This window comes from Trifolium pratense, linkage group LG2 (genome assembly GCF_020283565.1).
Source record: "Trifolium pratense cultivar HEN17-A07 linkage group LG2, ARS_RC_1.1, whole genome shotgun sequence".
In the NCBI taxonomy this organism is placed as follows: domain Eukaryota; kingdom Viridiplantae; phylum Streptophyta; class Magnoliopsida; order Fabales; family Fabaceae; genus Trifolium; species Trifolium pratense.
Genome location: NC_060060.1, coordinates 31,085,316 through 31,146,596, shown reverse-complemented (window position 1 = coordinate 31,146,596; position 61,281 = coordinate 31,085,316). Strand labels below are relative to the sequence as shown.

At 32.3% G+C, this 61,281-nt stretch overlaps 9 protein-coding genes, 1 long non-coding RNA gene and 1 pseudogene across 15 annotated transcripts; 3 read left to right on the top strand and 8 right to left on the bottom strand.

The window, feature by feature from the left end:
- Positions 1 to 1,935: 1,935 nt before the first annotated feature.
- Positions 1,936 to 3,902, bottom strand: LOC123909548 (non-specific lipid transfer protein GPI-anchored 11-like). Its single transcript, XM_045960408.1, has 3 exons — positions 3,307 to 3,902; positions 3,157 to 3,198; positions 1,936 to 2,312 (listed from the first exon to the last, which is right to left on the bottom strand). The coding sequence occupies exons 1-3, from the start codon at positions 3,650 to 3,652 to the stop codon at positions 2,122 to 2,124; spliced, it is 579 nt and encodes a 192-aa protein (XP_045816364.1). The 5' UTR covers positions 3,653 to 3,902; the 3' UTR covers positions 1,936 to 2,121.
- Positions 3,903 to 5,264: 1,362 nt separating this feature from the next.
- Positions 5,265 to 7,290, bottom strand: LOC123908552 (non-specific lipid transfer protein GPI-anchored 11-like). Its single transcript, XM_045959225.1, has 3 exons — positions 6,791 to 7,290; positions 6,342 to 6,368; positions 5,265 to 5,664 (listed from the first exon to the last, which is right to left on the bottom strand). Exons 1-3 carry the CDS (start codon positions 7,134 to 7,136, stop codon positions 5,486 to 5,488), a joined length of 552 nt encoding a protein of 183 aa, XP_045815181.1. The 5' UTR covers positions 7,137 to 7,290; the 3' UTR covers positions 5,265 to 5,485.
- An 8,007-nt stretch (positions 7,291 to 15,297) lies between these two features.
- Positions 15,298 to 17,278, top strand: LOC123910109. Of its 2 annotated transcripts, XR_006810131.1 has the most exons (5): positions 15,298 to 15,379; positions 15,887 to 15,959; positions 16,302 to 16,405; positions 16,518 to 16,613; positions 17,140 to 17,278. It is a non-coding gene; the product is annotated as an uncharacterized LOC123910109 (long non-coding RNA). The 2 variants fall into 2 exon arrangements; XR_006810130.1 differs by lacking the exon at positions 17,140 to 17,278 and having other exon boundaries at positions 16,518 to 16,759.
- Positions 17,279 to 18,348: 1,070 nt separating this feature from the next.
- Positions 18,349 to 24,881, bottom strand: LOC123907103 (probable protein phosphatase 2C 62). Of its 2 annotated transcripts, none has more exons than XM_045957208.1 (10): positions 24,469 to 24,881; positions 23,766 to 24,306; positions 21,598 to 23,648; positions 21,353 to 21,483; positions 20,700 to 20,766; positions 20,522 to 20,612; positions 20,097 to 20,266; positions 19,360 to 19,503; positions 18,979 to 19,107; positions 18,349 to 18,624 (listed from the first exon to the last, which is right to left on the bottom strand). In XM_045957208.1, the coding sequence occupies exons 1-10, from the start codon at positions 24,715 to 24,717 to the stop codon at positions 18,463 to 18,465; spliced, it is 3,735 nt and encodes a 1,244-aa protein (XP_045813164.1). In that variant the 5' UTR covers positions 24,718 to 24,881; the 3' UTR covers positions 18,349 to 18,462. The 2 variants fall into 2 exon arrangements, with proteins under 2 accessions (XP_045813164.1, XP_045813163.1); XM_045957207.1 differs by having other exon boundaries at positions 23,766 to 24,287.
- A 5,216-nt stretch (positions 24,882 to 30,097) lies between these two features.
- Positions 30,098 to 31,736, top strand: LOC123908052 (chlorophyll a-b binding protein CP24 10A, chloroplastic). Its single transcript, XM_045958556.1, has 2 exons — positions 30,098 to 30,749; positions 31,071 to 31,736. The coding sequence occupies exons 1-2, from the start codon at positions 30,517 to 30,519 to the stop codon at positions 31,618 to 31,620; spliced, it is 783 nt and encodes a 260-aa protein (XP_045814512.1). The 5' UTR covers positions 30,098 to 30,516; the 3' UTR covers positions 31,621 to 31,736.
- A 209-nt stretch (positions 31,737 to 31,945) lies between these two features.
- On the bottom strand, positions 31,946 to 34,033 carry LOC123908053 (3-hydroxyacyl-[acyl-carrier-protein] dehydratase FabZ-like). The gene is made up of 4 exons (XM_045958557.1): positions 33,587 to 34,033; positions 33,336 to 33,396; positions 33,115 to 33,259; positions 31,946 to 32,342 (listed from the first exon to the last, which is right to left on the bottom strand). The coding sequence occupies exons 1-4, from the start codon at positions 33,783 to 33,785 to the stop codon at positions 32,094 to 32,096; spliced, it is 654 nt and encodes a 217-aa protein (XP_045814513.1). The 5' UTR covers positions 33,786 to 34,033; the 3' UTR covers positions 31,946 to 32,093.
- Positions 34,034 to 36,482: 2,449 nt separating this feature from the next.
- LOC123909087 lies at positions 36,483 to 37,974 on the bottom strand (annotated as a pseudogene).
- A 2,003-nt stretch (positions 37,975 to 39,977) lies between these two features.
- LOC123911096 (cationic peroxidase 2-like) lies at positions 39,978 to 41,660 on the bottom strand. Its single transcript, XM_045962442.1, has 3 exons — positions 41,178 to 41,660; positions 40,827 to 40,989; positions 39,978 to 40,704 (listed from the first exon to the last, which is right to left on the bottom strand). The coding sequence occupies exons 1-3, from the start codon at positions 41,571 to 41,573 to the stop codon at positions 40,286 to 40,288; spliced, it is 978 nt and encodes a 325-aa protein (XP_045818398.1). The 5' UTR covers positions 41,574 to 41,660; the 3' UTR covers positions 39,978 to 40,285.
- A 1,153-nt stretch (positions 41,661 to 42,813) lies between these two features.
- LOC123909013 (protein MEI2-like 4) lies at positions 42,814 to 48,417 on the bottom strand. The gene is made up of 13 exons (XM_045959780.1): positions 48,293 to 48,417; positions 46,791 to 46,993; positions 46,663 to 46,708; positions 46,324 to 46,458; positions 45,821 to 46,233; positions 45,568 to 45,726; positions 45,091 to 45,163; positions 44,690 to 44,995; positions 43,987 to 44,476; positions 43,768 to 43,852; positions 43,611 to 43,679; positions 43,330 to 43,509; positions 42,814 to 43,251 (listed from the first exon to the last, which is right to left on the bottom strand). Exons 2-13 carry the CDS (start codon positions 46,863 to 46,865, stop codon positions 43,168 to 43,170), a joined length of 2,115 nt encoding a protein of 704 aa, XP_045815736.1. The 5' UTR covers positions 46,866 to 46,993; positions 48,293 to 48,417; the 3' UTR covers positions 42,814 to 43,167.
- Positions 48,418 to 50,757: 2,340 nt separating this feature from the next.
- On the bottom strand, positions 50,758 to 59,479 carry LOC123908322 (protein LNK1-like). 4 transcript variants are annotated; one of them, XM_045958934.1, is made up of 11 exons: positions 59,345 to 59,467; positions 58,269 to 58,413; positions 57,741 to 57,838; positions 57,281 to 57,444; positions 56,251 to 56,786; positions 55,787 to 56,135; positions 54,530 to 55,192; positions 54,086 to 54,234; positions 53,691 to 53,826; positions 53,512 to 53,605; positions 50,758 to 52,902 (listed from the first exon to the last, which is right to left on the bottom strand). In XM_045958934.1, the coding sequence occupies exons 4-11, from the start codon at positions 57,281 to 57,283 to the stop codon at positions 52,823 to 52,825; spliced, it is 2,010 nt and encodes a 669-aa protein (XP_045814890.1). In that variant the 5' UTR covers positions 57,284 to 57,444; positions 57,741 to 57,838; positions 58,269 to 58,413; positions 59,345 to 59,467; the 3' UTR covers positions 50,758 to 52,822. The 4 variants fall into 4 exon arrangements, with proteins under 4 accessions (XP_045814890.1, XP_045814892.1, XP_045814891.1 ...); XM_045958935.1 differs by having other exon boundaries at positions 52,642 to 52,902; positions 58,269 to 58,396; positions 59,345 to 59,463; XM_045958936.1 differs by having other exon boundaries at positions 52,245 to 52,635; positions 57,741 to 58,413.
- LOC123904544 (probable leucine-rich repeat receptor-like protein kinase At1g68400) lies at positions 51,100 to 51,954 on the top strand. The gene has a single exon (XM_045954194.1). The coding sequence runs from the start codon at positions 51,100 to 51,102 to the stop codon at positions 51,952 to 51,954; it is 855 nt and encodes a 284-aa protein (XP_045810150.1).
- Positions 59,480 to 61,281: the final 1,802 nt, after the last annotated feature.

Here is a 61,281-nt window from a genome sequence, read left to right as displayed (position 1 = left end):
TTGTCAATGTATTTATAAAAAAGTGACATGTTTTGATCCTTACAACAATTTTATGTACACAGTTTTAATCCCCGTTATCTTTTAAAATTAAAAATTGTTTAGTTATACTTAAACGTTTAAATTTTAAATAATTGGTTCATTCTTGTTTATAATACTATAAAAAAAAAATTACAAAACTTTATAATTTTTTAAAATAAAAAAAAAAATTAAATATGAATTTTTTAAATTTCAAAAAATAAAGATAAAACTAACGAAAATATCGACTTATAAAACAAATTTTGAATTTCTTTTTATTTTATAATATTCTAAACATATCTACAAAATAATAATTCAAAAATACACACCAATTTAACAGCAGACACTAAAATTACATGCATAATAATTTTGTAGAAATAAAAATATGTCACATTTTTAATTGAACCAAAAACAAAATTTAATAATTTTTTATGGACTAAAATTTGTATTTAATCCTATATATATTTGTGTCTTCAAGTGAGCATGTGAATGGGTAAGCACGTCACAAAGAAAAGCTACCATGAATTTTAGGCCAAGCTAGCAAGCTGTGCTAAGTTACAACTATCACACGGTGCACACAAAGTTTAAGCTGTTTTGTTAAAAAAACCAATTATTTGTGAATAATATACCTTGCACCCTAGTCAATACCGTACACTAGAGGAAATATAGTTTAATGAAAACATTTGGATTTAGTGATGGTTTAATTTTAGTGGACAAAATTAATGCCAAACTATAGGTCGTGCAATTTCATTTTTAATATATCATGAGAACATGCAATTAAGAATTTAGGATAGGAATTGGTAAAATATTAAAATTGAAATATAAGTATATATGCTGGTTTAATTGTCTTGTAGTTTGAGAGATAAATTCAAGGACCCTTACAGCCATAATCCAACAAATATGCTGATGGACTTGCTTCAATTGTAAACCATCTGTCAACCCCTAAAAGAGAGACAGAGTATGAAATCAACATGAAGGCATCTTCTATCTACTTAATTAGAACAGATATTTAAGGGAATCCAGACTAATTGAATGATTTCGGCACAATTAATTAACTTATTTTTTAATCAATATTTTTTTTTATAAAAATAAATAAATTATTAAGCTATTTGTAGAATTTTTTTCTAGAGAACATTGGGCCAAAAGAAAGGGATCCGCCCAACTTAAGGCCCCAATGCAAAAGGAAACAAGTCATATGTGGTTGGATGGTTTCTTTTCCCACCCCGCAAATTTCTCTTCCTGCGCAAAACACGCATAAAATTTTGGAAAACGTTTTTGGAAGTTTTATGCGCGAAAGAGAAATTTAAGGGGTGGGAGGAAAAAATATCATGTGGTTGAAGAACTATCAATGAACCAACAACATAGAAGGCTTTGGTATGTTTGGGAAAAATAAGCTATAAACAAGCTGATAGCTGAAAAACTAGCTTATAGCTGATAGTTTATGGCTGATAGCATATAGCTGAAAAATTAGTAGAATAAAATCAAAGTGTTTGGCAAATTTAGTTGTTGTAAGTACAAAATGACATAAAAATAAAATACATGGTTAATGGGTAGTTATTATATTTTTTAAAAAAATAAAGAAATAATAAATAAAAATAATAATGGTAAAAATGTAAAAAATTATAAGCTCATACGCTACTTGAAATAACATCTCAAAAAACGTTATAAGCTAGTTAGAGAAGCTCGTTACCAAACACTTTACATTTTTATCAAACAAACTTATAAGCTAGTCCAATAAACTATAAGCTAGCTTATTGGACTTGCCAAAGAGTGCATTTTCCTCATAAAATAAATCATATAAATCATTTCATAATAATTTTAAGTAGTTAGAACCATCAAATATCAATCATCATGCTTGTAAATGAAGGTAGCTGTAGAGTTGTGGTGACCACCATAAAATGTACCTTCCATGCATCTCTTACTAGTTGGGAGTTTAATTAACCACAATACCATGTAACATATCATAAATATACATATGAATGGGTAGGTTCAAGTCATACACAGTGAAAATAGCTCTAATGGTAATAATACTCAAAAACATTGAAATTCCAAATATTACTCCTCATGTTATAATCTTCCTAACCTAAAAATGGAACTAGACATGGCTTAAAGGCCTGAGAATGCAGATACAAGGAAAACAAGAAGGGATCCAACTGAAATAGGGAGCAATGCTGATGCTGCACTCTTGCCAGTCGGTGCGGCTGCCGGTTCTGTAGATAGTTCATTCACAGAAGGAGTGGTCTCACCAGGTGCTTCAGCAGATGGAGTAGGAGAAGATGCTGGTGAAAGGCTTACACCTAGAAAATTATTTTTATGTAATGATTCAAATTAGAGAAACCGATCATCATGTAAATATCTTAATTCCAAAAATCAAATTCGAAAAACCAATCATGTCGAAGAAAATAGGATTGAACATGTTTACTTTCAATCACGTGATTGAAAGTAAACATGTTCAATCCCGTAGTTTTCAAACCATATATATACCACGGTATAAAGAAAATCAAATGCCTCTTTTTAATACTCAAAATCATATCCTAATCAATCCCCAAAATAACAAAAGATTAAATTATTGAAAATAATAATATACAAGCCCACGTGATTTATGTATGCTCTCACTTATAAAGTGTTCAACTTCCATATATATATAAGCAATGTGGGAACATGCCGCCTGATCACCTTTGTCAAAAAAAAATAAAATCAAACCCTTCATCGAACCAAAACCTTATGGTGTGTTTGGTTGAGTGCAAAAAAAGAGGGACGAAATATCTTTCCACTCCACCGAACACACCATTATGATGTTAAGTTAATGAATTCTCTCACTTATAAAGTGTTCAACCTTCAATTTTCTAAGCAATGTGGGACTTACTCACTCACACTTGTCACAACAACATCATTGCAGTCATAATTTCAACTGTATTGGCAGCAGTTTGCAGCAATAGAAAAATTCGCAGCTTACTATATTCCACTGTTTTTGAAGAGGATTTTTGTACAAAAGTTCCAAAGTACTATATTCCACTTTGACCAATAATTAGTAAGATTAGTTTAATAAAAATGTCATATCTTTTAAAAACACCATTGCATCTTTAATTCAACGGGCAAGACACTCATTTTAAAAGAGAAAGAGTACATAAGGAAACGTACGAGGAGCAGCAGCGGCCCGAGTAGGAACAGGGGCATCAGACACTGCAAAAAACAACAATAACTCATTATTACTGTCATGTCACAAACATTTTATTTATGAAGATTCATGTCACAAACCTAGGATAAAAAAAAAATGGAAAAAGAACTCACATCCACAGTTAAAAAGAGATGGAGCAGAGACTTTGCAAGCAGAAGGAAGAGTCAAAGTCTTTGTAAGATTAAAAACAAGACCAAACTGAGCACTGTTTTGGAAAATCTCACAGAGACAAGAAGGGATAGTTTTGAGAACAATTTTCAAACCAGAACAACATGTCCCTTCTGGTTTGGTTACCGTACTGTCGTTTGTAACAAATGACAAACAATCAGACATGACGATAACAAGGACTGAACAATCAACAGAAGGTGATGGAGCATTGTGTGATGATGAAGCACTGTTGGTAAAATCAATGGCCCAGATGGCAAAAATGCAGAGAATGAGTGAAAACTTTGATGCCATGATGATGCAAAAATGCAGAGAATGGATATAGGATTGAGTGAGAATGAGGTATTGTTGTGATGTGTAGAATTGAAGAGTAAGTTGGTTAAATGAAAGGTATCTAAGTATGCAATATTCTAAACCACCTCGAATACATATTGATTTGAGCGTCAGAGTGCTTTTGCATATACGCTTCTACCATACAACTAGTTTTCTAACTAACCAACACATTACTTGACACACAAGTTATTCAACTAACCTCGTGTATCGATACAACAAGTAGTGTTTCGATACAATCTCTCTTTCGATGCATGAATTACTAACAACAAAAGCTACTCTTGATTTTAGGCCAAGCTAGGCTGTGGCTGTGCTAAGATTCAATTATCAGGGTACACACAAAGTTTAAGCTGTTTTGTTTAAAACCAATTATTTTGTGCATCATATAGCTTGCACCCTAGTCAATACATATAATCAATGACAACCAGGAACTTCATGTGACTCAAGATTATATTTTCCTACACTACTAGTAACCCCATTTTTAATATTACCAATTCCAATCAATTCTAACTTAACGTGAATTGTCTAAGAGACTAAATTTGTTTATATAAATGGAGATGCAATTATGCACACTAATAACTATTGCAGTATTGCGAAAAATCCAAGGTCTATGATAAAAAAAATATAAAGTTAATTTTGATATGAAATTTTTATTAAACAAATATAAGATAAAAAAAAGAGAATATCTGTCGGGCCATGTTAATAGCATACAACAATAAAATGTCGAAATACTCATGCCTTCGAGTGTGCAACATTGACAACGTCAAAGTCATTGATTCAATATGCACCGGATCGAATCTACTTTGTCAATCTAAACCGAACAAACACCACATCAAGACGAAAAAACAAAACAACGCCACACTAAAACGACGATCAACACAACGTCGCACTAAGGTGACAAATTCAAGAAGAAAAAAACATTAAAAATATGTGAAAACATATTTCTTAAGCATTGCAAAATAGTGTGTGGCAATGCAATCAATGATCATCATCTAAATCTTCACTAACACGCGCTGAAAACTGGTCATGCAATATAAATGAAAGCCTTTTCGGCTTGGTTGAAGGACCACAATATTATAAGATGAATACTATTAATCAGTCACAATCATCATCATAATATTATAAGTTGATGATTTGAAATGAAATCCTCTAAATTATTTGACTGTTTAACAAACCAAAAATAAATAAACATTTTGTTTTTCAAAAATCATAAAAATCTGTTTTTAAAAAGCTTAAATCAAACAGTTAAAGCAATGGAATTGGAAGGTAGAACTCATCAATCATCATGCTTGTAAATGAAGGTTAGTTGTAGACTTGTAGTCACCACCATAAAATGCACCTTCCATCTGCTACTAGTTAGGAGTTTAACCACATGTACCTTGTCAACAACATACCAAATGGATCGACTCGTGAGCCTAGCTCAATTGGCAGGACATCGCATTATATATTCAGGAGGTCGAGGTTCGAACAACAATCATCGCATTCACACTCATATCAAATGATCACATTCACACTCATATCAACATATAACAATCATAATAATGCTAAATTTACTACTCATAAATAATAATAATAATAATAATAATAATAATAATAATAATAATAAATAAATAAATAAATATACATATATGACTATGTAGGTTCAATTCACACAATGAATTTTATCCAAATTCATGTCACACACAGAATGATAATAGCTCTAGTGGTAATAAAACTCAAAACATCAAAATTCAAAATGATATCCCTCATGCCATAATCTTCCTACTCTCAAAATGAAACTAGGCATGGTATGGTGGCTCAAAGACCTGAGAATACAGATAAAAGGAAAACCAGAAGAGATCCAGCTGAAATAGGTAGCAATGCTGATGCTGCGCTCTTGCTCTTGCCAGTCGGTCCAGCTGCCGGTTCTGTTGATGTAGGAGTGTCCACACCTGGTGCTACAGTAGATGGAGAAGATCCTGGGGAGAGGCTTACACCTACAAATTTTAATTTAATTATTCAAATTAGAGAAATCAATCATATGTCTGCATCATAAAGGATTTTGGGGTCTATGCAACATCATCGCAACCACAATTTCAACTATATTGGCTGCATTTAGCCGCGGTAGACAGATTCACAGCATAACGGCAACAAGCGCACACAAATTAATTAAAACCATGATTAACAGTTCTTTAAACTGAATTGACAGGCATCAGAAAATTTCTGTAGAAGACATGAACTACAAAAGGATACAATCAATAGTAATAATTTCCTTTATTTAAAACTATTTATTATGACACATGAGTACTGTATATGAATTGTTAACAGCTAGCAACATATGAAACAAAAACAGCAAAATTGGATACGGTACTCAATATTTTGGGACCAATATCAATCAAGCATTTATGACCCTATTTTCAATTTGGAACCAAGGGCATATTTGATATCACGGTGGATATGTTAGAATCACCATAATTCACCGTGATTTTCCAAAAGCTACGGTATGTAGCTTATGCAAACTTGTCACCATGATTCTGATACATTTTCCGTCATACCAAACATAGCCTAGATTCAATACTAAACATCAAAATAAAAGATTTGTAGATGACATAAAGTAATTAGATTTAAACAGATAAACAAGAATGATCAATATGTGTTACATAAGGAAACATACCAGGAGCAGCAGCAGGGACATCAGACACTGCAAAAAACAACAATAACTCATTACTGTCATGTCACAAACCTAGGATTAAAACAAAACAAAAAAAACAGGAATCTTTTCTTCAACAAAAGTACAAACATTTAAAAAACTAAAATTCACAGTAAAAAAAAATAAAACAAGGCAATAAAAATATGATAAAACCCAAATGGGGGGTAAATAATGAATCAAAACACAAACCAAGGAATAATATGACTAGGATTCTTCAAAAAAAAAAAAAAAACACAAACCTAGGATTAATTAAAAAAAAACTTTTCTTCATCAGAACGGTTAAAAAACCAAACTTTATAATTAAAAATAAACACCCTTATACAAAAAATAAAAAATAAAACAAGGAAATAAAAAATTCTGTAAAAACCCAAATGGGGGGTAATTAAAAAGAAAAAAAAAAAAAAAAAACTCACATCCACAATTAGAGAGAGGAGGAGCAGTGACTTTGCAAACAGAAGGAAGAGTCAAAGCCTTAGTAACATTCAAAACAACACCAAACGAAGCACTGTTTTTGAAAGCCTCACAGAGACAAGAAGGAGCAGTTTTCAGAACAGTTTTCAAACCATCACAGCATCCTTCATCTGGTTTGCTTATGGTACTGTCGTTTGAAACAAATGACAAACAAGTAGCCATGTTGATAACAAGGGAATTACAATCAACAGAGGGTGATGGAGCATTGTGTGATGATGAAGCACAGTTTGTAAAATCAATGGCCCAGATTGCAAAAATGCAGAGAATGAGTGAAAACTTTGTTGCCATGATGATGAAAAATGCAGAGAATAAGGGATTGTTGTGATGTGTTGAATTGAGGAGTTAGTTGGTTATAAAGGGTAGTGGAAAATTTGAAAAGGGTTGCAAAAAAAGAAGATTTTTTTGCAGTGAATGAGTCGGTTGTGTGTGAACTGTTGTTTGTGTGATGTGTACAGAGTACAGACTGTGTATGCATTTGTCTGCATGTAATAATTTCACATAATTTCATATTTTATGCATTTGTAGCCGTTGGATTAAAATTGAACGGTTTAGATTTTATTAAAAATATTTAATTTTTTTTAAGATTCAAATATTGTGTTTAAAATTAGGATTTTTTTTCATTTTTTGTTTACTTGATCTGATGGTTATATGTGTTGAAATCATGTTTACACTATGTATGGTAAGATGATAGCTAATGAAAGAAATAATTTAGCTGTCAAAAAAAAATCTAAGTCAAAAGAAGAAATTAATCTCAGGCAAAAAAAGAAATTAATATCTAATATAAAAATTGATTTTATTTATTATCAAATATAGTAGTAATTATTTATTATTTAAGATTTTGATTTTAAGAAAACTATAAGATGTAAAAAATCTAAGTCAAAAGAAGAAATTAATCGCAGGCAAAAAAAGCAATTAATCTCTAATATAAAATTGATTTAAAGATTGAACTGTTTAAATTTTATTAAAAATATTTAATTTTTTTAAAGATTCTAATATTGTGTTTAAAATTTGGATTTTTCAACTTTTGTTTACTTGATCTAATGGTTATATGCGTTGAAATCCTGTTTACAATATGTATGGTAAAATAATAGCTAATACTAAAATGTATGGTAAAATGTTTACAAAAAAAAATGTATAGTAAAATTATGGCTAATGAAAGAAATATTTCAATCGTTAGTTAGTTCAGTGGTGATTGGTGCTGAACTTGGTAGGGAGGACCGCGGTTCAATCCCCCATAACTGCGATCGGGAGGGGGCTGGAACCACTTGATGCCAGAACTGACCCCCGAACCAGATTCAACTGGTGGTGAAAAAGCTGAGAAATATTTAATTCTTCATGAATTATAGCTGTAAAAAAAAATCTAAGTCAAAAGAAGAAATTAATCTCAATCAAAAAAAGAAATTAATCTCAATTAATCTCTAATATAAAAATTGATTTTATTATCTAACATAGTAATTAAAAATTGATTTTATTATCTCTAATATAAGATTTTGATTTTAATAAATTATAAAGTTTTACATCACTAGCCCATCATAACCAATCATGTATGTTTTACATAAAAATTAAATATTTACGATAATTTGATGGTTATGATTGGCGGATAGTGTTGGTGAGTGAAATTTGGTCACCTTTAATATAAAACTAAAATAAATTATGGTTGAATACCAAAAAAAAAAATGGTTTGTGATTGAGACAATAGTGGAACCGAATTAAAACATGAAATGATATTGAATAATATTCCATATAGGCATGATTTTCTCTCTTTTTGTCAAAAAAAGAGTAAAATTTCTCACCTCGAATGAAAGAATAAATAAACAAAGTAGAATAAAAGTGGATTTTATTTTATATAATGTCAATAAACTTTATGTTTTGTGAGCTTTGTATTGTATTTCAGTCCTAGAAAGAGGGCATAAATTGGTATGCCGTGTGAAGTTGGGCATCTTTAGTTTGTGTGTGAGTACGTGTGTGTTGTTTCTTTCCAAATTTCACTCACCAACATCACCACTCACGTTCACGTATCTTGAGTGTGTGACTTCTTTGAAACTATTATCATCAATGTGAAGTGAACGTGGTTTGTTTCATGTTGTTTTCCAAGTCAAATTCGAGCTTGTTACTTCAGAGTTTTCATTCTTCACGAATCAAAGTACATATATACTCCTTTTGTACACTAGCTAGGTGGACTTCAAATTAAGAACTCTCTCCATATTGAAATAAATGGTTCATTTTTTTTACCATTGGTATAAAGTTTTCACCGCCACTAATAGTTAATTGGTTCAGTGGTGATTGACGCTGAACTTAGTAGGAATGACTGCAGTTCGATCACCGCAACTGTGATCGGGAGGGGGTTGGAGTCACTTGATGCCAGAACTGACCTGCCGTTAGCGATAACTAATCTCCATATTGAAATAAATGGTTCATTTTTTTTTACCATTGGTATAAAGTTTTCACCGCCACTAATAGTTAATTGGTTCAGTGGTGATTGACGCTGAACTTAGTAGGAATGACTGCAGTTCGATCACCGCAACTGTGATCGGGAGGGGGTTGGAGTCACTTGATGCCAGAACTGACCTGCCGTTAGCGATAACTAATCTCCATCAGACAATCTGTGGAGCACATAAAGTGGATTCTCCTCTCTAAACCGAATTTTCTCCATACGAACGAGTCAGAAATCGAACCTCTGACCACATTTAAAAAATATTAACCGTTGGGGGTGGGATGGATAGCTCAAGGTTGAACTAAGGATTAAAGAAGTTGAAGGTCCAAATTTCAAGTCATGATATCAAAATTATGTATTAGCATGTGTGAAACAGTCAACTAAATTACTCATTATGGTGCAGAGGAGTATTGATTTATTTTGTTAAGGAACCTATTAAAAGAACAATACTAGACTAGTTTAAATAAGTGATTACATATTCGATTTTTGAAGTCGGTTGAGAAGGTAGTAGGGAGCAGATCTAAGCGTATGGTAGCCTTGGCCCTTCATATTAATTCTCTATAAATTCTACACGAAAACTAAGTATATGGTCACAACCAATATGTGATAGAATACCACTCAAATGAAGCTTGATAGAAGCAAAATTTCAATTTGTATCATACTATTTTGTCCATATACTCTTCGTTAAATTGACTTGAGAAATTTTCATTTAGTATAATTAATAAGTAATTCATCCGTACCACAATATATATCATTTTGATATTTTTACACATATTAATAAAGATAATTAATATTGTATGGAAAAGAGAGATTATGAGTTGATTTACAAAATTGTCTTTCATTTATGGTATGAAAAGAATAAATTGAAGAATTGAAAGAAGAGAAAGTAATAAATAATTAAAGGTATGATAGGAAAAATAGTATTAAATGCTTCATTGATAATATAAAACGACATATATTGTGGTACAAATTTTTTCCCCAAAGTGACATATATTGTGGTACGGAAGGAGTATATGTTTTTAATAATTCCTTCAAATTTGATTTCAATAATTTGATGAAGTTATTATGTTCTACTTCTACACCTTTCTTTTTTTGTTAAATCAAATGTATTCTACGCGCTTAACTGAAGAGACTAATCCCCTCGAAGTAATTGAGATTCGTTTAAGGGGTTGGTCTCTCCCAACAAATGCTTCTTCATACGCACCGACTGAAGATCGAAAATCATAACCAAATGATTAATAAACCCAAGTATCTACCACTTATGTTATGTTGGTGTCTACGGTACCATTCATAATGTGTTTTTAATATATTTACCTTCTTTTATTTCCAACCAAAAAGCAAAAGTGTGTGAACAGTAAGGCAGACCTTGCGGTGTTTGTATTTTGGGATAGTTGATGGTTTCACTTTAATTTGATAAACATCTATGCTTAATTTTTTAAAAAAATTCATATTAGTGTCCTTGAGCACAAACTAAAAATAGAAAAATTGCTATGATTTTTAATTGCTATGGTGAGGAATGTGGATTAATTGCTGCCAGCTTTTGCTACGATTTTTAATGTTTTGTCCAACGATTTATTGGACGGTCTATTGTGTTGACATATTAACCGTGTAATATCTAATGTCACTTGATATACCACCATTTTCATTTGTGCTATCTTGAAGTTGAGAAATACTTAGTTAGGCACAATTACAAATTTTAGGTGTTAGACACACACACAATAATGAAAAGAAAAAAAATAAATTAATTGATGTGACTAAATTATTTTTGTATTAATTTTATTTATTTATGTGAGTGTGTCTAAATACATGAGCCTAAGTAAGGTGTCCATGCAAGACTTCCTCCTTGAAGTTTAGAGTTAAGAAAAGATTTTTATTTTTTTGAACCACAATTTATTCACCAAACCTTCAACTTCTATGCATGCATGCATGCATGCGTGTGAATACATTCAATTTTTTATACGGTACTATATATTTTGTATAATTTTTTTTATTTTTTTTATATATTATTTTTATTTTATCTTATATTTCATTTACTTTTCTAATTTTGTTTTTTTTAGATATAAATCTTTTATATTACGCACATATTATATTTTTAATTCTGTGTCTATTTTTAAATTGTTCAATATTTTTAGTTGGCAGGCTTACCAGACTTTGATTTTGATGTTAAGATCATGTTCGAGTATGTATTGTCTATGATTTTCTCCGACCGTAATTTCTTTGATTAAACGTCCAAGATCTTGAAAGTAAGTTATTCTTATTGCGTTTTATCGATATCATCCTTTATGTTATCCAACTTGTTGTGATTCAAGATTTGTGTTTTACCACACATGCTTAATTGAGACGGAGAGAGTACTATATATTTTGTATTATTTTTTTTATTTTTTTTATATATTATTTTTATTTTATCTTATATTTCATTTACTTTTCTAATTTTGTTTTTTTTAGATATAAATCTTTTATATTACGCACATAATAGAGTTAAGAAAAGTTTTTTATTTTTTTGAACCACAATTCATTCACCAAACCTTCAACTTCTATGCATGCATGCATGCATGCATGCGTGTGAATACATTCAATTTCTTTCATCTACACTTCTACACTGAAAGCTGGGCCACGTGTGTCACAACTAACAAAAATTCCACCCTCACTTACTCTATATATAACCAAAAATCACACATTTAGCAAAGTACTCCTTCAAAAAAAAAATCATTTAGCAAAATACACAACATATTTATATTTTTTTGCATCACATTCACCGATTCAAGCACACATTCTATACTCAATAGGTACATTTTCGTTGTCTTATTTATTTATTTTTTTAATTTTTATACGGTACTATTAACTATCTCCAAAAGTTTTAGCTTTAGAAATTAGTTTCAGATCTGTATTTATAATTAGTCTATGTCTGTTTTTTTTATGCTTTTGAATTGGAATCCAGATCTGTGATTTTTATGGTTGTGTTTTTTTTATGCTCTAGAAATTAGTTCCAGATCTGTATTTATAATTAGTCTATGTCTGTTTTTTTTATGCTTTTGAATTGGAATCCAAATCTGTGATTTTTATGGTTGTTTATTTATGCTCTAGAAATTAGTTCCAGATCTGTGTTTTTTTTTTTTTCGTATAGACAATTTGATTTTCTAATATGGACCCTTGTCACTAACGCATTATTATTTTGTAGGTGCCAGTACCAGAAGGTCGATACCAGTACCGGAAGGTTTGAAGGGCGTGAGTTCAAACCAACCAACCACAAGGTGAAACTAGCTTCTTCTCTGTTCTTATTAATCTATATACTTCCTCCGTCCCAAAATATAAGAAAAAGTGAGTCAAAGAAATTTGATGTATTTGGTTAAAGATTTGGACCAAATACATTTATTTTTGGTGACCAACTTTTGCTTATATTTTGAGACGGAGAGAGTACTATATATTTTGTATAATTTTTTTTATTTTTTTTATATATTATTTTTATTTTATCTTATATTTCATTTACTTTTCTAATTTTGTTTTTTTTAGATATAAATCTTTTATATTACGCACATATTAGAGTTAAGAAAAGTTTTTTATTTTTTTGAACCACAATTCATTCACCAAACCTTCAACTTCTATGCATGCATGCATGCGTGCGTGTGAATACATTCAATTTCTTTCATCTATACTTCTACACTGAAAGCTGGGTCACGTGTGTCACAACTAACAAAAATTCCACCCTCACTCACTCTATATATACCCAAAAATCACACATTTAGCAAAGTACTCCTTCAAAAAAAAAAATCATTTAGCAAAATACACAACATATTTATATTTTTTTGCATCACATTCACTGATTCAAGCACACATTCTATACTCAATAGGTACATTTTCGTTGGTTTATTTATTTATTTTTTTAATTTTTATACGGTACTATTAATTATTTCCAAAAGTTTTAGCTTTAGAAATTAGTTTCAGATCTGTATTTATAATTAGTCTATGTCTGTTTTTTTTATGCTTTTGAATTGGAATTCAGATCTGTGATTTTTATGGTTGTGTTTTTTTTATGCTCTAGAAATTAGTTCCAGATCTGTATTTATAATTAGTCTATATCTGTTTTTTTTATGCTTTTGAATTGGAATCCAGATCTGTGATTTTTATGGTTGTTTTTTTTTATGCTCTAGAAATTAGTTCCAGATCTGTGTTTTTTTTTTTTTCGTATAGACAATTTGATTTTCTAATATGGACCCTTGTCACTAACGCATTATTATTTTGTAGGTGCCAGTACCATAAGGTCGATACCAGTACCAGAAGGTTTGAAGGGCGTGAGTTCAAACCAACCAACCACAAGGTGAAACTAGCTTCTTCTCTGTTCTTATTAATCTATATACTCCATCCGTCCCAAAATATAAGAAAAAATGAGTCAAAGAAACTTGATGTATTTGGTTAAAGATTTGGACCAAATACATTTATTTTTGTTGACTAACTTTTGCTTATATTTTGAGACGGAGAGAGTACTATATATTTTGTATAATTTTTTTTTATTTTTTTTATATATTATTTTTATTTTATCTTATATTTCATTTACTTTTCTAATTTTGTTTTTTTTTTAGATATAAATCTTTTATATTACGCACATATTAGAGTTAAGAAAAGTTTTTTATTTTTTTGAACCACAATTCATTCACCAAACCTTCAACTTCTATGCATGCATGCATGCATGCATGCGTGTGAATACATTCAATTTCTTTCATCTACACTTCTACACTGAAAGCTGGGTTACGTGTGTCACAACTAACAAAAATTCCACCCTCACTCACTCTATATATACCAAAAAATCACACATTTAGCAAAGTACTCCTTCAAAAAAAAAAATCATTTAGCAATATACACAACATATTTATATTTTTTTGCATCACATTCACTGATTCAAGCACACATTCTATACTCAATAGGTACATTTTCGTTGTGTTATTTATTTATTTTTTAAATTTTTATACGGTACTATTAACTATCTCCAAAAGTTTTAGCTTTAGAAATTAGTTTCAGATCTGTATTTATAACTAGTCTATGTCTGTTTTTTTATGCTTTTGAATTGGAATTCAGATCTGTGATTTTTATGGTTGTGTTTTTTTTATGCTCTAGAAATTAGTTCCAGATCTGTATTTATAATTAGTCTATGTCTGTTTTTTTTATGCTTTTGAATTGGAATCCAGATCTGTGATTTTTATGGTTGTGTTTTTTTTATGCTCTAGAAATTAGTTCCAGATCTGTATTTATAATTAGTCTATGTCTGTTTTTTTTATGCTTTTGAATTGGAATCCAAATCTATGATTTTTATGGTTGTTTTTTTTATGCTCTAGAAATTAGTTCCAGATCTGTGTTTTGTTTTTTTTTTCGGTTAGACAATTTGATTTTCTAATATGGACCCTTGTCACTAACGCATTATGATTTTGTAGGTGCCAGTACCAGAAGGTCGATACCAGTACCAGAAGGTTTGAAGGGCGTGAGTTCAAACCAACCAACCACAAGGTGAAACTAGCTTCTTCTCTGTTCTTATTAATCTATATACTCCCTCCGTCCCAAAATATAAGAAAAAGTGAGTCAAAGAAACTTGATGTATTTGGTTAAAGATTTGGACCAAATACATTTATTTTTGTTGACCAACTTTTGCTTATATTTTGAGACGGAGAGAGTACTATATATTTTGTATAATTTTTTTTTTATTTTTTTTATATATTATTTTTATTTTATCTTATATTTCATTTACTTTTCTAATTTTGTTTTTTTTTAGATATAAATCTTTTATATTACGCACATATTAGAGTTAAGAAAAGTTTTTTATTTTTTTGAACCACAATTCATTCACCAAACCTTCAACTTCTATGCATGCATGCATGCATGCGTGTGAATACATTCAATTTCTTTCATCTACACTTCTACACTGAAAGCTGGGTCACGTGTGTCACAACTAACAAAAATTCCACCCTCACTCACTCTATATATACCCAAAAATCACACATTTAGCAAAGTACTCCTTCAAAAAAAAAAATTCATTTAGCAAAATACACAACATATTTATATTTTATTGCATCACATTCACTGATTCAAGCACACATTCTATACTCAATAGGTACATTTTCGTTGGGTTATTTATTTATTTTTTAAATTTTTATACGGTACTATTAATTATCTCCAAAAGTTTTAGCTTTAGAAATTAGTTTCAGATCTGTATTTATAATTAGTCTATGTCTGTTTTTTTTATGCTTTTGAATTGGAATCCAGATCTGTGATTTTTATGGTTGTGTTTTTTTTATGCTCTAGAAATTAGTTCCAGATCTGTATTTATAATTAGTCTATGTCTGTTTTTTTTATGCTTTTGAATTGGAATCCAGATCTGTGATTTTTATGGTTGTGTTTTTTTTATGCTCTAGAAATTAGTTCCAGATCTGTATTTATAATTAGTCTATGTCTGTTTTTTTTATGTTTTTGAATTGGAATCCAGATCTGTTATTTTTATGGTTGTTTTTTTTTATGCTCTAGAAATTAGTTCCAGATCTGTGTTTTGTTTTTTTTTTTCGTATAGACAATTTGATTTTCTAATATGGACCCTTGTCACTAACGCATTATTATTTTGTAGGTGCCAGTACCAGAAGGTCGATACCAGTACCAGAAGGTTTGAAGGGCGTGAGTTCGAACCAACCAACCACAAGGTGAAACTAGCTTCTTCTCTGTTCTTATTAATCTATATACTCCCTCCGTCCCAAAATATAAGAAAAAGTGAGTCAAAGAAACTTGATGTATTTGGTTAAAGATTTGGACCAAATACATTTATTTTTGTTGACCAACTTTTGCTTATATTTTGGGACGGAGAGAGTACTATATATTTTGTATAATTTTTTTTATTTTTTTTATATATTATTTTTATTTTATCTTATATTTCATTTACTTTTCTAATTTTGTTTTTTTTTAGATATAAATCTTTTATATTACGCACATATTATATTTTTAATTCTGTGTCTATTTTTAAATTGTTCAATATTTTTAGTTGGCAGGCTTATCAGACTTTGGTTTTGATGTTAAGATCATGTTCGAGTATGTATTGTCTATGATTTTCTCCGACCGTAATTTCTTTGATTAAACGTCCAAGATCTTGAAAGTAAGTTATTCTTATTGCGTTTTATCGATATCATCCTTTATGTTATCCAACTTGTTGTGATTCAAGATTTGTGTTTTACCACACATGCTTAATTGATATGCTTATATTACAGAAGGATGTGAGGAATTAGCCACGGCAAGAGGAGAAGGAACATCTTCAGCTTTGGCTTTGGCCAGTGCAGTGGAAGATGCTGGTGCCAATAATTCTGGTACAGAGAGTAAAGAATGTTAAGAATGTGTTATTCATAACTGATCTTATATGTTTGTTAGTTAGTTTAAATCAATTGAAAGTTGGTTAAAACAGTTTTTAGGTAGTTAGTTAGTTAGCTAAACTACCAAGTTAGTTAGAAGTTAGTTTCTAGACTAATTAGTTTGTTACTTGTAGTCTAAGTAACACATATAAATACACTTATGTGTATCATTGTAAAATACTCTTTACTTGGCCCATTAGTGGAAGAATAAAATTTGTTTTTTTTTGCTCAGTCTTTCATCTTCTTCTACCTCACAAAATCAAGAACATAGTTCCCTTTCTTTTCATCACAGTTTTCTGCAAAATTGTGCTTGTGCTCATAGGCTTTGCCTTGAGCCTCTGCATTGTGCATTGTGTGTGTGTGCTTGATGCTTTTGCTGCGCTAACAAAGAAACCGCCTCTATAAATTTGGCATTTGAAATGATAATATTGTTGCTGAATTTTTATCTTTAAAAGTTTTTAACCAGTTCTACTTTTATTTCCAGGTAGAGTCGAGGATGCTGATACATGGAACAGAGAAACTGGACTGCAATATTCCTGAGGTTTCAGCCAATTCTAGTTGAGGGGCCGGCAATTTATAGCATATGCACAATTTTTGTGATCCCATATATATTGCTGCCGGAGGTTTAGTCTACCTAAGATTTGATGGTGATTGTTATGTTTCCTTCATATGGTGTGTGCATGGTTTAAAAATCACACCACACCAAACCTAATTTATGGTTTGGTTTTAGATCCAAAATCATTTCTTTGAAAAATTGGTTATTTTGTAAAACTAATTTGGATTTGCCTTTCATTCATTCATATGTAATTTCTCTATATTTATTAATGTATAGTTTAAAGATTTTAATTATCCTTAAAAAAAAAAAGGTTCATAAACGGTTCGGAACCAATTTTTAACCGGTTCGTAATAAACCGGTTCGTAATAAAATTTGGGTTATTCACTTGAACCAATGTTGAATAGGTTTTTTACTTAAACTAATTAATTTTACATTTTGTTTTATTAGTTGATTAAAAAACATAGATTTATTAATTATTTTAAAAACATAATTTTTCTTTAATTTTATGAATGAATTGGTTTATAAATCAGAACCAGAGGTAGTAGTGAAATCAAGAGGTATAGAGATGACCAAGCAGTTTAATATATAAATATGTCTTCACCTTGCCTGACTTAGTTAAATGATTCATAGTCAGCCATCCACAAAAGAGAGGAAGAATTGAACTATTTAGTCAAAAGCATGTCAAGGATATCTATTATGCAGACTAGTGAGAAAGTTGCAGCTGATATAATGGTCACAAATGGATTTATAGTGACACTCAAAATGGGTGTGAATCTAACTATGTTTCTCCATGGAATGCTTCAATTGATCATGTAAGGGATGTTGTTGTTTGTCCATGGAATGCTTCAATATATGTATTCATTTTTGGTAGACTATTGTTGTGGCATGTCATCATAGTGCTTTTTGATACCGAAAGGCGAAAGCTGTATTAAGATTCTGTCATAGAGCTGAATAACCGCATTATGTCTAAACAGATCAAGATGAGATCCCTTCTCTGCTATCTTCTGTCCCCAACAAAACAAATGAAGGTTGCATGAATATTGTATAATGCTTCCATTCATTTCTCCTTAACTGATATCTACACAACTAGTAATGGTATATCCATCATACAGCAATAATCCCAAGGTAGGTGGAAAGTTCATCGGAAAAAATTGCATCTCTTCACAATATCATGATAAATTTAAGCAACTGGTTCGGTTGTATTTGCACGTGAAATATAGATAGAAAATGAGACAAATAAATGAGAAATAGCTATGTAGTTTGAACTAATGACACTATAACAGTTACATCATCAAGCTTGCCACCTGCATAACCTACATATCCCAAAGCCTGCGCTGCATCACCGAAAGGACTTCTGGTGGATCTTGAACTTCCAACCTCTTGTGCCCTTGTCGCCAAGATTTCTGCTATATCCTGCAAGTTATCCATACATGTAAGCATAAGCTACCAAGTGTATTAGACTCCATAAGCAGCAGTTTGGTTAGTATATGGTGAACTTGATATTGACCGCGATTTTACCATGCTAACAAGTTAGTAATAGGATGCGCTTGCTCTCACTTTCATAGATGATTTTCCAAAAATAATTTTTACTTTAATACTTTGTTTTCCAAAAATAACAAGTTAGTAATAGGATGCGCTTGCTCTTACTTTGTTTTAAATCTACATTTTATATAATGTAGAGGATACAATAATCAACAAAAAAATTTCTTCAGTACTCATCATCGCTACATGTAAGCAGTAGAAAGCTGGACAAAGAAGAGAACCAACCTGAGGTTTCAAGCTAGCTTGTAGTGATCTTGATATAGTTGATGCTATTTCTTGCTCATAAAGATTGTCAAAAAGGCCATTTGTGCCAAATACAATCCCATCACCGTCGTGTAGATCGATCTTGTACTCCTGAAACACAATTTACTTTGAGTTTATATTGTATTCGGTAAATTTATCCAAATTATTCTTGTAGGTTTAATGATTATTAATTAGTTATTAGTAATCTAAAATCCTCCAAGCCACTTATATAATTTTGAGTCTCAATGTTCAAATGAAGTATACTCAAAAGCTCATGTCTATAGGAGAAAGGAAACAAATAATTTTCCAATTATTTCTCATATCAGGTGAAAATGAGAAAATGTTACGAGGTAGATTACATACCTCAATGATTTCTGAGTGGTCGTCACCTTTAACTATATGTATCGGAAAACTGAATTCGTGAAACATGGCATTTGATATTTTGAAGATGGAACCATGTCTTATAATGATAAATCCAGTGTTCCCAACATTGGCTGCATGGAGGGCCTGCAGATAAATTGCTATAGATGATTTGCATCCTTGGAAAATGTGTTGTAGAAGGATTATATATTTATACATTTATGATCGCGGAGCACAAGACAACCCAAAAGTAAAGAAACAATTATGATTGCAACCTAAATCTAAGTCAATGTTGTCAAGAGCAGATCGCAGGAAAAATAGCAGTTTGTTCAAATTTCAAATCCTGTTATGCTACAATGCTATAACGCCACTACTTGACAACACTTTGCACTAAATAGCGTATCATAGAACAATAGCGGTTTGTTCAAATTATACTACGCTATAGCGTCGCTATTTGATAACACTGGTTAGGAAATTAATTCTATGTCTGGCATGGATTAAGTAATGGGACACTTGCTTCCGGACAAAATACTATAGTGTACTCAAATCACACTAGAAGTACTAAAACATAATTTGGGACATACTGATATACATATATTATGAAATAGTTGAAAAAGCAGTATAAATTGAATGAGTAACTCAGATGTCACTCAATCTGGTACTGCCATTATCATTCTTTTGAGCTACCTACTTATTCTGTTCAAATTTAAACTAATTCGCAAAAACAGATAATCATTTACCTGTCCGTCAAAGTAAGCAACCAAAACAGAAGATGACCCTGGAGATTGTGTTTCAGCAGCACTTCTGAAAATAACTTCTGCAGGTTTTATTGTTGAAATGTTTTCATAATTTGACACAATATTTTCACAGTTTCCCATGAGTTCCCTGATATAAACTCCAGTATTACTCCCTGCATAAAACATTTCCGGGGAATAAGTATAGTTTACAACCAAAAAAGACTAAAAATAAGAGCCTTAGTAGTGGCAACTTGAAAAGGTACTCTTTACTCAGTCCAACAAATCGAAATAATATTTTCAAAAGAGTAAATGCAAGCTCACAAATTACAATGAGTTAAATAAAAATATATTCGATAAATAGCATTTTAATGGTTTAATTGGACTGTTGTGGTTTGTATTAAAACTAACATTCAATGCAGAAAGAATACCTTCGAGTGACCACTGACCAACTCCATCAGCCACAACTAGCCAGTTTTGTTGGGGAGAAATAATATAAGCATCTTCTCGACTTGTCAGTGCCTGAAAGTTGTTATCAGTACATATTGCGGGTTACATTACTTCTAGAATTGAGTAAATAATGTCAAGATATTAATGTCAGGAAGGTACCTCAGAGGGATGAGGCAAGCAAGCAGCACCAGAAACTAGTAAAAGCTCGGTTTTAGAAATGTTTTCCCTGTGCACATGCAATTAACCAGCAAGAAGAACCATGAAAAGGGTCAATTCAAATTCCAAGAATGTGTTGGGCATTATGCCAATCAAGAAATAATATCAATGTGTAATTATGCTTATCAGCTTTCCTATAATAGATTAGATAAATCAATGACAATTCAAGAATTGATTTATTCCTGTAATTTTTAATTATTAGACGTAAATGTTGTAACTATTATATATTGAATGAAATATCAAAGCAAAAGTCATTAAGCCATAACTTGTGACACATTAAACCTAGATAATTGCAAGTCATCTATGACTATGACAGCCTGCTTATGAAGATCATTAGAAATTGTTGTGTTTCATTCCTTAGAAAACCAATATTTTACTTACACCATATGAAACTCCTATATCAGTCTCAGGCTTAAAAAATGTTCATTGCTTTATCACCAAATTCAGAGACTAGGATGTGCTTAGACATATTTATTTTCAACAAAAAAGGTGGAAGTTTTACCAATGGTAATATATTTGCCTTCACATACTGAAGACCATGAGGAGAAAGAGTGAATGTAATTTAGAATACAGAAAAGAGAAGATAGTTAGCATACCCGTCACTAGCCAACTCAACTGGATGTATCTCTGAAACAGTATTAAGTAATGGATTTTCATAATCACTTCTTTCAGTATTGCCAACATCTATTTTCTTTTCCAAGTCTGAGGATGGAACCAAATCATCCAACTAAACACAAAATTAACAAAGAAATCATATTAGAAGTGTTAATGCTCTCAAAGAAAATTGTATGCACAGTAAAGTGAATTTTGGCCCTCCATGAGGAAAGGGAATAAGACTAACCAACAATACTGAGTTTTCCAATTCACTTGCATCAACTGAGTTATCCACGACGAGGTTACTTGTTTCATCATCATTAGCATGAAGTTCAGACCCCAAAGAAGGAGACGATGGTGGCAATTCCCTTAAGTCAGCATCAACACCACCAGTCAAGCTATCTGTTGCCCTATAATCAACTTGTTCAGGCTCTAAAGAAGTGGATATTGGCACAGATTCACTCAACTCAGCATCAACACCGGAAGTCAGGTTGTCCGTTGCAATATAATCAACTTGTTCAAGCTCTAAAGAAGTGGATATTGGCACCGATTCACTTAACTCGGCATCACCACCATCGGTCAGGTGGTCTGTTTCTCTATTAACAGACTGTTCCGAGTCTAATGAAGTTGGTACTGGCACAAACTCACTTATTATGCCGTCATCAACACTACCAGTCAGGTTATCAGATGCACTATAATCAACTTGTTCAGAATCTAAAGTAGTAGATACTGACACCAATTCATTATTGTTAGCATCATCAACACTGCAAGCCAGATTGTCTGTTGCATTATAATCAACTTGTTCGGACTCTAAGGAAGGAGATACTGGCACCAATTCATTTATTGTGGAATCAACACTTCCAGTCAGAGTGTCTGTTGCACTATAATCAACTTGTTCGGACTCTAAGGAAGGGGATTCTGGCACCAATTCACTTATTGTGGTATCGACACTGCCAGTCAGGTTGTCTGTTGCACTATAATCAACTTGTTCGGACTCTAAAGAAGTCACCATTGGCACCAATTCACTATCATCAGCATCAACACCGCCAGCCAGATCATCTGCTGCACTATAATCAACTTGTTCGGACTCTACGGAAAGGGATACTGGAACCAATTCGCTATCATCAGCATCAACACCGCCAGCCAGATCGTCTGCTGCACTATAATCAACTTGTTCGGACTCTACAGAAGGGGATATTGGCACCAATCCACTTATTGCGGCATCAACACTTCCAGTCAGGTTGTCTATTACTTGTTCGGACACCAATTCACTATCATCAGCATCAACACTTCCAGTCAGGTTGTCTATTACTTGTTCGGACACCAATTCACTATCATCAGCATCAACACTGCCAGCCAGATCGTCTGCCGCACTATAATCAACTCTTTCGGACTCTACGGAAGGGGATACTAGCACCAATTCACTATCATCAGCATCAACACCGCCAGCCAGATTGTTTGCTGCACTATAATCAACTTGTTCCGACTCTACGGAAGGGGATACTGGCACCAATTCACTATCATCAGCCTCAACACCGCCAGCCAGATCATCTGCTGCACTACAATCAACTTGTTCGGACTCTACGGAAGGGGATACTGGCACCAATTCACTTATTGTGGCATCAACACTGCCTGTCAGGTTGTCTGTTACTTGTTCGGTCTCCAAAGAAGTCAACATTGGCACCAATTCACTATCAACAGCTTCAACACCACCAGCCAGATCGTCTGCTGCACTATAATCAACTCGTTCGGACTCTAAAGATGCGGATACCGGCACTAATTCACTATTGTCAGTATCGACACTGCCAGCCGGAACATCTTTTTCACTATCATTAACTTGTTTGGACTCTAAAGAGAAGGGTACTGACACCAATTCACTTCTTGCAGCCTCAATACTGGCAGTCAGATCATCTTGCTCAGACTCTAAAGAAGTGGATACTGGCACTGATTCAGTTATGTCGGCATCAACACTGCCAGTCAGATTGTCTGTTGCACTATAATCAACTTGTTCAGACTCTGAAGAAGTGGAAAGTGGTACCAATTCAGTTATATCAGCATCAACACTTCCAGCCTTGTCCACTGCACTATAATCATCATGCTCAGACTCTAAAGAAGTGGATACTGCTTCCAATTCACTTATGTCAGCATCAACACTCCCAATCAGGTTGTTTGTTGTTCTGTTGACAGAATGATCCGACTCTAAAAAAGTGGATACTTGCACCAATTCAGTTAAATCAGCAGCATCAACACCACCTGCCGCGTTTTTTGCTGCTTTATCCACACTGCGACCATTGTCAACTGTAGAGAGATGAGCAACTTCAATGTTAGCCTTCTACCTGACAAACAGAAAATAACATTCAAAAACTTCAATGGACAATGTTGATTAAAAAGACATCGCGTAAGCCAAAATCTCACCTTCTTTCTCTTCAACTTCCCCGGTAGTACCACTACTATGATCAGAAAACATATCTGAATCCGGAGAAACCGTCGAAACGACAATCTCTTTAGACACACTCGAAACAACATTAGGCTCAGCAGCAACATCTTCACTACAAATTCCATGCTGACCATCATCGCCATCCTCAACCGAATCCAACTTCAAATGTTTATCAATTATTTGCAAATCATTGATCACAGGAGTCTCACTCTCAGGGTAACTATCAAGAACAACACTACTTTCGTTTTCACTCGCGAGAAGCTTAGAATTTTGATCAGCAACTACTACAGTTGAAGAAGATTCAATTTCTTCACCTCCTAAGTTACTATTATCATCTTCATTACTAAACTTTTCAACACCATCATCATTCAGCAAAACACTAACACTTCCTTCCTCAACAACACTCTCAGGAACAAGTTTCTTTTTGTTCAATTCAGCTATCATTTCTTTAATCTCACTAGCATTTCCAAATGTAAACACAAAACTTCCATCCGAACGCTCTGTCAAATTAAGCAAAAGCTAAAGTACATGTTAAACAAAACACAAATAAAAAAAAAATAAAAAAAAAAACTCCTTTTCAAAGAAAAAACAAGACCCACTAACAAAAATTGAAAATTGAGAAAAACCCAATAAATAAAAAGGAAAAAAGATAAAAACTAGAGAGTTAAATAAGAAGCTTACGAGTTGAAGAGATAACATCAACATCATCATCATTTTGTTCAGGTTGTTGAGGAGCAAATGGGGTTGAGGATGAAGTTGAACTGGAAAGCACATGGGTATGGCGGATGGAAGTGAAGATGAAGCGTCTGGGAAATGGGATTGAAGGAGAAAATGGATCAAGGATTTGGGAAGGTGATTTAGGAGGAAGATTGAAGCATGGAAACCAGAGACAGTTGAAGGTTCTGGAGAATAATAGATCAGACATTTCATCAATAATATGTAATTAACATAACATAGGAAGAAGGAGTTGCTTGCAGCAACATGCAACTATGTGTGTGCTTGTGCTTGTGTTCTGTAAAGTGCAAGAAAGAAGAAAGGTCACGTGGTGAAAAGAAACAATAATTACTGAAATGTTGTACACCATACATGTCATTAACTTCATTCATCCATGTGGATGGATATTTATAGCTTTAAGGGTATGTTTGGTGCGCAAGATAGCATAGTGACAGGATATGATATAAAACAGGATAAGGATAGGATAACAGCAGGATAACAGTTATACTCAGTTATCATATCCTATGTTTGGTGCACACAAGATAACAAACATGATAACTATTATATTTTATTTTTAATACATACTTGCTCATAATAATATGATAAGATATATAACATATTTAATTGACAAAATTACTCTTGTAAAACAATTGTTATTTTTTTAAAATTATTTTGTAATACTTTGAATTTTATAAATTAAAAATATAAATAAGTAATCAAATAAATTTATATAATTTAAAATAAAAATTATGAGAAAATAATCAAGTTTAATTTTTTATATGAATCATGATCAAATAAATAACTCAATAATATATACATGTTAGATAAGCCAAATAAATATATGATATATCTCATACGTAAATAATAAAACTACTATTGCAAAAGAATTATATTTAATTTTTTATAAAATTTAAATTAATATCCCTATTTGTCAATTTTTTGATAATCATTTTACTTTAAAATATTGTAATTTTAGTAAAATTTTGATTTTTTAGAATATATAAATTACAAAATTACCCCTGTGAGAAAATCACATATATATTTAAAAATTAATTATTTTATTATTTATATTTTATTAATTTTATTTTATGTATTTTAAAATATATTTTATAAAATAAATCAGTAAATGTTTTTTCTTCTTATCCTATCCTGCTGGTAACCCAGCTCAAATTCAGGATAAGAATTATAACTAGAGAGACAGGATAGGATAAGCTTCAGGATTAACTTATCATATCCTGATGTATCACCAAACACTGGATTGCGACAGGATATGATACAGTTATCCTATCCTGTTTCTTATCCTGTGCACCAAACAGACCCTAAGTTGTCTATTTCAGCTATTTAATGAAATTATTTACTTAAAATGTTAATCATTTTCATTTTTTTAATATATTTAGCATATTTCTGTAGCACCAAAGTTCTGTGTTATGGAAAAAGAAGAACAAGTGACGAAGTGGAGAGGGAAAGCTAATTAATTGGAAAATTAATAAAACTTTGAAAAAGTCATAAAATGGTGCATTAATCGCCCGGTTATCCTTATCATTTGCAATGTTGCACAGGTAGGGTTGGCAATGGGTCAGACGGCCTACAGGGGCCTTCGGCCTGGCCTGATTATTAAAAATGTCAGGTTTAGACTTTGAAAACGGCCTGTTTACATAAATAGGTCAGGCTTAGGCTTCTAAAAAGGCCTGCGAAGCCTGATAGGCCGGCCTATTTATAATAATTATTATTTATATAATATTATTATTTATATCTTATAAAAAAATATTATTTATAATAATTATTATTTTTCGTAATCGTATTTGTTATTTTATTAGTTTTTAATTATTGTGTTAATCATATTATTAGCTTTTTCTTAATGTTGTAGAAATTATAAAAATTTAAATGTGAACTTTTTAAGGCCTGTTTAGCCTATTTAAAGAAACTATATAGAGAAGCTTTAATGTAACACAGACTTTTAAACAGGCTACAAGGTCAAACCAGACTTTTAAAAGGCTCAGGCTAGGCCAAAAAAAAACATTTGATAGGCCGCAGGCCAGGATCAGGCTTGAAAAAAAAATCGTAGGCCAGGCTTAGGCCTGTCAAGGCCTGGCCTGGCCTGACTTGTTCCCAACCCTATGCGCAGGTTAGAAAAATCATTTATAAATAGTTACTATTTCAGTTTCTTAAATAGTGTCATATATGTCGTGTGAATTTAACTCAGTTTAAAGAGACATCACATTATATATTCAGATGATCGGAGTATGAATCCTGAATACTCTATTTATTCATCTCAAAGAATAAATTTTTTAAGTTTTTTTTAAAAAAAGAATAAATATTTTAAGGAAAATGATAAATAGTACATTCGGTGCACTAGTTAAACACATAAATAAGGAAATTTTGTTTTGATATTCGTGCATTTAATGCATTGAAAGTATAAAAAATTGTTTCTATCAACATTAACTTTATGTTTTATTTATATTTTTGATATGCTTGAAGTGCACCAGATATATGACCCATTTTTTAATCACTACATTACTTGGGAAAAAAGAATAGTATCCTGTAACTTGTAAGGACAGTAATTTGCTTAGTAACATTATTGTATACAAAATTGATTTTTTTAAGATGAATAATGAATTAGTTTAAATGGTGAGAATTTTGAACTCTTAAATAAGTTGTTAGTTGCGTCAACAAAAACAATAAGTTGTTAGATGTTTTGTTTCTTGCCAACACAATTTTTATTTTTTGAATCAATCAAAATTTGAATCAATCAAATAAATAACTAATTATATTAATCAACACTCTAGATTAGCACAATGTGCACGATCTAAAATAAGCAAAATCAATCTCAAGATACGACCAAGTAGAGCAAAAGTGTTTCACTTCCAAAAAAACACAATCATGAAACTATGAGGGATATATTGAATTGAGATTTTATGAGACAATTTTGACAAAAAAAATCTTGATGATTTTATGAGATTTTGTTGGACTATATTGATTTTGTGAGATTTTAAAGACTTTTTTACGATCAAGATTTTTAACACATGATTTGAATGGATTTTGAGAGATTTTTTTCAAAAGACTTTTTACAATCAAGATTTCATAATACTTTATATATTATGAAACTTTTGTATATTTGAAAAATTTTAAAAGAATCAATAAATTTTAATAAAAGAAATTATATTTTTTTGGAATCGAAATATTAAAAAAAAAAAAACTTATGTTTTCTTTTTAAGTATATTTCTAATCACCAATCCACCACCACCATTGATGGGAAACAGAAGCGAGAATGTTGCTCTTCATCGCAGAAGAAAAGCTTGTCATGATCATGTGGTAATCATGAACTAGATGAAGATAAACAAAAGATGGCACGGTGGAATTTGTAATTGATTTAGTTTTCAGCATTTTCCCATGACATTGATTCGAGTCCTGGTTGAAATTATTCAATTGGCTGTTGACTGTTGACTGTTGAGAGGAAAATCAGGAGAGACAAACTAAGAGGCATCTGGAAATGGTTAACAAGAGATCAGTCGTTATCCACCCCAGGATCAACAAGTAGAACATGGTATGTGAGGATAGCATAAAAGAATGTTGAAGCTAGAGTCAATAATCAATATCCTATTCCCCGACCAACTCACTAAATGAAATCCACACTACATATTACCAAGTCAAAGACTTGGAAAATTGATCACAATCGCGTTCTTTCACTGTTTTGTTATAGGATTCAGTATAAGGTCCACATTCTCTATGTCGAGCTTCATGTCTTTTCAATCTTGAAACAAGGTAAGAAGGTTTTTCTGATAGTCCTTTGTGGAATATGACCGACTGAGACAAGATTTTTCATTGAAACCGCCAGCTAGAAGGCTGCCAAGCAGTAATAACATATTGTTGAACCAAATTGTCAAATGCTGAATAGCTTGAAACATCCATGCGAACATGATTCATTTTTTCCTTCTTTTTCCTGCATAATAATAATAATAATAATAATAATAATAATAATAATAATAATAAATTGTTTCAAACCAAATCAATTATCAATTAATACAATACATGTGAAACTAATAAGAACAAGTAGAAAAGAGAGACTTACATTTTATATTTCGATTGATTATACTCCCTCCGTCCCAATTTGATTAACACAGTTGATTGTTTCACGCATGCCGATGCATAACTTTGACGATTAATATTTTTAATTGTATAATAGTAAAAATTATAAAAATTTGATATTTTGAAAATACGAGACGAATCAAACAACGTCTTATATGCTAATATATTTATTTTTGTTTATTAGTACAAAAATAAGGTCAAAACAACACGTGTAAATAGTGCACAACAGTTAACTGTGTCAATCAAATTGAGACGGAGGGAGTAATTATTTTGTTGATAAATCAATTGATTATAATTAATCAACATGCTATTCATGCTAATTTAAAATTACAGGAAACGATGTTGCGTTAGGTCTAAACGGTGGCGACGAGTCCAAGTGAGGGAGTAGGGTTTGGTGCTTATTTTGATGAAAACTTATTTATTTGTATAGCTTATTTTGCATAAGCCGAAAAATAAACTAATTCAAACATGCCTTAAATAAGGTGTATGTAGTTGTATTAACATATATAAATAAATTATATTGAAACTATTTAAATTTAGGCTTAATTAGTCTATTGGTCTTTAAAGACATTTTAGGTTTCACAATGGTCCTTTAAAGAAAAAAAAGGTCCGGATTGGTCCCTTAAAGACATATAAGTTTGCCATATTGGTCATTTCCGTTAAATTTTAACTCCAAATATAACAAAAAATTCCAATTGTTAAAATTTTAAAAATTAATAAGGTTTTTGGTGGATCACTTAGACTTAACGACATCCACAATTCAGTCAACTAAAACTAACGTTTTTTGTGAAAAATTGACGGAAAGGACCAATGTGAGAAACGGATGTGTTTTTAAGGGACCAATCCAGACCTTTTTTCTTTAAGGGACCATTGTGAAACATAAAATTTCTTTAAGGAACCAATAGACTAATTAAACCTTAAATTTATTAATAAATAATATCGTAAAAATAAATATAATATATAAGAAAAATATTCAGTGTAAAAATAAAAAGTACAACAAATAAGTATATTTACTATTTAGTCAAAAAATAAAATAAAAATAGACAATAGATCAACTTCTTAAAAACTATACAAATTTGCTTAAAAAAAAAACTATACAAATTAAGTGTATTATTATTACTTTTTAAAAAATTATTATATGGTGTAGATTTTAATGTATTAAAAAAAAAAAAAAGAAGTCACGTTTGTAAATATATTCTTGTCCTTTTTATGATAGGATAATTTTTTAAATTATGATACTAACTACTATTGCTTTTTTCGCCAAAAATAAAATAAACTTCATGGTTTATTTTTATATAAAATGGAAAAATTACAAACCTTTATAGATAATAATTTTGATTTGTCAAAATGCATTTTGTTAGAATATTCAAGGTAGAAAAAACCATCAAGCTTAATCTAATGGTGAAAGGTTTGGATAATAGGCGCTAGAAGTCAAAAATTCGATTGTCAGATTGTAAAAAAAAAAAAAAGACAATTAGATTAATAATAGCATATTTTTGTGAGGTCAAGAAGCACCAAGTGCTAAGAGCCTCAGACACATATTGCATCAGACATATTTTGCTTCATTAAATTATTGTTTGTTTGGATTTATTTACTTGTCATCCAAATTATCTTCCTTAATAAACATGAACAATATCAAAAGATAGAAAGACAACAGTGTTATGTAACAAGGTGTCCACGTGGTTGGAAGCCAAATCAGCTGAAGATGTAAATCCATTTCCTATTGGTTCAAAATCTATCCACTATTAGCTTAAGATTTCTTCTTCAGATTTCATTGTCCTACTTGGCCTTCTATGAAATCCACTCACACACATAATATAGTCTCAAACTTCTTCAACTGCAAAGTGAGCTTCAAAACCAACTTCTATTAGTATTTTCTCACTATATATCTTTTCAGAGAAACTTCTTTAGTGTGTATAGAGAATAGTAATGGCAGCTGCAACATCTGGTGCTGTGTTGAATGGTTTAGGATCTTCCTTCTTAAGTGGTGGAAAGAGGAGCCAAACATTGCTAGCTACTGCTATTGGAAGTAAAGTTAGTGTTGCAGCTGCTAGTCCTAGAAGACTTATTGTTGCTGCTGCTGCTTCTGCACCAAAGAAGTCATGGATACCTGGTGTTAGATTTGGTGGAAATCTTGTCGATCCAGAATGGCTCGATGGATCGTAAGTCTGACCATTTAATCGATTTCTAACTTTTTTCTTTCGAGTTTAAGTATATGTTTGGTTCCACTTTTACACAAGACAAAATTGACTTCGTTCGTGTATAATTGATTTTGACATGTTTGAATGTTCTCGAGTAGAAATGATTCTGCGTCCAGAATTGATTGTAACCTGAAGTTAGAATTTGTAGTTTTTACTTCTACGATTGATTCCTAGCCCGAATCTATTTCACAAAATCAAGAAATCAAATTTTGTCATCGCAGAGCCAGGTGCACACTAGTTTTCTTTCGAAATATTGACTTCTTTAATGTTTTTGGATTGCAGGCTACCAGGTGACTTTGGTTTTGATCCACTAGGACTTGGCAAGGACCCAGCATTTCTCAAATGGTACAGAGAAGCTGAGCTCATTCATGGAAGGTGGGCAATGGCTGCAGTTCTAGGTATCTTTGTTGGTCAGGCATGGAGTGGAGTTCCCTGGTTTGAGGCCGGTGCTGACCCGAATGCAATTGCTCCATTCTCCTTTGGTACACTTCTAGGAACTCAATTGCTTCTTATGGGTTGGGTAGAGAGCAAGAGATGGGTTGATTTCTTCAACCCGGACTCACAGTCGGTTGAATGGGCAACTCCATGGTCAAAAACCGCCGAGAACTTTGCAAATTTTACTGGAGAACAAGGTTATCCAGGAGGGAAATTCTTCGATCCATTGTCCCTTGCTGGCACCATTGAAAATGGTGTTTACATTCCAGATGCAGAGAAGCTAGAGAGATTGAAATTGGCCGAGATTAAGCATGCTAGGCTTGCTATGTTGGCTATGCTGATTTTCTACTTTGAAGCTGGACAAGGGAAGACTCCACTTGGTGCTCTTGGTTTGTAAACATAAACAATTCATGTAGATAATTGTACTGAGATGCTAGACAGTTGCAAATGAAGTTTTTTCATAAGTGTGTTGTCCCATAACAAATTAAATTCTATGTTCTAATATTTGATGCATTTGCCTTGTGTCTGTTCTTAGATGTAGTCATAGTATATATACTTTGCATTTATCATGAAAACATATCTATTGGAATTTTGACTATGTATCTGTAGCCGATTCGCATGCAATGTTTAACCTTTGCCGTATCCGTATGCAAGAAGGTAAAAATATGTAAAGAGATTTTGGATTTCATACATAAATGAACACTGAAAACAAATCAAAGCCATAAAGAACAAACTATTAAGATAGATTTCATTGAAAAAATGCACACAGTAAATGTTCACAAAGTTCTGCATTCAAAAGCAGAAGAATTTAACTAAAAGATGAAGCAAATTTATGTGAATTTCTAGTAGGGAAAGAAAGTGATATACTTATTAGCTCCCCATAGCCATCAAAAACTCGCCTTCACATACAACTTCACCTCCAACATATGCCTTGCCATCCATCTTGGCAATTCCAAATCGCTTTTGCAGCTTAGTAAGTGTCATTCTCATAACTAAGGTGTCCCCTGCAATCACGGGCTTACGAAATCGCACTTTGTCTATCCCAGCAAAGAAGAAGTTTTGACGAGAACCACCCACGTCAGGCTGCAACATTACCAAACCACCAACTTGTGCCATTGCCTGCAGCAAAAGATCTCGTGTTTATGTCCTCTTGTTAAGCATATTATAACAGAAAGCATATTCATTTTTTCCACTTATTGACTTGCTTATTGTATAGGTATGAAATTGTTCCTTGATCAAATGGAACTTCTAACAGGTCGTTTGCATAAAATAATAGTTTTCAAGCTTATGAACAAGCTTAGAGAATTACATACACTGGTTATTTATATCAATTCCAAAGGTCTTTTGAGAATCTAAGTAATATGGCAAATGATCTGTACCAGCTAACAAGGAAGGAATCAAAGGTTATTGTAAGCTGGTCCAATGAAGAAGGCAAGACACTAATTTCATAGACCAGATATTGAGCTCTTGGAGGTGTTAGTTTCAAATTTAAACATTAGTTTTATACTCCTTCTAATATCCTAATCAAAATAATGAAACAAATTATAAAATATAAAGAAATATGGAAACCAATCCTTAGAGATGATTTAAGATATTGTAAATTAGTCCCTCCTCCGGTCCTTACTATAAGAAAAAAGTTTATTTTTCAGATACATCAAACATTCTATGAACCTAAAAATCAAACTTTTTCTTATAATGACTAGAGGGAGTATTAAGGTACTATCTTAGTATTATGAGGTACTTTTTGCATACTCTAACACTACTCTTTATGCTAAAACTAGTAAACTTTAAGCTTGTTTATAAATATAGGCTTATAAAATGGATATGTCAGAAAGATTATCATTGCTAGTTCCATGAATGAATATAAAGAGAAAAAGTGCAGAGTGGTGACCTCAACCATGAGAACACCAGGCATGATAGGTCTTTCAGGAAAATGACCAGGAAAAAAATTGTCGTTGATTGTAACATTCTTTATAGCAACAGCAGAAACTCCAGGATTGTATTCAATCACTCTATCTACCAGTAAAAAAGGAAACCTGAAAAGAGAAACATGAATGATTCACAAAACAAAAGACACAAATCACAAATGTTTGTTGAGTTGAATTACCTTACCTATGAGGTAAAATCTCAAGAATCTGATTGATGTCCATGACTTTTGGAAATGCAGGATACCCTACAACATAAACAAAGTATAATGTTGTCAATTGTCATAATCTCTATAACACCGACACTTCTGATTGAAAGTGTGTCCGACACAGCCAAATATCATGTTGATGTGTCAGTGTCGTGTTTGTGCTTCATAGGTCATAAATAAATAAATAAGTAGACACATAAGAAAGGAAATAAAATGTTGTAAATCATACTTAATTCAATGGGGGTAGTGTCTTTTTGTTGAGGAGGAGCATTGGCGGCGGCATCGGAGGAAGGAAAGGTGGTGGTTAGTGATGGTTGTCTGAATTGGAATCTAGTGGGGAAATTGATGATGAGTGGAAAACTGGGTTTGGATGGTGAATGGGAAATTGGAGAAAGCAGCAATGTGTTGGAGAAAGTAGACACTGCCATTGGAATTGATTCTGAAGCTTGTTTCTTTTCCTGATCTCCTAATTAGGCAATAGTCTTAACAAAAACAACAACACTTGTGAGGTGAATTAAGTGAATAGTATCTTAATTAATCTAATCTAATGCTAAAAAGCAAAGAAGGCGACATGAACGATGGATGGATGGCAACAAGCCAACAACATATCTAACCTCTTTTAGTTTTATTTCACTTCAGTTAGGGCGGACTCTCCAACGTTGTTCATGTTTGTTGTTTTTGACAAACTTGTTGTTTCTTATTCGTTTATTGGTGCCCCAATAGTGTTGGGCACGAGAGAGTCTGTTAAGATGATATCAAAGTTTTTTCACGATTTTCTGGACCACTTGTTATCAGTTTTCTGATCGGGGCATCCATCACTCATATATGCGCACCAAGCCCAATAGTGATGGACGCGATGAAGTGTATTAAGAATTCTCACATCGGTTAGGAGTTGACTTGAATATATGTTGTAACAATTTTCACATAGTGATATTGTCTCGTTGTCGGGTTGGACAACAATCGTAGTTTTTTTTTTTTTCTTTCGGTTTTAGAGTTTTCACGTTATATTTTTGGGTTGTTGATTGCGCTAATGTGTTTATTTTTACTTTTTCAACTATGTTATTTCCTTACGGTGCCCTCCTTCAAAACTCTTGCCACTTGAACCAATTTACTGATGGTTTTTTCTCGTTTTTATTCGATTCTTAGGGGAAGGAAATTTTAACAATCCGTAATTCACCGTGAAATGAGTAGAGTCTAGACAAAACTGTTTTATTCCAAATCGAATTTAGGTTCTCCTGAATGATCTGTCTTTTAGTAAGCCTCATTAACTGATTAAAGTTTGATAGACCCATCGTCGATTTGAGCGAGTTAAATTGAAAATGACTCAGAATTGTTGGTTGACTCTATCCATTCAAGAAGACAGAGCAATTCAGAATTTAATTTAATTGTTAATGATATTATTCTTCTTATGTCATCTCATGTATACTTTGAAGTGAAGTTAAGTTATGTCATCTTATGTATTCTTTTATGTATTGAAGATTTATTAATTAATGATACGAATCAATAATAATAAAAACAAACTCGAATTTTAGCTCAATTCAACTCATTAACTGAAATCAAATGAAATAAACACTAGTTAATACATTTCATAATTTAAATACGAAAAAAATTAATTTAACTTTTTTTTACGAAAAAATTTATTTAACCTAAAGGTAAAAATTTCTAAGTTTAAATACACCCTATCGATGTGGGACTTATTTCTTAACGTAAATGTCATACATTTTTATAGCGAGTCCCTCCTCTCTATTTTTGGTAGTTATCGATGTGGGACTTCTATTTTTTGTTTCTATGGAGCTTACATTGTTAGACTTCACTCTCTTATGGTAAGATGTTGTACTTTGTCTGTAATTTTTATCTTCTCCAACTCACCATTTTCTACGACATTGTTGGTTGGCTTATGTCACTGTAGTGTAACACACCTTCATATTCAAAATAGGGCCTCATTTGTTGGAATTAAAACAAATTAAAACATCAAACTAATCTAATTTATTTCTTATTGCTTTTGTTAGTAAATCAAATTGTTGAAAACATTACTCTTTTGTGGTTTCTTTGAATCTATTTAGATACCACCGCCGGCCGATCTTAACGGTGGTGAATGTTAGAGACATATTAGAGTGAGATAGAGATTAGGAATAATAGATAAGATGAAGATGGGGGAGTAAACAAAAAAAAATAACAAAAAATGAGTCGTTGTTCAAAACAGGAAAACTCCATTGATATGTGTGTCATATATATATATATATATCTATCATACATCACATTTTCAATTTATTCTTTTATTTTTCTTACATTTTGGTAAAAATTACAAGAATACAACTAAAAATTACACACACTTAGCTTGCCTGTTTCCTAAGATGTAACTTGGTTGATGACAGTGGCGGAGCCAGGATTATAGCGGAGCTTGGGCACAATTTTAACCACAATATTTTTTTGGATAGCATGAGTTAAAACAAAAAAAAAAACTAGAAAAAACCAACAAAACATGAGTCAAATAAGAGGGATAAAATATAACATACCAACAAAATGTGTTTATACTCTTTACAAAATGTGTTTTATGTTTTTAAGTGATTATACATCAAAACTTAATAAACAGTTTGAAGAAATCAGTTTATGATTTATCTTCAAAACAGAGCAAACAACAGAACACATCAAAACCTAATTTATTTTCAAAATCAGTTTGAAGAAATCAAAGACAATTGAGATTGAAGAAATCAAAGTAACAACAGAGCAAAACCCAACCCAACAACACAAAAATTCTAGATTGAGATTTAAGAATAATACCTAAAGTGAGAGATTGAGCGGTTGAGAGAAAGAGAGAGATTGGGCGGTCGGCGACCGAGAGAGAGATTGAGTGGCTGACTTTTGAGAGAGATTAGGCGAGGGAGATGGAGATTGATCGGCAACTGAGACTGAGAGAGATCGACGGCGGTGAGGGCGATGGCGAGCGTTCTGACTTTGAGAGAGAGAAGCAGCTTGTTCGTTTTTTTTTATTTTTTTTACTTTCTATTTATCAGTTTTATGTTATTTAAAAAAAAAAAAAATAGGTGGGACAGAGCCTGGGCACGTGCCCAGGCATGCTGTATGCTAAAACCGCCACTGGTTGATGATTTATTTTTCAACCGTACTTGGTTCGAGACCCGACACAAAGAAAAAATTAAAAATTACCCACACTTTAACGGCAAAGATGCCAACAATACAAAAAAAAATCAATAAATTAATAAAACCACTTATGCATTAATTAGTTGAAAGCAGAACATATATTGCGAATTTCACCATTAGAACCTGTCTTCAATGTTACTCATCTTCACCATTGATGTTCCAAATTCAACATTAAATGTTAATCCAAGCAACCCTCTTAAACCTAAGTATCTTTGCACTAAGGTCTTTGTTGAAGCATCATTCCACAATACTTGATCAGATTGAAGAATTCCGCGCCCGTTTTTCAAATTAGCATAGTAAGAATTATCAAATTTGTTTTGACTTCCAGTATCAAATGCAACTCTATTTGTAGCACCATTGTTTTGAGGGCATAGTGTTTGTAATTGTGAAAGAAATGAAGGGTCGATGGAAGGGTCAGAAGAAACATTTGTTGTGAAATTGTACAATCTTTTATTAAAGAATTGACATGCAACAGTTCCAATTGTATGTCCACCTATATATATATATATATATATATATATTCATTAAAATAAATAATAAGTAAATAACACATATAGTTAATGATATTCATGAGTTTGGAATATTGCATGTGTGATAACTTACCAACTAAGGTGACAAGGTCTTGAGTATTAAGACCCTTTTCTGCAAATTTTCGTTTTTGCACATCAACAGAATCACTAGGACCCGGTAAATTAGCGACATCTAAAGCTTGTGACACGCGTCCGTCTCTACGTCCAGTAGGCACTTGCCAACTCAGTCCACCACTCTGTAGTGAAAACATAAATAAATTAGAAATTAGAAATATATTCAACTTTTCAACTTATGTAATTTTTATTGATCCAATTCTATGTACTAGCATTATGTGGTTTACTATATCATTAAAGTAAAATGCTCAATTAATATATACAGTTAAATTTGTTAATTACCATAACAACAGAATCACGAGCAGCAAGGGCAAGGATATCAGCACAAGAGACAACACCGGGACACACATTTTCGAGCTTTGTCTTAGCATCATCAATAACTTCATAACCTCTTAAACCAAGGTTCGGTAATGTTGTTCTCTCGGTGCCTAGGCCAGCAATGAGAACCGAGGCGTCACAACCTTGGACAAAACAATCATGGAAATGCAACCTAAGTAAACCAGGAGCCAAAGAAGAATCGGAGTTAACATGAGATGTAACCGTTGACTTAACAATCGATTCCGCTTGAGGACATGTACTCGAATAGAATCCTACATATGTCTCTTGGCTATGAACTTGTATGTTCACAATACCCAAAACAAGGAAAATAATTACAACCTTACACAAATTACTCTCCATTTCTATTTTTTAAGGAAATCAAGAGTTGAAATTAATGCAATGAACAGCCTATTATAAATCAACAAAAGTATGCAAGCTTATATAATATGAAATATATAACTGTTTAGGACTTTAGGCTTTAGGTGAATGTAAGAGAGCTAATGTATAATGATTATGTGAAATATGCAATTGATGAGGTGCAAGTATTTATATGGAAATTTAGAATTAGATTTTGGGGGTCAAAATTAAGATTAATTAAGAGAATGAGTAAGCTAAGACGGCTTCTATATGCACAAGTTATTATGTGGGAGCCATGCATGCAAATATAAAAAAGTAATTGAAATGATCTATGATGGATAAATATATGTATAGTGGGTGGAAGTGGGAATGAGTATAGTCGTTGGGTTAGCCCTCTAAATTTGTCATGTGGTCGTAAATTTGCGATGGTTATTATTATATTTACAAAAATACAATATGGTTGATTTTTTTTATTTATTTTTTGGTACAAACAACAATATGATTAATTTAAACTCTTGAAACAAATACAATGTATACTATGCATGCAACTAAAGTGCAATTAGTTTCCGTGTCCGTGTGAGAGTTTAGACAATGACTGAATTGTAGATATATATTTTGTCAAAATTAGTGTGGTTTACTTTATCCTATTCTCGAGAGTTATATAGGTTAATAGAGGGAAGTGAATTTTCCACACATATAGAGGGGATTGTAATGAATGTTGGCAGTTCAATTTATGATGTAAGGCTGAGATTAATTTTATTTAAAATCTCAATGGTTTGATTTTAAATTAACCATCGAGATCTATTAATATTGCGTGAAACTGTTAAGAAGTCTCACATCAGTTACGAGATTATTTAAATATGTGTTTATTAGTGAAGGTAATCCTCACCTTACAAGTTGATTTTGTAGGGTTGAGTTAGATTCAACTCTCAATCCTCTAATTTTATATGTAAGAGTCAATCATTATCTTCCAAGCTGATTTTGTAAGGCGATGATTGCCTAGACAACCATCTTTTAGTATAGTATATATATATATATCTCTTTAAATTGCTACCTTTGTATTGAACACTTCTTGATCAATAAAATGCTTTTGTAAAAAAAAAAAAACGTTTCAAAAAATAAATCTTATTCTCGTATCTAATCAAAGGCCATTATGGATGCCACAAATGTGGAGGTTCTAGATTTGAACTCCATCGGTATTTTTAAGGAGAGATAGATGTAAATTTCTTTAAAATTATTCTTTGAGTTCTAACATCTTCTATGTCTTAGATCGAGTAATCATATATCTTTTCTAAATTTGTTATTATAAAAAAAAAATTGAGCATGTGTTGCTTGTCATTTTTCCCTTTCAAATATAATACTTCTTCCGGACACAAATATAAAAAAAAAATTGTTTACACGGTGTTTAAGAAATTTAGTGAAATGTAGTTAGTTTTTTTGATTTAATGCAAAACATGAGTTAAGTTTATTATATTACCCATTTTAAAAAGTGTAAAAGTGAAATAAATGCCTAAAATAAACTAGAATTAAATAAGAGTATTTTAGAAATAATATTAGTTTAAAAGTAATTAACTTTTACTTGTAATAGTGACTGAATTTTAAATATTTTTTTGCTCGAAGGATTACATGACCTCATACAAAGGCTGCGCATCACCGCGTTTTCATTTTGTGAGGATGGCCCGGTTGATTGACTTTTTTTATTTTATTTTATTTGTAATTCAATTAATTAAAATTGAGTGAATCTGTATATTCCTCTCAAATGTTTAAGTTTGTATTTGAATGGTATATTATATTTATTTTTGAATTTCAACACCGTCAATTAAAACGATTAGTCTATCGATTATTAAAAAATAAAAGATCAACAAAGATAATAGGAAATAAAATTGGACAAAGAGTGATTCAAAAAACTCAAACAAAAGATTCATAATGGCCGCCGGCCTAGACATATTTCGAACATATGGTTTGATAAAAATGCATGATATTTTTTATCTTTATGTACATATTAGTGTATTACCAAATTTATTAAATTTAATTTATGGATCTCCGCGGAGATGGAATAGAGAAACTTTATGAGGTAGGAAAGGGACTAAGATTGTGACTAGTAATAATATTGGAGAAACTCTATGGATCTAAGAGGATTGATTGTCCAATGTAATTAAGAAAACTCCATTGACATATATATGTCACATTTTCCTTTAATACTTTTACACTTCCAAACATATTTCGAAATCAACAAGGAGACCAAAAAGAAAGCAAAAAAAACTAAAGTAAATATTATACACTTCAATGGCAAATTAACATGCCAACACGTACAAACTATAATCAACAAAATCGTTCATGCCACTATGTTTGGTTTAGTGGTGAAAGATTTGAATAGTATGCTAGAGTTTCTAGGTTTGATCCTTAGCTCCATTGTAAACAACAACAACAAAAAACCGTTTATGCTTAAATTAGTTGAAAGCGGAACATATCTTGCGGATTTCACCAGCAGTACCAGTCTTCACTTCAATGTTGCTCATCTTCACCATGGATCTTCCAAATTCAACATTAAATGTTAATCCAAGCAACCCTCTTAAACCTAAGTATCTTTGCACAAAGATCTTTGTGGAAGCATCATTCCACAATGCTTGATCAGATTGAAGAACTCCACGCCCGTTACGCAAATTAGCATAGTAAGAATTATCAAATTTGTTTTGACTTCCAGTATCAAATGCAACTCTGTTTGTAGCACCACTGTTTTGAGGGCATAGTGTTTGTAATTGTGAAAGAAATGTAGGATCAATTGAAGGGTCAGCAGCACCATTTGTAGTGAAGTTGTACAATCTGTTACTGAAGAATTGACATGCAGTAGTACCAATTGTATGTCCACCTATATATATTCATTCAAATAAATAAGTACTTACTAAATAAGATATGTAATTAACGTGATTACAACTTCAATATGTAATTCTAAAGTGTTAAATGAATTTCAAATATTGTATGATCACTTACCAACTAAGGTGACAAGGTCTTGAGTGTTAAGACCCTTTGCTGTAAATTTTTGTTTTTGCACATCAACAGAATCACTAGGACGAGGCAAATTATTTGCATCTGAAGCCTGTGACACACGTCCGTCTCTACGTCCAGTAGGCACTTGCCAACTCAGTCCACCACTCTGCAATGAATACATGAATAAATTAGGTTTATATCCCTACAAGAAAAGTGGTAATTTGTCTGGTTTTTTTCCACAGGGGTAAAAACCCCTGTGAAATGTGTACAATTTGCACAGGGTTAACCTCAGAAAGCCAGATTTTAAATTTTTTGATCATTTGTACACTATATATAGTTGAGTTAGTTAATTACCAAAACAACGGAATCACGAGCAGCAAGGGCAAGAATATCAGCACAAGAGACAACACCAGGACATGCAGCCTCGAGTTTTGTCTTTGCATCATCAATAACTTCATAACCTCTTAAATTAAGGTTTGCAAATGCAGTTTTTTCGGTACCTGAGCCGGAAATGAGAACCGATGCATCACAACCTTGGACAAAGCAATCGTGAAAATGCATCCTAAGTAAGCCAGGAGCCAAAGTAGAATCAGAGTTAACATGACCTGCAACTGTCGACTTAACAATGGATTCAGCTTGCGAACATGTACTCGAATAGAATCCTACTCGTGTCCCTTGGCCATTCACTAGTGTGTTCACAAGACCTAAAACAAGCAAAAGAAACACAACCTTAAACAAACTACCCTCCATTTTGATACAAGATATAGTTCTTTAGGACTTTAGGCTTTATGTGAATATATAAAAGAAGTTGTAAATGATTGTGTAGTGGAATGCTATGAAAATGCCATGCATGGTGCAAGTATTTATATGGAAAGGTTTGGACTTTTGGGGTCAAAATGAAGATAATTAGTAAACAAAAACGGCTACAAATTATGCAAGTGGGTATTGTGAGTGGAAGCCAAGTATAAAAAATAATTGAAATGATTTTTGGATAATGGGCTAGTGCTGGCCCTCTAATATTTGTCTTGTGGTGACAATGGTCAATAATTTATATGTATGCATGCAAGCTAGTACAATAAAATGCAGTTTCCGCGTAAGAGAGTTTAGTCTATGAATCACAGATACAGAGAGGGACATCAAACATAACTCGGATACTGACACGTTGATATCGATAATAATTTAAGAAAATAACGTAATTTAGTATAATTATAAGTGTCGGTGTTATGTCGGTGTCCGACACTAACATGTGTTCGACACCATAATAAGTCTGACTTAAGGAGTGTCCGTGATTCATAGGGTTTAGTTTAGAAAACGAATGATGAGTGTGAAAATATGAATGTCAAAGTGCGGTTTACTTTATCATATTATCGATGGTGACTTGAATTGAATGTGTCTAATCTAAATCAAAGCCACTTAATTTGGATGGCTTATAGGTTGTCATTTTGCACCCTCATGCAGTGCAATATGATATGATTGGATCCATTCATCAACGCGTTTACTTTTTCTCACTATGGCATGCTTGGTTGACTTTTTATATATACAACTAAAATAGAGTGAATCATAAGAAGAATGTGGATCAATTGTATTCTCTAAAATATTATGTCCGGATACGTGACACGATACCGATACGGTGATACGGGAAAATTTTCAAAATTTTCGATACGATTTTGCCGGGATACGTTACTTAAAAATTAAATATATAAATACAATTACCCAAAAAGGACATAATTATTAGTACTACTATCCCAAAAAACATCATCAGGATTATCAAAAAAACGACATAGTTGGTTATCATACACCAAATACAACAAAAAATAGATCACACTGCGAGGAAAGATGAGAAAGTAAATATATTTGGTTCAAATTGATCAATAAAAATAAATATATTTGGTTCAAATTCTGCACCAAATACAACAAAAATTTGAGTTTACTTCATTTATTATTAGCTATTTATAAGAGAAATAGATATAAATAAAAAATTAGTGGAATCTTTGTTAAAATCACACTGCAATTGCGGTGTGATACCGCCTTAGCAATACTACTGCCGCAATTGCGGATGCAGACCATAATTTAAAATCTCAACTAGTAATTAAACTAATTAATTCAAATACGTATTGAGATGGTAAATCAGATAGTTGAGCAGGATTGGTTATGTTATCATTCCGAAACTAAGTTTCTCTAATTCCAACCGGAGCGATGTTGGGAACTTGCACTCCAGATAACAAACAAAAGCTGGAAGATAAAAATATAAAATTCTTGGCTGTAGTGAAGTATTTGTGTATAGTTAGTGATTAGTGATTTCACTAAAACTAATGAGATGGAAAAAGAAACAAATGTGGCTTGCTTAGTCTGATTCCTTTGAAACACCGTCTTCCTCATGAATGTTGCTTCTCACTCTTCCAGGTTTCATGGCAATTGGGAAAGGGACCTGTATTACTACCAAAGTTAGTATCTAATCCATAGCTTCCTTAATCTTAGTAGATAGATAGTAAAAGGAAATTTATACCTGTTCACCGGCATTAGGGCCGTCAGTGTTGATGAGGATAGGCCTGCAATCCTCATCCATATTCATCAAGCTTGAGTGTTGGAAGTGCGCAATAAGAGCGGCTTTCCCTTGTATGCGAGCATATGCGAGTGCTGCCACTTTCTCACTGTTGAAAAGCTCCCATTTTTTTCCATTGAACACCTGCCACAATTGCATCATAAAGTTTTAGTCTATTGATATAAAGTGTGTGTGATGTACGCGATTAATTTTGATCACAATCATTGTTATTTTCTGCAGCTAACCTCATAGAGCGGTACAATCGAGCTAGGACTAGTCATGTTGATGAATGCATATCCAACATTGCAGTTGTTCTGCAATCAATGTTGATTCCATGTGAATAATTAACAAATATAAAAAGAATGCCAAAATATATTAAACAGAAAGAGAATAAACACTTACTTTGAAATCAATTGGTAGATACAAAAAATCATAAGTTCCTTTATGGCGTTCGTTGATTGTATCCTGCAGCTTCTTGGAAGTATACCTTTGCAAAACGTAAAGCATAATCCAAAAAATACCAAATGAATATACAAATCTTTTGCATTAGAGAATATGAGAACAGTTTATGCAAAAAAGCGAAATCTATTTAATGTCATATAAGGAGATAGTACTACTTACTTGTTAGGAATGTTCTTTATCATAAGTGTGGTTCGCTGATCTTCGCCCCTCATTATGCAGTCAATGTCAAGTTCATACCGTTTCAAGTCAGGCACGTTCGATGTGCCTACATTTCTGCGGCTTCTTATGCGTGCATCAAATGAGTTGTTAACCATATGGTTTCTACCAGGAAACATCACGCCCCTTTGGTTATGGAAGTTGTGTCCAAAATGAGGGGGCGTGTTATGAGGAACAAAGTCAACACGGTGCGGTGTTACGGATTCCCCTACATATGTATATCTTCTGTCCCAAAGAGGAGGTGATTGCACATGATGGTTATGTGATGGTGACATAGGAAGTTGGTTAAATCCTTGCAGAGTAGGTGCTGCACTAATTCCATTGAATGGTGAGTTTGGCCACATTGTTCGAGGAGGCGGATAGGAGTTACTCCATATTTCATGATGGCCAGAAAGAGGGAAGCTTGAGCTCACATTACCAGTGGATTTTGAAACTGAAAAAAAGAAGAGGGAAATATCTTGTTAGAACAACGATATGGTTCAAAAGTAAACGATACAAAAAACGCAAACAAAGAACACATGATATGTGATGATGCAGTTCGTTCAATTGCGCTAACGTCTTCAAATGCACAGCGGTTGCAGTATCTTTATATTGAAAAAGCTTAGAGTTTACATAGTACTACAACTAGTTGCACTTATTGACTTACCACATTCATCAAAATCCATAAAGGGTCCATTGGACTTTACTTGACAAAAATGCATGTTATCGATTCTTTCTTGTGTTTTGAAATTAATGTTTCCAGCCACCTCAAGAGGATTGAGAGGAAAATCATTAGTAAAACCATGACTACGTTCCGGTAGGGAATGAGGATGAAAAGCTAATGCAGCTTGAGTATCCAAATTCCACTGCCCTAGTGAACTAGATTCAGTAAATTCACATTGGTTTCCAACTGATTTAACTTTGATTGCAGACGGTAACGTGTTCGGAACACTTGAAGAGAAACCATGCAAGCCTGCTTCAATATTTTACAAACATCAGTGGAGGAAAATATATATATATATATATTATTTTTATGCTAAATTGATAAATCATGAACATGTTCTCTACCTTGGAAGCTGGTTGTTAGAGGACTCTTCTGATGAAGACAGAGGTTGCATTCTTGTTTGAATTCGGGATGAATCTGTTGAATCATATAAAAACATGGTGAAGTTCAGCATTAAATATATGGTGAAGTTCAGCATTTTAAATTGATGAATCATATAAAAATACTTCAAGTGTTCCATGATTCGCAACTTTTGTCGAAGGACTATCCTGAGAAATTTGTAAGCCAAATAGGATTTATTGGTAAACTCTGAACAAAGATTAACTAAACACTTATAGTACAAGTTCTTATAACATAAGTGCTTATGTATAACAGTATAAGCTATATCTACAAGCTGTTTTCATATGGACATGTCATAAGTTGTTTCCATAAGCTCTCGCAAACAATCTGACAAGTACTTATATAAGTACTTATTCAGGCAGACATATAAACAAAAATTAACACTATAAGTTTCAACGAGGATTAAAAATGCAGTATCCAACCTTTGGAATCGAATAATGAATTTCAAATTTCTTGCGACCGAAGAGTGTATTATGGAGTGCTCTCTTTGCATTCTGAGAAGCACTGATATCATAATATGATATCATAGCAAATCCTTGATGTTTGCAAGCTCTATAAAAAGTGTGAATATCTCCAAATTCCTTAAAAAAAAAAAAAAAAAAAGTGATTATCACAGTCCACAATATCCACTTAAACTAAAGGACAATGAAAACAACAAAAAAAGAGCATATATACCTCAAAAAGTGCTTTAAGCACAGTATCATTAACATCACTATCAATATTTCTCACAAGTAATGTTCTAGAAGAATGTTCACCAAAAGGGTTTTCTCCAGCGATCGAGGTATTACACAGTCCTAGTTGATTGTGCTGAGCTCGACCGATGATTTTGGAATTCTTTTCTCCAGGGAATGAATTATCAACATCTTCAAGTTCCATACCTCCAACATTGCTGAAAAAGTCTAGTTCATCCATGTCATCACCGTTCCAGTTAGTCACTCCAGAAAGCAAATTATCCTCGTCCGGAAGTAGGTTTCGAATGATTTGAGCCCCGAGTTCTTCAAAAGAGTCAACAAGCTCCTCTTCCTCATAATGCGATACATTTGTATTTACTGAATGTCCGTATAAAGCATTATTTCCAGATAATCGCACTATGCAAACAGAAGCATACAAAGATATAGCAGATTAGCCAACAATTTTCACAAGAAACCTTAGCATACAATTTTGTAAAGAAAACTTACATTTTCTGCTAAACAAATCTGGCAGAGAAGTTGAGAAGTGGCTACTTTCACGCGGAGCCACCATTATATTATTAACTTCACTACCATATGAAAAATTGGATACTGCTTGAATAGGTTTTGTTCCTTGATCAGAATCTACATGACATAACAAATTCAAAGAATAATTATTTCAAGTACTTACCAAACTAATCCGCTCCAATAGCGCAACGTAACAAAAATCTATACCGTAATATACAAGTAACTAAAAATAAAATGAGCATTATACAAATAAAATATATATATATATACAATGAGCTACAATAGGAAAAACGAACAGACGAACATGTTAGTAATACTAACCATGGTCTTTGGAACTTTTACCGAATTTCCAACATCCAGTTTCGCTCTGCCAATAACAGAAAGATAAAATAAGAATCGAAAACACGGTGTTCAAAATGGAATTTACTTAACAAGAAACAAGAGCATACCTCAATAGACGGAGAAATATAGTCCGAGGAAAACATCGATGAAGAAGAAAAATTATTGAAATCTTTACAAGGCATGATAAATCTCAGAATTTGCAGATATTATAACCAAAAACAAAATTTTGAAACTTGTTATATATATTCTTGATCACAGCATAGAAGGGTAGAGTAGTAAATTCAGTAGTTTTGCTTCCTCAAGATGAACACTACAAAGAACAAACACAACTTGTAAGCAAAATCTTCCAAGTTATCACACAAATATAAAGGATAACTTCAAAGACTTTTTTTTTTTTAAAGAATTAATGTCTTATAAAAGACTTAACTGTATAAGAGATTATGAAAAATAAAGAGCCATTAAATAAAATCATGCAAACTTGGCAATGGCACGTAATAATACTAATTGCAAAACCCACTAATATTGTGAAAGATCAATAAGATCACAAATAACACGAACTAATATTAAATCATTAATACTAATAGATTTGATTAGATTAGATTAAACATTATTCACGCCAACAAAAACAACCAAACAAAAAAAAAAGAGTTAATTGAACATAATATTCCTTTCATTCCTTTTTAAATCAACATAATATTTCCTTGATTCCTTTTTTAAAACTGCCGTATTTAAAGAAAATTTTCAATGTATACTAACTATATTATTTTGTCAATAATATTTTTAACTATTTATCAGAAAGAAATATATAGAATAAAATAATAAATGGTTAAGACTATATTAGAAAAAATATATAAGTATATTTCATCTCGACTTCAGTAAAAAATAACAACCAAAAATAAATAAATTTAAGAGAAAATTTGCTTTTTAGAACCATTGAAAATTTAATGTATCCGGTCTATAATATATCCAGATGCATTATATTTTTAACGAATATAAAAATAAAATTTTCCTTATATTAAGGATTAGAGAGTAACAAAAATTAATTTTGACACTAAAAAGGACTAAGCTCGCCTACAATTAGGATTTCACGTATACGGGACATCGGTGGCTAGTCATTCGAACAAGATTGAACATTTCATCTTCAATATTTCCTAACAAAAAAAAAAGTTCACGATCAAAGTAGACCTACTTTAATTATGAATGAAAAACGATAAGTTTGTTTGCGTAATAAAAACAAAAAAAGTTTAATATTTAGGATTATAAGAAAAATAAAGTTTTGAACCGTCTAATCTTTCATCGATATCCCAATTAAATTCGTGAATGTGGATCATATGATCACATGGAATCCAAATTTTAAAAGTAACAGAGTGATTAATAAACACATTAAAATTTATAATGTATAACCAAATAATTAAACTCAAGTTCTACAACGAATTGTTTGAAAGAATTTAAGTTCAATTATTGAAAAACAATGTATTTTTGTAGACTTTACTTATTTCTCATGGGGTTCCCATACCCTAAAAACTGAATGATTAACAAAAAACCTGATGGGGTTAGTAATAAACACATTAAAATAATACGAAGAACAAAAAGAAATAGCATGAAGCACCTTGCATTACGCGTTAACCTCTTAATCAACTTCTTTAAGGTGTTGCCGTTGCCGGAACAATGCGAGTGAGTGAGTAGTTGGTAGTTTTTTCAGTTTTGTTGTTTATAACGGTGTCAACGCGGTTTATATAACCTTTGTGAAGAAAAATATTTTCTTACTTTTTATTCGCAATGTTATATTAGGATAAGAATGTTTGATGAGTCAGGAGAATCTTTTTTTTTTTTAAGTATATTAATGGTTAGAAAGTCAGTAGAATATTCTAATTCGTTTTACTCAAATTAGGATAAGACTGCTTGATGAGTCGTCAGTTCTTTTTTAAGTAGTTTAATGGCTAAAAAATTAGTAGTTTTTTTTTTTTTAAAGTTAAATACTTAAATTATATGGTTGATGATGAGGTCAAGAGAATATTCTAAGTTTGGAATATTCACAATGAGATTGATTTTTTTTTTATTATAGAAATAATAAGAGTGAATTAATGTTTGATGAGTCAAGTAAATTGTATTATTTGTCAAAAAAAAAAAAGTAAATTGTATTATATTTTTAATTTTGGTGCGTATTGCAAAATTCCCAAATAAATAAAATTCTGGAACCCTAATTTGTTTTCCTTCTCCGTTCATCATCATTCATTCTCCCAAATCTTGTTAGAGTAGAGAAATAACAACTAGCAGGACATCCTAATTAACTCCCAAATTTTGCTGATGATGTATGGTTTTTTTTTTTTTTTTAAGCAAAATTGGAAATGTAGAAGTGATATAATAATTTGATGATATCCTAACAAAGTCGGAACTCCATCAAACCAACTACCAACAACAACAACACCCCAAAGATAACATTGATAAGAAATAAAGAAAAGAAAAAAGATGAGGGGCTACACCAAATCCATCAAAAAAGATCAACAAAAACGAAAAAGAGGGAGACCCACCCTATTACGAAAAAAGTCATCCCTAATGCAATTTGGCAAAAAATCCCATTACAATGAAGTTCCTAATTTTATTGGTCGGAAAATTGCATTCTTTTGGACTACCTGGGTGATTGGGTGTCACAAGTTTGGACTTTCAGCACCAATACTGGTTTGGCGGGGGAGATTGGTTTCAAGGTAGAAGACTTCAGACCGGAATGACGTGATGCAATTTCCAGGAAGAAGAGGTGAAGGTGAAATTTGAAGCACGTGATTAATTTTACTTAATAAATTGCAACCGCACAAGTGTAATTTGAGTAACATTTACACCGTTCAATAATGCTTTAATGAATAAAATTTTATAAAATCCACTGTTGAATTGAAAGCTTATATTGTATAGATCATCCATGTTAAATTTTACAAAAATCTAAAATCGTTTGATATGTTATTGAGACCGATGAAGATTAATGGTTTATGTGTTTTTATTGAATACCGTTAATCTTGATCTATCTCAAAAACATATCAAACGATTTTAGATTTTTATACAATTCAACATAGATGATCTATACGATATAAGCTTTCAATCCAACGGTGAATTTTGTAAAATTTGTATTCGTTAAAGCGTTATTGAGCGGTGTAACTTTACTCAAATTTTACACCGGTGTAATTTGATCTATATATATATCACAAACTCTAAAATGAAAACTTCTTATAATATTTAAACAATTAGTCCATCTGTTTTGCAATTTCCATGGAACAATTAGAAAATTGGTAAAAGCTTGGATTGTCAGCAGAGAATCGCATTCCAACCAAAGAGACCTCCAACCCCTATCATGAAACATCTCAATGGACAACATGGCAGCAGTGAGCTCAACAAAAAGAGAATTAGAAATGCCAAGATTAAAAGAAAATCCACCAACATAAGTACCTCTGCAATTCCTAAAAATACCACTACAAGCAAACAAATCTGGACAACCTTTTAAAGCCTCATCAAAGTTACATTTAATCTACAAGTTAGGAGGGGAATCCAATTCACCTGAATGATCTTAGGAGCAAAAGGAGGATGGCAAGCCACTTTAAAGAATTTTAGAATTTTAAAGTCTTGTACCGAAGATTTCATGGTACATTTTGAGTTTGATACTGACAAGTAAATTGCATTGCAAAGTAAATTTTGAAGTTGAACATGATTAAGAAAAATAAATTTATGGATGATGTATGGCTCCTTAAAGTGTACTAAAACATTAAAAAAAATGTTGGGTAAAAAAAAAAGTACAAATTGCGCAATTAAAAAAGTGAGAGTCAAAAGTGTAATTAAACAAAAATAATGCGAGACTGAATAAATTTATGGAGGTATATCATGTATCAAACTTAGCTTAATTGGTAGGATATTACATTATATTTATAGTTGTAGGAGGTCGGGGTTCAACAATCCTGATCATCCCACTTATCATCTTTAAGGGTGAAATTTCTAATCACCAGACTTAGTTAAAAAAACACACCCCTCAAGTTGCACATTAGTGCGTATCAATGTCAGACATTATAAATGATGTCACTAATACATGTTATACACGTGGGAACAGCATCATATTAATATAATTTGGCAGTACGTATTCCACACTAGGACAATATTAGCCGTCCAGATTGAAAAACATAGCAACAAAAATCCAACCATTTTCAAGTTCATATACAGCTTTACACGACATGTCCAAGGTTGTTTTTGTATCAAACAATGTAGTAAATGACATCATATAATATATCTCTTGATATTGTCAAAAGAATATCAATATGTTTATGCCCTTGTTATTGCCTTCAACTATAGGAATAACTTAATTAGGTACATTAATTCAAGATTAGAAATTAGTCTCATGATTAATTTCCATTCCTAAAATCTTCAACTAGTAACTTCACAATGGGGTTTTCCCTTTTTGTTCTTCAACTTATTACTTTTTCAGTTCTTACTATTGCTCAAGAAGAACCTAAAGGGAACACCAATGATGTACAAAATAATTCTTCAGATAATAAAACCAATAGCAATTCCAACCTTTTATTATTAATTCTCAATGTGGTTCTTCTTTTAGCAATTATATTGCTATTGATTCTTTACTACAACACATCAAAAAAACTCAATAGAATAGTGAAGGGACACATTTACACATCTCATGAACAAGAGAAAGATGTTGAAACAAGTATTAATGTGAAGAGAGTTGAGATAGGAGAAGGGACAACAATGATGACAGTAGAAGAGAGAAAGGAGTTAATGTTTTTCAATGATGAGACAAATTTTCAAATGGGAGAACTTCTTAGAGCTTCTGCTGAAGCATTAGGACATGGAATTATGGGGAATAGTTATAAGGCTATGTTGAATAATGGACATAATATTGTTGTGAAGAGGTTAAGGGACTTGAAACCATTTACTAAGGAAGAATTTGCAAAGATAGTGAAAATTATTGCTGATCTTAAACATCCTAATTTGTTGCCTTTGCTTGCTTATTACCATTCAAGAGATGAGAAGTTGATGCTCTATAGATATGCTCAGAATGGAAATCTTTTCTCTAGACTTCATGGTAATTTACATCAACTTGGTCTTTTTTATTCTGAATTGTACCTTGATATAATTTTTCTTGAAATGGTATCATTTATATTGTGCCACATATGGTATATGGTGGATCGATGTTTGAAAATTGTTCAATCAAACTTTGACGATGATAAACGTCATCACCTTTTTTGGGTCATCTACGTCCTTATAGTTGAGATAGTGACCTGATAGGTGTTAATTCAAGAAAAATGAGAAAACTCATATAAGTTAAGTTTTGAGGCACTAATATTTATTTTTCTTATCTTTTGTTGAACTAACGAGTCACGGTCTCACAATTGTGAGTCTCGGTTGTGAGGACGAATAATACCATAAGCTTTCTACTTATGAGTAGCAACACCGGTCATTATTATGGTTTTAAATAATGTTCTAGCATTGGTCTGCTATAGATTAAATGTGACCGTGACACTTCTCTGCCTTCGAAGCCCCTAGATCAAAATATAAAGAATACTTGAATGTTAAAATATTAAATATTCTTATCATAGGTTTTTTCCAATTTAAATTCCAAATTTATGACAATAGAAGTATGGTTACAAACTGATTTTTGTCTCACAACAATATGGTAATTAACCAAAATGTGCATGACTTTATCAGATGGAAGAGATGGAAACAGGGTTCCATTCAATTGGAACTCAAGATTATTAGTAGCAAGAGGTGTGGCTAGAGCATTAGAGTACCTTCACATCAACAACAAGATCCATAACATTGTCCCTCATGGAAATCTAAAGTCTTCAAACGTTCTATTTGATGAAAAAGATTCAGTTCTTGTATCTGACTTTAGTCTTGCGTCCTTAATAGCACAACCAATTGCAGCTCAACATATGGTTGTTTACAAATCACCTGAATATGGATCTGCAAGAAAAGTTACAATGCAATCAGATGTTTGGAGCTATGGATCACTTTTAATAGAAATTCTAACAGGGAAAGTTTCTATGTGCTCAGCTCCACAAGGGACTAATGGTGTGGATCTTTGTAGTTGGGTTAATAGAGCTGTGAGAGAAGAATGGACTGCTGAGATATTTGACAAAGAAATATCTTGTCAAAAGAGTGCTCTTCCTGGGATGTTAAGGTTGTTGCAGATAGCAATGAGATGCATTGAGAGGTTTCCTGAGAAACGTCCTGAGATGAAAGAGGTAGTTAGAGAAGTGGAGAAAATACAACAAGTACATTTGATGTCTGAAGATGAGGATGATGTTTCTTATGATAGGTCTATAACTGATGATTCATTTTCAACTAGTAACTCAGGGATTTTTATTGGAGATTAAAGATAGATTCATAGATAGAATAAAGTTACATATTTCTACGCATGCTTGTTTCTGTCTCAAAATGAAACATACTCTTCCTTTTGTTTGTCATATTTATATAATTTGATTACATTAGAAGTATATATAATATTAGTTTTTTGCAACTACTTTTTTGGATAATGTTAGTCTCAAATAATTCGATGACTGACCATTCGCTGTGCAAATTGTGGTCTTTCGCATGAAAATAATTGCAAGCATAACATTACAATGCTCCCTTATGATCAGCACAAATTTAAAATGTGTGCATGATTATCATGTTTTGAGACATCGGTGTCATGACATTCAATGCAAAAATGGATCTTAAATTAAAAATGGGATCCAAGTAAGCCCGAAATAATTATACATCATCTTATAAGATGACATGAAAACTATAAACTACACATAATAATGCGCTAAAGCTGGTTTCGCATTCACTAGACATTACCCCCTAAAAGCTTTTTCTCTACATCGGTAGAAGAATCTTCCTGACAGACCTGTTTCTCAGCCTTTACTGATGGATTGATAGTTGATTCATGTATCTGTCAATTAAACCAGAAAATGAGGCTTGGACCAAACAATAGCATTCTACTTCATTAGAATGTGTCAAAATTCATGAAAGCATACCATGGCACTGGATTTGAAAGGTGCAATATCGTTTTGAAGCAGCGTTGATGGATGTGAGGGCCTGTGAAACAATAAGTGTGCTATAGACCGATCAATTGGATTTGTGTTGGTTTCGATATCCATTAACCCTGTACACCTGAATGAAGCTATGTGTTATCGAAAAGAAGATTAATTGATAAGCACTATTTAAAAATAGATCCAAAAAGGATGGTTTTGGTCTGGCAAGTGAATAACAGAAAAGAATGTTTTTGGAAACACTACAAATTGCAGATAAGAACTCACAACTACTAATACTCAAAATAATGTTACACAGTCATTAAAACTCTGATGCCCCTCCATAATGGCTACCTTGTTATTGAGACAGATAATTATGATGCTATAAAAGTGAGCATTACCTGCTTGCATCCCGTGTCATTGTGTCTTTGCATGCTGCAGTGCCATCTCCAATGCAACCATTTGAGTTTGAATTATTATCTCTTTGCTCAGCACTCTTAGCTAAGCGGTATAAACTGTCCCTTATGCACAGTTTGGTTTTAATATCCAACTGCAATCAAACAAAGTGGTTGATTTTTCAGCAATAAGTGACATTTTATATATATATAGATAATAACCATGGCATCTTTAGGTTTATAAAAACGTTTTCAGTTTCCATTTTAAATTGCAAAAACTTCACCTTGTTTTCTGTTTTCAAAATTTTGTATAGGGAACACGTGAAAAATGTTTTCATTTAAACAAGTTAAAATGAAGTAAAAATGGGTGGCAGTTTTGCAATTTAAAATGAACATAAGAGATATAAACAATTCCTTTTCACAAACTTGAACATCACTAGATTCTAATACCTGTTCCAACACTTGTTGCAAGTTGCAAAAGCTATTTGCTTTGAGCAAGTTTTGGTCAAGAGCCGAGCTTATGGGTGAGCTTTCCTGTACAGTTGATGAGTCTATTTTTGATGAAAATCCTAGACTAACCCCTCGAACTTTACTATGACCTTCATTTTCATTTTCAAATTGATGAGCTACCTGCTGAGAAGAACTTGGACTGTGAAATGGCATTTCATTTGCCCTTCTTTCGTTTTTGTAACTCGTATTTAAGAGGTTGCCATGGCTATGATACTTTTCCCTATTCTCATTTGTTTTCAAGGCAGCAGCCATCAAAGAATGACTATGAGAACAATCCATGTTTGAAGCATAAGATGATTCTATAAGAGAAGGAGACATGTATACATCATGGTCCGCTCTTGGTCCAGAGAAATTTGAAGAGACGGAAGTGTGATTTGGAGCATGACTAAAGTCTAGGTGCGCTAAAGGAATTTGTGTTAGTATGCAGCCTAAAGAATCATAATCTGTGTTCTGCTTATGCTTCTGATTACTATCAAGAGAAGTAACTCCACTAGAAGAGGCTCCAAACTGCTGATGTATATCTGCATATTGCTCAGGAGGAGTATAACGATGAATAGAATTGCCATTTTTTCGCTTTCCTGCAGATGACTTTGGAAGCTTCTTCTGCAATTGTAATACAAAGAAACTGTTAGTGATATCCAAATTAAAAAAGGATTTAATCCGGCTTACACCTTCATACTCTAAACAAATACACCGTGTATTCAGAAAATAACCCACCCTTGCTATCAAACTTGCATTGTATACAAGACAAACCCAACAAATTACCCTCAAAATGAAAGAATTTTTTTTGGGTCCTGCATAAAGGTCAAGCACAAGTTCCAATTAAGTGAAGATAGTGAAAAATGAAAAACCATTATTCACAACAAATGGCATGATTACTGGATTGCCCTAAATACAAACACAGTATTAGTTACAACTTACAACTATAACCAGGATAAAATAAATTAGGTCATGAATAATGAATATACCATAAAAATTATCATACTCAGAGACCGACTGAATCTCATTCTAGAATATACGACCTACGAGATCAGAAGCATGTATCAAAATTAGTTTTTCATGTGCCTTTGAGAGGATCATCATATGGAGATATCAGTATGTGCCCTGGTGTTTTCATAAAGAACCCACATCGAATTATAGCTTCATAATTTGAAATTCAAGAATTGAAAACCCAGGTTGAAAAGGCAACTAACAAACCTTTTCTTTGGACACCAAGGCATCTTTATCACCAGATTTTTTATCTGATTCATTGAACATTGATAACGAAGCAGGGACACCATTGTCATCCACATCCATTTGAGATCTTGTCTTATCACCGGGGGATGACTTTTTGTTTGAATCATTGATCGGAAGAACTTCAATGTTGTCCTTGGATGAATCCATATTGTATTCAGATATATTTTTCAATGGACTCATGTCGGCACAATGAAGCTTTAAGTCGGACATTAATGCATCATCTGAACCTTCCGCACTGTGTGAAGAAGAAAACCAGCAGAACTCCTCTTCATTATTGAGACTCCGCATTCCAAATGTTAAATCACAACTTCTGCAATTTAAAAGTGATATTTTAGATACTTATATGATAATTGCAACGAATTGATTAATTTTTCAAACAAAGGGAAAGATGAGGAAAAATTCTGTCAAATTGGAGGGTTTCTTACAACATCCTGTCAACATCTTCTAAGTTTCCTATATCCAGCCACCCGTCATTATCAAGAAAACTGAGTTCATTATCAGCTTCAGATATGTGATTTTTTGGATGTTGACATGCCCCATCATCTTCCACCCCACACTTTTCTTCCAAGATGGTATCATCTGCACAAAGCTTGCTACCACCAGAATCTATATTGCCGTTCTTGAAACAGTGATCAGACATGCCTGTATGATCTGAAATTAGCCCTTTTGCTTCTCTGTATGAGTCACCATCACATGAAGAAAATACACCTTCAGGTGTGTCAGACCATGAATCCTTTTCTGGCATTCTTTCATTCTGGGTCATATTTTGCAAGTATAATTCATCTTTACCCAGAGTACCATAGCTACTAACATAACCACTACTTTCTAAACCACGTAAGTCGTGATGTGATTTCTTACAGCCATCACCCTCAATTACAAACAGATTATTGTGTTGGCTTCCAGAATGGGGGACTATGAGATCATGATTCTCATCGAATTCGTCCCACGTATTATCTTCAAACTGTAACACAAAGACATATATTAATTATTAAGCAAATAACTTATAGTAGCCTGGCATGAGATAAAGTGACAAATTTATAAAAACACAGTATCAAACCCAATAAAGAGATAAATATTAAATTGAAAACATCAAACTAGTACATTCGTTAAAGCTCAAATAAATACAATCCACCACTACTGATATCAACAATAAAAAAGGAAATAATAAATAATAATACATCCCCAAACAATGTTCATTTTTTATAGAGAAAACATGTGCAGGAGAGGAAGTTTACCCTGCAAGGGTTTCTAAATAACCTTGTGGTAAAAAATCTACCTCAGAAAACATAAACCATATCCTTCCAAGATTCAAACTGAACCTTGAGGAAGTTTAAATCAGGCCTGACCAATTTAAAGGGATTAAAGAAACGATTTGTGCAGGAGTGAAGTGGAGCTGTTGCAACTTGCAAGCAAAGTGTAGAACGAAAGGTACACAAATATAAGTTTCAAATTTACCATTTAACAAGGACTGTATTCTGTACACTTCACAATAGCAGTAACATCGATGCTTCTGGTGTCTTGTTAATAGCTACCAAGCCACTTCTGCATCCCTAGCACTACTGAACTTGGATTGCACAACAGCCTGCTTTTAAGATTATGCCACAGAGCAAAAGCACTCACTGCAGAAAAGAAAACATTGAATCCAGAATCAGATAGTGATATCATCAATGCAATTACAGAATAGTTCATGTAATACGAGCAGAGTCCAAAGGTAACTCGACAAAATGCCAACAAATTTGTGGTCTTAAATGGAAATGAATTAGGGCCGGCTGAATGTTCTGTATCGTGTTAAGAATGGAATTTGAAGTGGAGTCATGGAGACAATAAATACAAGAAATGGTACTATATGAGTATAATGTGGCAAGGCTGCAAAGCAATATTGTATACTGGATTTGAATTTAGCAATAGTTCATACCTCAAACATGTAGATGTTTGACATTCCCCGCAGATCTTCTATCCATCACTAGTGATACACTCAAATGCTTGATCCAATTTCATGTTTATATAGCAAGCCTGTCACCAAAGATGTTTTTCAATCACAGAACACACCAATCATAAAACAAACCTGAAGTCACAAATTTGAAAAACCAACTAAGGAACAAAATTTATATCATGAAGAAAGAAATGACATGTTAAGTTCTATGCCAATTATAATAGTAGAAACACATATCCACTGTGTTTATAAATTATGAATAGCATTGATCAATGATACTAACGGTCCTTAAATGCCGGAGAATACTTATTGTTGGGTTAACACTTATAGTTGACTTGTTCATGAGTCTAGAGATAGTCAACCGACATTATAATTGACACCAACTGCCTTCTCATCGGCAGCATATGAACATCTACGTCCACCAGCAATTGCCTATACCGATCCCACGATCTCAATTGAGTTAACTACAAAAATAATTTTGTCGAAGAGTTTAGATAAATCTGCTACTACCTTTTCAGTCAAAGAAATACAAAGCCGGCGCGACTGCTGCAACTTTTTGGCATCTCTGGATTATGAAATGGGATTTCAAAACTTTCCCATTTTAAGTTTCATAAGAAAAAAGTGGAGCCTGGCAAAACCTTCACCAATTATAGACCTATTTGACAAAACAACATAGAAGTATTAACTAAGGAAAGTAACAAAATTATCATGTTAGATTTAAGTTTAACTTTACTAAAATCATGAAACAAAGGTGGCCATAAGTAAAAAAATGGGGAAAGAAAATATTTTGAACTTAAAGCATAAGGCATAGCCAATAAATATTACTAAGTTCAAATAACTTCAACTTACGACATAGTCCCTATTTGGATAAACAGCTTATTTTGCAGGTTATAGCATACTCTCTCCATCCCAAATTATAAGTAAAAATAGGTCAAAGAAACTTGATGCATATGGTTAAAAATTTGAACCAAATACATCAACTTTCTTTGACCTATTTTTGCTTATAATTTAGAACAAAAGAAGTACGATAATTAAAGATAAAATAAAGTGACATTGTTTTTGTATAAGCTGAAAACAACTTATGAAAATGTCATGAGCCATTTTCTTAAATTCTCCAAATCAATCCAAATAACTGATACTAAAAATGATTTAGAAAACAAAATGAGCAACAAACAAGATCCAAAATATTGGAAGTTCATTTTCACCCTCTCCTTATCATCAAACACTTCACCAACCAACCGGATTTATATGTTCCAAATTATAATCAAATAAAACTAGAAAACAAAAAATAGAATAAAAATCACACCAATTAAAATTAAACCAAGAATCAATAATAACTACTAACTTATTTAATTGGTAAAAACAATAATAGCAGATGAATCTGAAAGATATAAATAAAGTGATTTAGAAGCAGTTTAGCCTAATTAACGTTGATATAATATAAGCATAATTAATTAATCATAAAATAAACTTAAAAAGAAGAGTACGAAGAAGCTGAATTTTGAAGACATGTATCTTCTTGAGTCAATAATTTTCTTCATATTGATAAACTAAAGAAGAAGAAGAAAAAATAAAAATGAAGTTACCAAAACGTGGAATGAGCAAGAAGTGATTATTTTGAGAGCTTTTTTTGGCCTCAAAGTGTTGTATGGTTTTGTGATTCGTTTTCTTTCCAGACCCTTCTTTTCCTACTTCAACTTGCACGATCAATTTTCTGTTTTTTTAATTAATTAATTTTAGGCAAAGAAAAATAACGAGGGAGAACTGACACGTGGCACGAAAATATTGTTCGTGGTTGGAAATATTTGAAGGTATCGGATCATTTACTGTGTTTCTATTGGTCCACAATCAGTTTCTGTTTTACTACCAGACACGTGTCTAGTTGCCTACCCTACGCATGTGCGTGCTGCCTATTAGTCAATTCAAAGCACGAGTATCAGGGTGTCATTGGTAAGGTAATTGTGAAGAAATTTATTTTTTGGATTCATAAAATGTTTCATATATCATGCGCTAGGTTTTGTTGAGTTGTGAAGAATTTGGGTAGTATGTTATAGGTCATGAGTTTGATTCTCACTTATTGTAAACCAAAAAAAAATATATGGACCATATACATATATTTAATGAATTTTTTGACAAACACAAAACAACGATATTCATTCATTCAAATTGGTTGATATTACATCATTAAAATCATTACATATTCAAAATCGCTAAAAACTAAAAAGGATGAATCAGCGAGCAAGTTCACAGCATCCGAGTTAATAGCATAAAACTACCTTATTTTTAAGCCTACAATTGATATGACGAAATATAAGTGTCTGGAATAGTCATATCTTCGGATCTGCAACGTTTAAGACTCTAGAGTCATTGAATCTGTATTGGGTATGAATCGAAGCAAATCTGCAAATCTGAACAAAACAAATACCGTACAAAGACGAGACTCAAAACAAACACCGTACAAAGACGAGACTCAAAACAAACATGGTACAAAGACGTGACGTCAAACAACACCAGACAAATAAATCACAAAGATGAAAAACTCAAACGAACTCAAAAATATGTGAAAATCACTTATTTAAATAAAAACGTAATTGAAAAATGATCAAGATGGGTGATTTTGGATCAAAATCTCTAATGGATGAACAAGAAAAAGAAGAAACAAGAAAATTAGGTTTTTTTCCTTTTGAGCGGCGGCATTTAATGAATTTAAAAGGTAAATTATTATTTTTTTTTTTTATAATAAGGATCGAAGGAAGTAAATGTGTTTATATATAATACTTAAAGTTAGTGAAGGAAACAAAATTGATTGCTATTCTTAATCCTTATCTTATCTTAATATATTAAGGCAAGCAATAATGCTAACCTCAATTAGCGTCAAAATTGCAACCATATTTCCGCCCAAGTGCTTCAACCCTTCAACTTCTTTTTTTTAATTTTTTTATTAAATGAATTATATTTTTGACCAAATTGCTACTCCGGTTAGTTTTCTCTTTTTTACAAAAGACTCTTGAGTTCTCTATGTTTTATCAATTCCAACTCATTTTTCTTCTATTCCAATAATTAATTGCAGGATAATGCTATGGTGGACCACTAAGTGGTCCACCGTGGACAAGTGATCTACCGAATATGAATTTTACGAAATTCATTGTTGGATTGAAAGTTTATATCGTATAAATCATCTATAAAATTTTTAAAATTTTTTTAAAATTATTTGATATGTTATTGAGACCCATCAAGATTTACGTTATTTAATAAACCGTTAATCTTGATGTGTGTCAATACCATATCAAATGATTTTCAATTTTTCTAAATTTTTCTATGGATGATTTATATGTTATAAACTTTCAATCCAACAATGAATTTTGTAAAATTCGTATTCATTATAATGTTATTCATGGGTTATCCACCATGAATCACTTGATCAAGTGGTCCATATTAGAATTTACCATTAATTGCATAGTTTGACTTCACCAAACTCATTCTTCTTTTTTTCATGAGACTCTTTCTTTTGACCCAAACACCA

What these genes read in the sequence shown, in the direction of transcription:
- LOC123909548 (XM_045960408.1), bottom strand. Translation starts at nt 3,652, where the DNA reads ATGGCATCAAAGTTTTCACTCATTCTCTGCATTTTTGCCATCTGGGCC. An exon ending in ATCTCTTTTTAACTGTGGAT is followed by an intron (nt 3,199 to 3,306) that starts GTGAGTTCTTTT and finishes TGTTTTTTGCAG; the next exon opens with TGTCTGATGCCCCTGTTCCT. An exon ending in TCGGGCCGCTGCTGCTCCTC is followed by an intron (nt 2,313 to 3,156) that starts GTACGTTTCCTT and finishes ATAATTTTCTAG; the next exon opens with GTGTAAGCCTTTCACCAGCA.
- LOC123908552 (XM_045959225.1), bottom strand. Translation starts at nt 7,136, where the DNA reads ATGGCAACAAAGTTTTCACTCATTCTCTGCATTTTTGCAATCTGGGCC. An exon ending in TCCTCTCTCTAATTGTGGAT is followed by an intron (nt 6,369 to 6,790) that starts GTGAGTTTTTTT and finishes TGTTTTTTGCAG; the next exon opens with TGTCTGATGTCCCTGCTGCT. An exon ending in TGTCCCTGCTGCTGCTCCTG is followed by an intron (nt 5,665 to 6,341) that starts GTATGTTTCCTT and finishes TAAAATTTGTAG; the next exon opens with GTGTAAGCCTCTCCCCAGGA.
- LOC123907103 (XM_045957208.1), bottom strand. Translation starts at nt 24,717, where the DNA reads ATGAAATGTCTGATCTATTATTCTCCAGAACCTTCAACTGTCTCTGGT. An exon ending in TGGAAAACTCAGTATTGTTG is followed by an intron (nt 21,484 to 21,597) that starts GTTAGTCTTATT and finishes TTTTGTGTTTAG; the next exon opens with TTGGATGATTTGGTTCCATC. An exon ending in ACCACTCAGAAATCATTGAG is followed by an intron (nt 19,108 to 19,359) that starts GTATGTAATCTA and finishes ATTGTGTTTCAG; the next exon opens with GAGTACAAGATCGATCTACA.
- LOC123908052 (XM_045958556.1), top strand. Translation starts at nt 30,517, where the DNA reads ATGGCAGCTGCAACATCTGGTGCTGTGTTGAATGGTTTAGGATCTTCC. An exon ending in CCAGAATGGCTCGATGGATC is followed by an intron (nt 30,750 to 31,070) that starts GTAAGTCTGACC and finishes TTTGGATTGCAG; the next exon opens with GCTACCAGGTGACTTTGGTT.
- LOC123908053 (XM_045958557.1), bottom strand. Translation starts at nt 33,785, where the DNA reads ATGGCAGTGTCTACTTTCTCCAACACATTGCTGCTTTCTCCAATTTCC. An exon ending in CACTACCCCCATTGAATTAA is followed by an intron (nt 33,397 to 33,586) that starts GTATGATTTACA and finishes TTTATGTTGTAG; the next exon opens with GGTATCCTGCATTTCCAAAA. An exon ending in CTGGTGTTCTCATGGTTGAG is followed by an intron (nt 32,343 to 33,114) that starts GTCACCACTCTG and finishes CTTTTGCTGCAG; the next exon opens with GCAATGGCACAAGTTGGTGG.
- LOC123911096 (XM_045962442.1), bottom strand. Translation starts at nt 41,573, where the DNA reads ATGGAGGGTAGTTTGTTTAAGGTTGTGTTTCTTTTGCTTGTTTTAGGT. An exon ending in CTCGTGATTCCGTTGTTTTG is followed by an intron (nt 40,990 to 41,177) that starts GTAATTAACTAA and finishes TATTCATTGCAG; the next exon opens with AGTGGTGGACTGAGTTGGCA. An exon ending in AGACCTTGTCACCTTAGTTG is followed by an intron (nt 40,705 to 40,826) that starts GTAAGTGATCAT and finishes GAATATATATAG; the next exon opens with GTGGACATACAATTGGTACT.
- LOC123909013 (XM_045959780.1), bottom strand. Translation starts at nt 46,865, where the DNA reads ATGCCTTGTAAAGATTTCAATAATTTTTCTTCTTCATCGATGTTTTCC. An exon ending in ATATTTCTCCGTCTATTGAG is followed by an intron (nt 46,709 to 46,790) that starts GTATGCTCTTGT and finishes TGTTATTGGCAG; the next exon opens with AGCGAAACTGGATGTTGGAA. An exon ending in TATGGATTTTGATGAATGTG is followed by an intron (nt 44,477 to 44,689) that starts GTAAGTCAATAA and finishes TCTTTTTTTCAG; the next exon opens with TTTCAAAATCCACTGGTAAT.
- LOC123904544 (XM_045954194.1), top strand. Translation starts at nt 51,100, where the DNA reads ATGGGGTTTTCCCTTTTTGTTCTTCAACTTATTACTTTTTCAGTTCTT.
- LOC123908322 (XM_045958934.1), bottom strand. An exon ending in GAAGATGTTGACAGGATGTT is followed by an intron (nt 56,136 to 56,250) that starts GTAAGAAACCCT and finishes TTTAAATTGCAG; the next exon opens with AAGTTGTGATTTAACATTTG. An exon ending in AGAGAAAAAGCTTTTAGGGG is followed by an intron (nt 52,903 to 53,511) that starts GTAATGTCTAGT and finishes CTTTCATCTCAG; the next exon opens with GACGTTTCTCAGGAAACCTC.